Consider the following 64,022-nt stretch of genomic DNA (forward strand, 5'->3'; position numbering starts at 1 on the left):
GTCTGGCATTGGAGTAGATGTTGACGAAGAAGGAATAAATGATATGGGTGGCTATGACAAAGAACACTTTATCAATCCTAATGATGAAGGGAATGATGAAAGTGATAATATACAGAATGTGGATTCTATTATGTTTCCTAAGCCGTAACTAAAAAGATGAGGTTCAATTGATGGTATTGGCAACATGTTTCTTAAGAAGGACGTACGTCAACTGTTTCTTAAGATGGAAACTGATGAAGCTCGGAAGTCTTGGTTGGAGTATAACTATCAGTTATACCTTGAGAAAATGGGCTGATTGTGTTGCTATGGTTAAATGTTTTTATTGTTTAATGTTCGAACATTATGGTTGTACGTGTAAACTTTATTTACTGCTTCTTGTTTAGACGTTGCGATTGTATCCCTAAATCTTATGGTTGTACGTGTAAACTTTATGTATTGTTGATGTTGTGTTGACGTTGTGGTTGTATCCTTAAACCTTATGGTTATTGTTGTTGTGTTGACTTTAATGAATGTGGGAACTTTATGTATTGTTGTGGTTGTTGTTCTTTACTGATGGAATAGTAATTTGAGATGTTCAATGTGATTTTCCGAAGATAGAGATGAGTGTATTGAAATAATGGAGTTTCTAAAAAATCTTGAAATTAGGTTCTTCAGGAAAAACTTTCATTCTTTACTAATTTGAGTCATTTTTGTTTTCAGTTAAATAGAGAGTTGAGATATTAGCAATGTGGTATCTCCTCATTTAAGTGATTTGTTAGATGACGAAGATCAAGAACTAGAAGAGATTCGGAGAGAGCAAGATGAGAAGGAACGGATGGCTTTATGTCATATAACAGGTATATACATTAAGGGGGTTGTGCTAATTGTGCTGATTAGTAGAAAGAAAATCAGCACATAAATTACGTGTAAACTACATTTAGATGGGATTTAACTGGAGATTGTCAAAGAAGGAAATCTTTGGAGTATGCTGCCATCTTTGTGGATGCTTGTTAATCTAAATTGATGGTCACTTGTTTTTGTGTGGCTCCTTGTATGGTTACTTGAGATTTTTCTCTTCTTATCCTTCTTTATTTCCAGCTAATTTTCCCAAAATGTCTACATATTTACTGTAACTAAAGTATTTACTGTAACAGGTAAATACATTTTGATGTATTACGAAAAATACCTATGCAAAGAACCTTGTCGTACATCAATGCGCTCTGGAAATGTTTTTATTTAAGAGATATTACGAGGAAATGAGACTCGTTGTTATGAAAATTTCCAATTGAAGAAGGCGCTGTTCATTGATCTATCCAATAACTTAACTGACAAATATGGGCTTAAACCCACACGTGGAATGTCTATACAAGAAATGTTAGGCATATTCTTGATGACTTGTGCACATGGAGCTGGACATCGAATGATACACGATATCTTTCAACATTCTGGAGGGATAGTTCATAGACACTTTCACAGTGTTTTAAAGGCCGTTTGTAAGCTTGCAAGAGATATCATTAGACCACATCCAAATTATAATGATGGTTGCGATGCTCACAAGCCATGTAAACAAAGATATCTCCCTTTCTTTAAAGTAAGTAACCCGTTTATGATAATTTATTATGCTGCATTGTATCTTTACTGCGCTTATATAAGAAAAGCTTTATGATACTTTCTTGCCCCTTAGGACTTTTTTCTACTTCAGTTGACATTTCAAAGATGGTTTCACAACAGCCTTTCTTGCCCTTAGCATATGTACACCTCAGAACCATATTATAATCCAAAATAGTTATTTGGATCCCAAGTTTCTTATTTTAGATTCACTTCTTGTAGGATTGGATTGGAGCAATTGATGGCACACATATTAAAGCTAGAGTACCGCAAGGTCAAGAGATACCATAGATTGGACGTAAAGGTTATCTGACTCAGAATATTCTCGCCGTTGTTGATTTTAATATGTGTTTTACATTTGCATGGGCTGGGTGGGAAGGAGCAGCTCACGATAGTCGTATATTTGGTGAGACCCTTTGTAGACAAGAGCTCAACTTTTTACATCCACGCGAAAACAAATATTATCTAGTTGATGCAGGTTATTCACACATGAATGGATACATGGCTCCATTCAAAGGAAATAATGTGAGATATCACCCAGCTGAAATTCACCGCGGTGCAACTCGACAATTGCGAGAGCCAAGAGGACGCATTGAAAAATTTAACTATTTACATTCTTCTTGTAGAAATGTAGTAGAGCGCACATTTGGCGTTTGGAAAGCAAGATGGTCTATTTTGAGAGACATGCCCTACTATCACATTGACACACAAAGGGACATCGTACTTGCTACTATGGCCATTCACAATTATATTAGAAAGAAATGCAATGTGGATGATGCATTCCAAACGTACCGAGAATGAGAGCTATATTCCATCGGTTGATTCTAATATTGGCACAACTTCAAGAGCTAACAATGTAGATGTCGAAGACGTAGGAGAACAAAATGATGTCTATTGGGTGGGGTTTCGTGATATGATTGCAAGTGACATTTCTAATGCTTGATGCTTGTATTATATGAATATTTTCCACTTCTTGTATTTATAGTGGAGTGCTTTCGGTTGTATTAGCACTTTTATTTTGTCTCAAATTCTCCATCTTTGAAATATGAATTGTATTATCCTTTTGTATAAAACATGAAGGTGTTGGGATACTGCATGAATGAATGCTTTAATACCTTCTTAACTTTGGAAAGATATCTTTTGCACCATATTATGTGCAAATGCAATGATAGAATTTCTTGAATGACTTTAAGAATATGTTTTTTTCAACAGAATGTTGCCACTGGTCTTCAGTTCTTTTGTTTCCTACATATTTAATGATGGATTATGCTGGTGAAATTGCCCCTATACATTTTAAAATTAGAAGTAACATATATTTATAAAATTAACTTAAATAAACAGTTTATATTGGAAGTGATTTTAAAATATAAATTACTTTTGATTTGAATCAACTTTAGAGTTAAAAATCTTATAGTATCAACTTGTTTATGGTGTTAACAACTTTAAGAGTATTTTAGTCATTTTGACAGAAAAAGTGCTTAACAGTACTTATGTACCAAACACATCAGCAACTTATTTTCAACATAAGCACTTTTATCCAAACATACCACTGCTTATTTATAAAATAACTTTCAGCACTTAAAAGTTCTAAAAGCACTTTATACATAAAAGTCACTTTTTTTAAGCTAATCCAAACGGGCTCTATAAAGTTAATATCAATATATTCTTTAAAGCCCATTCTTCTCAGGACATCATTGAGAAAAGACCAAGGTACCTTGCCATATGATTTGGCCATGTCTACCTTGATCACTACATTGACACCTTTATTTTTTTTCTTAATATCATAAACAATTTCCTAAGTAAGTAGTATGTTTGATGAGTCTCCCCTTTACAAAACTTGATTGGTTGAGAGAGACCAACATGGAAAGTATAGTTGCCAACCTGTTAGAGCATACTTTAGAAATAATCTTATTTCTGAAATTGCTAAGGCTAATAGGTCTGAGTTGATTTAAGCAATTAGGAGCTTCCACTTTTGGGAGCATAATCAAACAAGTATGAGTGATGAACTTGGATAATTTTTTTTCCTCTGAAAAAGTCTTGTACTAGAAGTAACAGACCCTCAGCTGTGATATGCCAACACTTTTGAAAGAAATATCATTGAATCTATCCAGACAGCAGCACTATCAGGATGAAGCCCATTAACTGCATCCTTCAGTTAATCCATAGAAGGAACCTTAATGAGATTGTTGTTATCTTCATCATTAATAATATGTTCAATCCTTTTCAGGACATTAAAATCATGCTCTTGTTGAGGCTGAGTAAACAATTGGTTGTAATGCCTAATAACAGCCTGAGAGATCAGGTTGTCCCCTTGAATCCATTGACCATGCTCATTTTTAATCCCGTGAAGGTAAGATCTTTTTCTTTCTTTGTCTAACCATACTATGAAAGTATTTAGTGTCACGACCCAATTCGTGAATCGTGAGGGCACCCACATCATCCTCCTGGTGGGTGAACCCTTCCCGTACTTAGTTTATTCAACAGAAATCATGCGGAAGTTAAAATGATTACTAAGCAGTCTCGATATATTCAAATACTGAAATAAAGTGTGGAATACAACAACACCCCAAATAGCTGGTCTGAGCCATAGTACAAGAGCCACTAATCAGTAAAAGCAAGTCTAAAAATTATTAAGTCTTAAAATACATAGATAGAATCTGTCTATGGAATCAAATAGACAGATAAGCAAGGGAGGAGATTCCGGGATACATATCTAGAAGTTCTTACCCAGGAATCTCCTAGCAATAGGCCTCGGGTCACCCATACGTAGATCCTATAACAAACTTTGCACTCAAAGAAAGAGTACAACAAGAGTAGTATCAGTATAACACTAGTACTGGTAAGAATCATAGGCCGACTAAGATTAGTTCATGCATATAAGGCACAAAACAGATAGGCACATAATAATCACTCAGAGTTACAAAGTATCACACAATCGAATTATAGCCTAAGGTGAAGCTTCTAAACCATGAGTCTCGAAGTCTCAATAACACTCAAGGCAATCATAACATAACCACATCCCACTCTCAGTAGATCAATGTAGAATGGATGATAATGTATGTAATGCAATGAAATGGATATCATGCAATGCCATGGACAATACTCAAACCTGTATACACATGCTACAGACGGAATCTCGATGTCTCAATAGTTATGACCTACAAGGGACTCGCGAGGTCCATATACCTTGTTGCGGCGTGCAACCCGATCCAATATGTATATATATGCGCGGCGCGCACCCCAATCCAATATGTATAAATATATGTGTGGCGCTCGCTCCGATCCAATATGTATATATATGTGTGGCGCGCACTCCGATTCAATATATACATATATATTGCGACACGCAACCCGATCCAATATGTATATATATGTTGCGACGTACAACCCGATCCAATATGTATAGTTCAAATGAATGCATGAGGTGTATAAATGCAAGAAATCCATGAAATCAATGAATATGCTATGGAATCACAAAACACCATAAGTCATATCAAGTCTTGCATAAACCAACAATACTCATAGAAATGGATCAATATCGAGTTCCAATTACTAAAATGAATCTATCACATCCCATAACTCTAACCACGTAATCAAATACACCATATATCAATAATGAGTAAATGACGGCGACAAGCCCACATAATCAGAAATCATACCAACCTAATTGTATATCCATCCCAACATGAAGACCTAACATTTTATTCCGTTAATACTATGCAATCATATACGAGTCGCTAATCAAAGTCTAACTAGAGTAAGCTGTAACCTACCTCAATGCCGAGCGGGTGCCAGGAACTATCCAACTTGAGCCTTTCCTTTACGAATCGCCTACGAACGGTCAAGTCTAGCAATTAAAAATTTCTAAATTAAAATGCGATCACAAGAATGTTCAATTATTCGCAACAAGATTCGGGTATAAAATCAACCCAAAAGCCCCAAATCCCAACCCCGAAAGTGAAACGGTGATTTATCGAGAAATTGAACCTAACATGATCAAATTGGCGGTCTACAAGGTCATACGAACCTATCAATACCTATATTGCTGTGCTTTAGTTGAAATCCAAGAAAGGACCAAAATTATCAAACCCGAGCCCTAGAGGCAAAATTGGAATTTAAGTATAAAATCATGTTACCCATAGTCTAGGTAGTAATAATCTCGAAAATCTTTGAAATCCACACATAAATCGACCTTCAATTTGATAATTTACTTGAAAACCCATTTCCATGAAAAATCCCAATTTTCTAAGTTCGAATCATGATTCCTATGATGAAAATCCGTAGTAATCGAAGATAGAATGGTAAAAGGGATGTTAGAAACTTACCCCCACGAAGAAACTTGAAGAACGCCCTTGAAATCTTCCAAATCCGAGCTCCAAAGCTCCAAAAATTGAAATATGAGCAATGAAATACGAAATGGGGTTTTATTCTGTCCAGGCAGAATTTACTCGTCGCGAACGCAACAGCCAATCCCTAATGCGAAGGGTCGCCCCGACCCGGCCCATTGCTAATGTAACTCCTCTAGAAAAATAAGCCTTCGCGAACGCGGCCTAGTCCCGCGAATGCAAAGGGAAAAACCAGCACTGAAACACTAGAAAATTCTGGTGTTTCCCAAACTTGGAATCGACACCCAAAACCACCTCGGAACCTCCCGGACACAAACCAAATATACATACTAAGAATAAACGATGCTACAAACTCACTCGCGCACCCGTAATTCTCAAAAGTGGTCATCATAACCAGTCAGCCCTTAAACGCCCAAAACAAAGTTTCTAACCAAAGGCCCAAAATACCCCAAAGTGCCTTTGAAACTGAACCAATCATCCTACCAAGTCATAATCGACCAACCGGACCTAATGGAAACAACGAAAATCCCAAAAAGACGCAAATACCAAAAAGTCAACTATTGGTCAATACTTTTTCACTTATTCAACTTAGGGGCTTCTAAACTCCTCAAACCAATCCCGATCACCTCGGTTACCGTGCTACCCATCTCCCCGAGTCAAAACTATTCTAATGAAGCAGGAGAAAATGTCAAAAAGAGTAAAAGATGTAAAATACCTAAAACGACTAAACGGATCGTTGCATTTAGTGTTATGGTCTCGTTCTTCTTCCCATTTAACTCTAGCCTTTTGTTTTAGGATAGAGTTTTCCATTTTCATCCATTTCAGTCTGAACTATCTTCTTCAGAGACTGCTTCAGCAACTTCAATATGATTTTCCAAATCCTTAAATCTAACAAACACATTACCAATAGAGCTCCTGGACCAGTTGCTCAAACAATGAGCTAATCTTTTAGGCTTTTGTTGCATGATGAACATAACACTACCTTCATCATGATTTTCCCAGTTGCTTCTAACAATTTCCATGAAATCTGGTTGAGTAGTCAAGAAATTAAGAAATTTGAATTATTTAACCGGTATGGTATCACTCATAGCACATTTGAGGAGCATAGTGTTGTGATCGGAATCAGTTCTTGAAAGATGTCTTACTGTCATATTGAAGAATTCTTCAGACCTATTGTTACAGTTCACTTTTACGCGAGGCATAAAAGCTACTACATAGTTGTGGACTCTTTTTGGATTTATTTATTTTTTAGAGTCATCATCTAATTTATAAGAGAAATTAGAATAAACCAAATTAAAAGGGTTTATTCAAAACAGAGAAAAATCCTTTTTAAACCAGAGTTCGAGGTAAGGTTTCAAGTGATTCCTCGGGGAAGGGGTTAGGCACCCCGATATTAAGAATCTTTAGAATACGGTTGACCTTCGAGTTTCAAAGTGTGATTTGTGTTTATTTGCTTAAAGTGAGTTAAAAAATCTTTTATGTCAAGTCATGGCATATCATTTTTTAAATGGTACAGATAAAGTCCTTTATTTCTTTGAAGAAAAAGAGTTGAGTCCCTTTTTGAGAAAATATGTATAAGGTTTAAATGGTCATTTCACTTTTCAGGCCAAAAACGCACTCAAGGTTTTTCTTGAATAGAGTTCAACTTAATTTGATACCAAATGCTATGTCCTATTTATTATCCTTAAAAGTTTTGAAATGTTTTCAAAGTGTATCCCTTTTTCACAATATGTCTAAGACTATACAAGTGTCCCTTTTATTTTTATTTGAAGGTCAACCACATCCCTTTAAATCCCTTTCCCAAACTTGGCTCCAAATGGGGTTCCTTTTGTTTTATTTAAGTTCACATGGGCTTTGGCCAAAACCAGTTTTCTACCCTAAAGACCATTTAAGGTCCCTTTCAAAAGATTGAAAACCTTTTTCAAATTTGTTCCTTTGTTTCAAAATTTTCAAGTTGGAAAGGGTTTTTGTTTCTCAACTCAAAACAGTTCATCATCTCATCTTTCAAAAATGTCAATGTTACACCTCGAAATTTTTTCCGTTGATGCACAGTGAATAGGCTAACGAAGAGCATGAAGTATATGGTATTTCTATAAGTAAGGAATGACATTTGATGACCCTAATTAAGATTTCAAAGGTATTCGAAGTAAGGGGAGAAAGTTTGCCAAGAGAAGGCAAGGCATATGATGTGTAACGGAAAGGATTTTCGAGTAACAAGTTAATGACTGATGATTTAATGAGGCTTTGAGAAGAGTTATAAAGTCCCTTAGATTGTTACCAAGATGGACAGGAATCAGAAATCCAAGAGGTGGTAAACAAGTGTCAAGAAGGTTCCATAAGGATTGGAGATGAAACGAAGTGACGAGATCAAGATCGTTGATCGATGGGTTATACGGCTCATTATACGGACCGTATAATGTTATACGGACCGTATAATGTTATACGACTTCCTTAGACCGTATAATATATGCCTTAACACGACCGCGGAACCATCACGCGAAGGTCCCTCCTTGGGATTATACGGTCACTTATACGGACCGTATAAAATTTATACGAACCGTATAATATGCCGTATAATGGTCACAGAGACGAGAGGTTGAAGGGTCCATTTCACGATCACTTATACGGACCGTATAAGTGTCCGTATAATATCCCGACAGATCAGATTTTTGAGTTATTAAAAAGGGGACCAAGTTCATTATTTCATTTCCATTTTTCACTCCTTCTCTCTAGAACTCTCTAGAACACTTCTCCCACACAAATTCAAGAGATATTAGTGATCAACTATATCAAATTAAGTGAATCAAGTGTGAGAAATCCATTAAAGTTCATCCAAGACAAGAAATCCAAGTGAAGGTGAAACTAGGATTTTGCTCAAGTGAAGTGTTTGCACCCAAGGTTCATTCCTACACCATCTAAGGTAAGTTTTATGATATTCTCATTTTGTTTAAGTTATTGAAAGTTGAAACACTTGGATTATCTAAGGACATAGGAAATGGGTCATGATGTGGGAATAGTGTCACTTTTGAGTAAATGTTTGGATTGAGTCATGATTCTTGATACAATATGATTATCATCATGTTATAAATGATATTGAGAACATGGAATAGACATCGTATATGAATGAACGTAGTCGTGTGATATGACCATGAATATGGATGATTGGAAGTGAATTGAGAATAAGGATAGTGTAGGTGAATAAAGGCTATTGTTATGATCTTGTGAATATCATTATTGATGTTTGGGAGTTGATATATGATATGGAGGAAGTCGTATAAATAAAGGAGATGCTGTCCAATTTTCTCTAGCTTTAGTCAAGTATGCTAAGCTATCGATTTTCTAATGATAGTATAACTCTAATGAAGGTAGAAACGTGAGCATCAAAGGAGAACGTGCAAGTGATAGAATAGTTGAACGGAAAGGTATGTAAGGCTAACCCTTCTTTCATAAGGCATGGTTTTTTGGCCAAATATCTATTCTTCTACGAGTCTATGATATCCTCTAAATGATTCTATCTCTAAAAAGCTACTAATCCTCGATATGTTACGATTGTACTAAATTCCTTATAAGACGAGTAATCCTCAGAGGATAGATGTAATGAATGACGATAGTAAAGAGGCTAAAGATGCTTATGATCTTATATGTATATGTGCCTATGTATGGCTATTACGGAACCCCGAGCTTATATGGCCGGGTAGAACAAATATGTATATATATGTATATTACGCGCGCACCACTGCAGTTGGGTACGGATAACCCTGAGCCTTGGTAGGGCCAGGTATGTATGACACTGAGACTTGTTAGGGCCAGGTATGTGAATCACCGAACCTTCGTGGTCGGGTATGCTATATAAATGCTATGTATATGACATCAATATGAGTACGAATATGCTAAGTATATGTAAATGCTATGTAAAGGCTATGACGATGCAATGTATATGATATGTAAATGACATGCATATGAGTATGATTGGGAATATGAATACGAATACGAAAATGGATACGAAAGGTAAATGAATACAAATATGGATGTATGTACACGGATACGCAATAGAAATGGAATGTCCCTATGGAAAGCAAGTAAGTGCTATAATGATGATACTATTATCTCCCATCTTATGCTGTTTCATAAGTTGTCTATTACGCTTTCATATTGATATTGATCATGCTTTACATACTCAGTACATTCTTCGTACTGACGTCCTTTTGTTTGTGGACACTGCGTCATGCCCGCAGGTGGTCAGGGAGACAGCCTCGACCCATAGCTTCATTTCACAGGGACTACATAGCGGAGCTCCATTTCATTCGGAGCTGCAGCTTTTGGTATAGATTCTTTTGTGTACATATTTATGGGCACGGCGGGGTCCTGTCCCGCCTATATGATATGACGTATTCTTCTTAGAGGCTCGTAGACATGTGTATATGGGTAGATGTGTTTGGCCTTGTCAGCCTATATTTTGGATATTATTTTGTTAGCCTCGTCGGCTTATGTACATTGCATTTGGGCATAGTTATTAATGTTGATATAAATGAATCGTCGCCCAATGAGATTAGAATGATGATGAATGAAAAGTATGATTTAGCTATGTGGCTCACCTAGATGTATTGTGAAAGTATGTTAAGAGGTGTCCTGGTGGGTTAGCACCGGGTGCTCGTCGCCGCCCTCCGGTTAGGTCGTGACGAAAGCTTAAAACAAGTTTGGTCTTTCTAAAATGATACAATATTTTAACCGTCTTCTATTTTTATAAAAGGAAGAGCTGGATCATTTTTTTGTTAAATGTTATTTCCTTATCTTTTGTTGGTCTAAGTTTGAAAAGGGGTTCGGGTTCCTATCCATTCTAACGATATCACGCATCATTTGCCTAATTTCAACTAAATCCTAACCATGTAGATTTCAATAATACAAGCATCTTTTACAATTATGTATGAAAAATGTAATGGCAAGAAAAATAATACATAATGAACTGGTGGGCCTACCAAGCCCACCAGTTAACCATTTTCACCAATGGTTGGGCCTTCAATTTATTGATTCAGACTCGATAACAAGAAGTGTTGGGCCTTGGGCCCAACGAAGCGGCTGATATGCAATTTGGCCTAATTGGGTCCGCATCACACGAGTTCATACAAGGGAAAGGGGAAAAGGAAAATTGCGGTTAGAGGGCATCTATACTCAATAAGTTATTTAACAAAGATTATAACATAACATACCATTCAAACACAATCACCTATGCAAATATATGTCAATGTATATACCATATCTAAATAGGTGTGTACTATCAAAACAAAGCAAGTATCAAGACAGGCCCAAAACAGTTCTGGCTCACAGTAGAAGGAAAACTATAAGGAATGGGCTTGGCCCATCAATATAAATGTAACCCAATCCATATTCCTATAATACACATTAAGCATACGCCATATACACATTCTGTATACTGGGTATACATAGCGTTTATACCTTGTATATCTTGATGTATATTTCATCATTAGTAAGAATAGAAGTCTCAAGCTAGGACCAGTTATTCCTCACAACACACTAAGCACACACACATATATAATAGGTATACTTAATATACTCAACACATATACACTTATTAAAAGAAAACTTCATGATACTCACCAAGAAGAGCTTAACATACCCCAGATAACTCATTTCACACATTCCACCCTCTTAATCACATCCTAATCATGATTCAACTTTAACTGTATATGGTCTTAATCAAGAATTCATCAATCAGGATAGGTGATTACATAGCCCAAAGTAATGAACCAAAGACATAAAACAATAACATTCGGTAAATTTCAAATTGCTAGTATATTCACGTAGGATCAGATAGCAAAGCAGGTTTAAATGATCTTAAATTGTTGGGCACTTAACACTATTTGACAAAGTCATTCAAAAGGGAAGGGAATAGGAGTATCATGAATTCAAACAGACATTTCTATAATCATCCATTCACACATTAGACTTATCTTTAACCATTTAAGATTTGAGTTTGGTCTATCCAGAAAAGGGGAAGAAATGCATGGGGGTTCTCCACAAGTTTATGCTCATTTCATCAGTTTCACAACCCAAATTCTCAAGTCGTGATGGCACTAGCCCCACGTACTATTGAAGCACAAGCCATTAATATACCCTTATTAAGCGGAAAACTGAAAGCTGAAATAAGTCATACAAGCCAATTTCAAGTCTTAAATAATCTTAAAGAACATACTTAGAAGCTATTACACTTATCCCCAAAATCTGATGTCACTCGCATACAAGGACTACTAAGGAGTACAAATAGTCTGAAATACATAAATGGAACTGTCTGGAATGAGGAAAGACAGAAAGTAAATGATAGAGGAGAGTCAAGAGGCTAAAGATGGTGCTCACCCCGATCTCTCGTCATAAAGGCTCTAATAGGCGACTCAGTAATCACGCGCTCCACTAGTACCGACGATTGAATCTGTACACAAAAAGGTGCAACAAGTATAGCGTGAGTACAATAATCAATGGCTACTCAGCAGCATCGCCCGTATGCCAACCCAGTCCAGAACGGAGACGAGGGTTGGTTTACACTACCACAACCACACTAGTCTGCCATTAGTCCAAAATACAGGATAATTATATTTTGAACAGTTAAACTCACATAGCTGGTAGATATCAAGATAAAACAATCCAATATGAATATTCACAATAAAACGGCATAAAGAATGAATGAATGTTGTGCAATGCAATGAAAGGCCTTTACTCCACATCTCGATATACACACGTTCGAATATCAACGAATTGTGACCCATGGGGGGATAATGAGGCCCATATATCACCGCTCCGAAAAGTCCTCGGATCACGGATCGCTCCGGTAGCACCCTCGGATCACTCCGGTAGCACCCACGGATCACGGTTTTCCACATATCATGTCACAAGAATTTGTCACCTAGCCGACCGGACCCATTAGTCAACGGAATACGCTAAAGCATCATCCTTCGAACTTTGTCACTTAGCCGTATAGATTCATTTGTCAACATGAACGCGCTAAAGCATCGTCACTGTCCCGAACTAGATCCATGGACTTGCACGTGTCATATCCTCGAAATAGTGTGCATGAAGTACATATAAAGTATGAATATGGCATACATAAAATCAAAAACATATACATACGCATAGAATCCACTCTTAGGTTCTCTTTATCATAAAGGCTTTACCTTTTAGCTTCTTTTCATTTCAACGGGGATATATGAGTGATATGCACAAAATCAGATAAGGGACGAAATAATAAGAGACATAAAGTACAAGCATCAGACCCCAATCTGCCACGACCCAATTTAGGATCGCACGGGCATCTACCTTTCCCTCCTCGGTAGGCGAACCCTCAATTAAATAACATATCAATCAAGTAAAGACAATTCATTTAATCCAATGAATATATATAATTAACAGAGGAAATCAATATTTAAATAGACTCGAGATCTGAAAAGGTTACAATAATTAAAGAATAACATGACTCATTCCAAATCCCACGACTGGGTCTAGACTAGTACAAGAGAGACTAATGTAAATGTCAATAGGGAATACAACTCTAAGACTAATCCTCCATCCCAGAATGAAGTAGGAGGAGATCTTCAGGATAGGTACCGTGCATCTCCCAACGTATCGCAATCAATCGCCTGAAACACTCTTCACCCCAAAAGGGATGTAGCAAGAGAAGTATCAGTACAATCAACGCGTACTGAGTAAGTATCATAGGCCGATAATGGTTAGGAACACATATCAGTAAAAGAATTCACAAATGAGCAGGATAAGCAACTAGATCAATACCATACATCTATTTATCACACGCTGTAACATCAAGACTCTTAAATCATGCAAAAACCCTCCTCTAATAGCCACCAATCAATTTCAAAACAATCTTACGCTAGTCATATACCATTATGCCATTCGTTCTTAGCACAAGAGTCTACTCTTCATTAAGGTATTTCTTATCCTACATCTTTTTGTAAACCTAACATATAACTGATCCCACGAACGATCTAAGAGGTAAATTAACAGGTATAAAGCAACCATAATCGTAATCAAGTACACGTCATCGCCTAAGAAGTACATCTAAACCTAATTATGCCAAGTTCCAATGGGTCTAATTCGGATCCAACATCACAAGTAAAAACACCAAATCATCTCAATATAAGCCGAGATACAATGCAATGCAATGATGTATGAATGCAATGCAATGCCATACAAATGTTGTGTACACATGTACTCCGGACGGAAGTATCGACGTCTCTGTAGCACAACCCAAGGTGACTCGTGAAGTATAAGTGCCACTCATCTCGAATCTTTTCCCAACGGAGGTAAAGACAGGATCTTTGCCCACGGGGTTCTCGGCCGGCACCGCATTTGGGACTCGCGGAGTCCATCCACTCACTCAATCCATGATTCCGGGACTAACATCGGATATCGGACTCTCACGTCACTCTCATTTAAAATCCAAGCCCAGCTCATCACAGTGTTTCATAAAATATCAACAGTGTATCAATAGTATATCATGAGAATGTGTGCAATGCATGTATCAATATCAATAATGGGGTCAATATCACAAATACCAACAATAGGTACGCCAACAATGTATCAGTGTCATAAGTACCAACATGGGTATGCCAACAATATCATGAAAGACTACACAAGTCATATAGAACTCTACCCTCGTATCAACGTCACCCCGTAAGGTACTACAATATCACAATCAAGATGGAACAACAAATTGCAATATCTACTAACAGCGCGTGGCATCAAGCCAACACAATAGGACAATCAATCACAACATAATATTACCACTTCCCCTTTTACTGCCTATCAATCATTACTATATGATAATTTCACCTTCTACTTACATGAAATCACTACTACCGCTCTAGAATTAATTCACAATCATTGGTACCCTTATCCGCCCAATATCGATTAGGCCCCCTATAATAGCATAGCACAATCATCTTACATAAATTTCTCACCCAACCATAGAAAAGTATGAATCAACCACTCCTTCCAAGTCACATAGAAACCACCGATACTCAAAGAAACTAATTCAAAGCATCCTTAGGAATCTACAGGCCACAAGCCCGAATCACGTATTATCCACTCGGCTCAAGCCGAGGAGAGATAAAGAAAAATCAAAGATATACACAAATCACACAACAATACTATCTTATGGATCTATCCCAAATCTCCAACTCCTACACATGCATTCTCCGTTCCTTCTAATACATGAATATGCGAAACTAATCGGAGTCTACCAAAAAGGAAAGTCGTAACCTATCTCAAGGCCAAGCGGGTGCCACGAGCATCTGTTGATCTGTCACGACCCAACTAGGGCCGCGACGAGTGCCCGATACTTATACCGAGCACCCCTTGTCTACCATATTCCCTTTATTACTAAGCCGGGCCATATGAACTGCACCATTTTTTTGACATAACATTGATAACATAATATATACATAGGCTAGCAAGCTTTGATAATACATTATACAAACAAGGATCATCGATGCAAAATGTCTGCAATGCAATGTAAACCGCTACGAGCCTCTAAACATAGTACAAATACACATATACATAGGAAGAGGCCGAGTATTGTCGCGCCCGAATATATACACAAGAGTAGGAAAGAACCGAGGATCAACGGAGCGCTGCGAGCACCCTCGGAACTCTTGGGAACTGTGTCCGTCTACCCGCGGACTCGCGCGGCATGAACGCGTCCACAGAAGGGTCACGCGATACAAAAAGTGTACCGAGTATGTAAGGCAATGAAATAAACAACGCAAGCATAAACATAGGTATGAATAACCATATCATAGGATCGGACACTTAATGAGATAAGAAAGTAACACTCGTACATAGGAATGCCCTTTCGGCGTATAGCTCGCGCTTGTTCGTTCTTGGATAACATTTTTTTTTCATAGACATAGAAAATAGAATAAAGGTTGTATCATGTCTTATCATATCAAGTCCTAGCATATCGGGTCATAGCATAGCATCCAGCATAGTAGGTCATAGCATAGGCGATCATAGCATAGTAGGTCATAGCATAGCCGATCATAGCATAGTAAGTCATATATAGCCGATCATAGCATAGTAAGTCATAGCATAGCCGATCATAGCATAGTAAGTCATAGCATAGAGACATAGCATAGTAAGTCATAGCATAGCACCGAACAATGTCGGCTGCGCCCACATAGCACCGAAATACATCGGCTCGCCCATATATCCCGCGTCCGGCATCCCGCGTCCGGGATGATAAACGGTGACTGGTGGCAATGAAACATAGTTCCCTTCCCAATTCCCATGTATCCCTTCCCCCATGTCCCCATGTACATATACATATTTCATATACATATATCATATCATGTTATGTAGTGTCATAGACATTTCCTCATCTTCAAAGATCATCATTCCCACCATAGAATCATAGTCGTCGTTTTAGTCATAAAAACTTTCAAAAAGCGCAAAAAACTTTGATTTAGAGGAGAATAAATATTTTAGAAAACATTTATAAATTTTTAGAAAAGAACACAAGCCTTGGAATCGATGAACCGTTAAAAAACCTATTATTTAGTAGTCAAAATAATAATCCAAAAGTTTCCTCTAATTATAGAACGAAAATAAACCAAATGAACAATAAGAGAGAATTCAGGGATAGTGGGCCCACCTCGGGCCAACAGAGGTAGCATACACAATTTACGTACGTTGAGCTTCATGGAGTCATTTACGAAGGTCTAAGGGTCACTCGGTTCCATTTGGGCGCGTTGGAGATGTTTAAACAATTATTTCAATAAAACACCAAACTTAATTCAATTTTATTGAATGGAAAAGAGGTAATTTCAAGTTCGAATTTCTAGGAATGGGATCATCCCCGAGGCGCGTATTCAAGCCTATTATGTCTAAGACATGCCAAAGAAGGAGGGTGAAGCCTTACATACCTCTTTCCGCTCCTTATGCTATTCCAAATTCAAGTCGCAAATCCGCCAGAATCTACAAATTGGTCATGTTCACCAAACATGATTAGTGCCTCTAGAATTGAATTCTTAAAATAATACTTGGCTACCGAAATTTCAAGCACCTCCCTTGTATATACTCCATTCCACCAAGTTCAACTTGGCCAATTTCAATCAACAACCATCCGAATTCAACCCTACCAAACTAACAACACATTATCAACAACCATACTAACAATTTCCATATTCAATCCAAGTTACATTATAACAACTCAATCAATATACTACTTCTTTCAAAACCTTCCAACTCCAATAAGAACATTATAATTCATATGCCAACAACACCATACTAACAACATTATCTTCCATACATGCAAGAACATAATATTCAATTTAAATACTTCAATCACAAGTCTCCAACTTCTACAACTTCACAAGATTATTATGCATTCATTAGCAACATAGTATCCACAACACAACAACAACCAATATACAAAATAAAATTAACTCATTTTCCTCCACACTTCAACAATTCTACACGGCCATGCACACACCTTGCAACTCACGGCCAACACCACACACATATGGCTACAACTTCTCCAAAACTATTCAACTTCCATTATTAACATAGCATCCACAACAATAATAACCAAACACTAGATAAAATAATTAAAACATGATTTCTACACACACACACATATATATATATACACGGCCACACCATAGTTTTTCTCTTCCATGGATTTCATCCACGCTTTACATGCTACACATACAAAATCATCCATAACATATAAGAAAGAGTTAAACCTCACCTTTCTCTTCAATTCTTCACTTGGCTAGAGATTTCACTTGTATGAATATATGTTCTTCTTACTCCAAAGACCACTCCACCTTGCTAGGAACTCTTGAATTGGTAGGAAAGGATTTTTGAAAGAAATTTTTGTAAATTTTTTTGGAAATTTTTGCACTTGGCCGAATGGCCTGAGAAGTTTCTCCTCCTTTTCTTATTCTTCCACTCCTGAATTTTCTAGAGAATTTTATGAATTATGAAGACTTCCTACACATATATATCCACAAGTCTTCCACCACATTTCATTATTTATAAATAGGTCCCTCAAAATAAAAGTATGGCCACATGATCCCTCTCTTTCTTTCTCTAGAAAAGTCTTCCATTTTCTTGGATTTTCTTAAAATAAATAAAGAAGACTACATGTCTTCCTTGTAAGATTGGTCCACATTTCCTCATAGTTTTGTAATTAGCCCCCACTAATTAATAAAAATGTGGGCATATGCCACACATGCCACACGGCCAACTTGGAATTTTTTTCTTGAACACTTGTGAAATTACCATTTTACCCTTCGTCTTCCTCCATAATTCCACGAGGCATGTCGCGAATTTCCCTTTATGCCCTTGGCCTTTCTTAATAATTCCGCTTCCAAATTCTTCATAAGCCATTCATATGCTTAACAAAATAAAGATGTGGCCTTGCTTGTTGTCCTCCCGCAATTGTCCCGAATTATTGATGCACAAAAATGCGGATATAACATCCTTCAATTCGTTCACTATGTCGTAATTGGCACGAAGTAACTCAATACCATCATGAGACCCAAAATAGGAATCACTGTTAGAACTCTTGTAAAAAGGCTTCGAATTTGATAAGGTAAATTTGGGAACTTAGCCTACCTTTAGATTTCATTCACAACAACACTAGTTGATTTATCAACCTCCTTTCATGAATAAGGCTAACTATTTTAAGCCATTAGCTAGGTAAAGTTACCATTTTTAAGCTTATCTTTGAGAAATCCATTTTCAAGATGGATGGAAGAGACCCATTTATAATCTCGTAAGGAAATAAGCATTTATAATCTCGTAAGGAAATGAGAAACTAAGTTAGTAACCATTCTAGGGTGATGAACAAGAGGGAATAATTCAATGAAATCCATATTAAGAACAACTAACCAATCCTCTTATTAAGTCTAGGAAATTGTGATACCCATTCTTGTGGTTTCTAGATAAGGGACTTTTAATAAGAATCACTAAGGTGAAGGATGAATGGAAGAAGTTAGAAGAGTTACCTTTTCCCAAAAAATATCATTTGTGGCTCCATAAATTCCCCAAAGGCGGTTGGACTCTTTAGGGTTTTGGAAAATGAGGTTAAATCCCCAAATGTCATGACCTGCCGCTTCAGCGTTCGCAATGCCACTGCAAAGGATTGATACTACCACCCCACTACTGCTTCAGCGGGGTCATAGTCGCTGAGGCGTGACCGCTGTAGCGGTCAACCCAGCTCTGGGGCGGTCTGGCTGGGTCCCCGACCCAGATTTCGATGTTCTGATTCCTTCCCGTACAATGGATCCCGCTAAGCTAGATGTTTGATGGAAATATTTAGCGGATGGAAATATTTAGTGAACGGAAAGGTCCAGGATTTCACGGTTGCGAATATTTCAGGATTTTTACGGTAACGACTAAACAGGTCGTTACATCAAGTACCAATTAAACAACCGTTCGTCCTCGAACGGCAAGGGGTGTACCAAGGCGCATGGAGAAACACGTTCATGAATGGAACTTAGAGACATTGTCTCGTAATATTTTACTCTGTCACAAAAAATTATGCTATCATTTCTGTCTAGGTTTATCAGGAAGATCACCACCCACGAATTAAATCCCAACGGATACGAGTCACGGTAGCTTGACTTGCTAGCCTTAGAAAAATGATAATCACAAGTGTAGTAGCTCGGACGAATTGGATAAATTCATAATCCTAGGTCCACAAGAGAAAACACATAGGTAAGGCTCCAACGCGGATCGAGATCAATTGGGATGAATCACTGAGTGACCTCTGCAATGGTCTGTAGTAGCGCCGCAGCGGCACCGTGAAAGCGGTATGGCGACCGCTGGAACGGTGAACGGGATTTCAGAAAAATAAAAGCCTCCTTCCCTTCCCCACCTTTCCCATCCCTCAATACACTCCCCCCCTCTATCTACTACTACCTCTCCGTATCCCAACCTAACGTAACCTCCCAACACCCTCTTAATCCCAAATAAGTCACCTTATTAACCCCACTTCAACCTACACTTAAACCCAACCTCACACTACATAATTTGCTCTCAAAGAGGAAGGAAAAGAAGGGATTTCAAGTTCATTCACAGCCACCACCAACCACACCCGAATTTGCAACTCTCAAGGTATGAAATTACTCCTCTCTACTTGTAACAGAATAACGAAACAGGATATCCAGGTCCTTATGCACTGATTAAAGGGTTTGTTAACCCCAAAGTTGGGATTTTTGGGTTTTGGTTGATGAGTTTATAGGGTGTTGATAGGTTGAATTTCGCAACTACTTTAGCGTTATAATCATCTATACCTTGAATGTTGCGTAGTTAATGAACAGATTTGGACCGAAAATCTTAAACATAGTAAAGAATTTTTGTTTGAAATTAGGTGTTGGATTCCCTCGAAATTGGGGAATTGTTGTGGCTAGCATTTACGTACTAAGAGTTGCAAACATCTTGCATGCTTGATATCTACCTGATCTATTCATAAAAATAAATTTTTGAGGCTTTGGAGAGATGGGAAAAATCCGGTCTGTTGGGGAAGGCGACACCGCTTCAGCGTTCAAGTGGGCGCTGGAGCGGTCTGGAGGGAAATGATGAGGGGCACTGGAGCGGTGGAACTATCGCCATAATGGCCCCGCTGCAGCGGTTAGAGTGACCGCTACAGCGGTGTCTGCACAGAACTGCCACCAGAATCTATTTTTGCACTGATTTTGCTGAGGTTTAGAACGTTGAATATATGCTTTAGATTTCCTCAACCTGGTACATGAATTCTCATAACGTAATTATTCGTCGCAGGTATAGTGGTTGAGATTCAAGAAGCCGAACAAGTAGTGCAACAAGTGGAGCAAGTGCATGTCTATCAAATTTTCATCAATCCACAATGTGAGCGCCGTTTCTTGGAGCAGAGATGCATGCCCCTACTGTTGGAGAGGAGTTTCGACATGACTAATGTGGAGAAATGTGCTCCCGAGTTTCTGGAGAGGTTGGAATGAATAAAGTGGATGCGTTTGGTTAGGGATCCCGGGCGATGCAACGAGAATTGGGTGAGGGAATTCTACGCCATGCTGCCTAAAGTCGATTGGGATGCTCCTGATCCGAGGATTGTAATTCGTGGGGTCTCCGTAAAGGCGGGGGCTAAGACGATAAATCAGGTGTACAAAGTGGAAAATCCTTCGGTGGAGTTTCTGGAGGCTAAAAATACTGCTGATAACGGTGAGTGGCTGGTGTCCAAGTTAGTGGATGAGGAGGATCGAGCTTCTATCACTTAGGGTAGGTCCAGGGTGGGGATAGTGAGCGAGAAATTTACTGCTGAGGCTAGGAGGTGGATGAACATAATTTTTCACCGGGCCCATCCTTCGAGGAATGTCACCTCCGTGACCTATCCCAGGGCCCTTCTGATTGCCTGCATCTTAGATGATGTCCCTGTGAATATAGGTTCGCAGGTGATTGAAGAATGTAAGGAGTTTATGAAGTTTGGGGCGTCGAGTTTGTTTCTCCCGTCATTGATCACTTTGTTGTGCAAGAGGGCTGGGTCCATAGGAGTCCTGATGATGTCATGGTGGATTCTGATGCTAACTTCCATCCATTGCGAGTGAATGGCCAGGGTACTGTTGTCCATCGTAAGAATAAGAAGAAGACTGCAGAGGGGACGGGTGCTAGTGCTAGTGCGGGTGAAAGTGGATATGGAGCTAAGGCTGGGGCTACCCCTGCTCAGGGCCCGTTTGAGCGTATTGATACTCGTTTTGATGAGATGATGGCGATGTTCTAGGGAATGCTGAGGCTTTCGGTGGAGGCGGGTTCATCCAGTGCTGGTGGGGTTACTTTACTAGGGAGGAGATGAAAGACTATCTCGAGGCGGAGAAAGAGATGGGTGAGTCGCTCTCCACTTTGCAGACTGTCTACACTTCTCTAGCCCAGACCACGTCCAGCTTCGTACTGATTTTGAGAAGGAGCAGGCCAAGAATAAGTCTCGCGAAAAGGTCTATCTGAGGTCTTGGAGAGGTATCAAGGGCTTATGGAGGAAGATGTACCCCAACGAGGATATGCCTATGCAGGATGAGGATGACTCTAACCAGTACTCATTCGTGAGCCAGGTCAAGGGAAGTGGCAGGAGGAGCAAATCAGTAGAGGATGCTGGTAGTGCAGATGGTGCAAGGGCCACTAGCGGCCGGGTGGCTTAGAGATCTCTCTCCCCATTCCCTTTTTATTATGATGGTATTTTGGTTTCCCATGTCAGGCTTGCTGTTGAAACAATTTTCTTTTTCTTTGGTTTGTTTGATTTTGTTTGCATCTTTCTGTTTGGATAATGTCGTTTTGATTTTGGTTAGCCTTGTTTGGGCTAATGTCCGGATATTTTATTTTTGAATATTGAACTATTTGGTTTCTTATTTCGGTAATGGTATTTGGGTTTGTAATAATGACTTGGGTAGTCCTTGCCCTTGTCGGGCTTGTCTTTATATCATTGATGGTTTGGTTTGCTGTTGTTTTTATTTGGTCTGTTGGATAGTGTGAACAGGGGAAGCAAGCTGAAAACAGGGGAGAAGTCTCAAGTCTCTGAACCTAGGGACTCCGCTTCAGCGGTCTCTTAGACCGCTATAACGATCCCGCTTAGGCGGTAGGGGAGCCGCAGGAGCGGTCAGGGCGGAATAGGAAGGGACTACTTTAGTGGTGGCCTACTCGCTGTGGCGGTAACGCCACAGCAGTGGGCTGACCGCTGGGGCGCAACAACTAGTAGTAAAATCATACCATGCTCGGATTACTTTCGCAACTAAAATTTAACTCAACCATACCCAACACATATTAGGCCTGATCCCGAAATACGACTTGATTTCATGCGTAGATACCAATTGGAATCGTCTAGATACCAATTGGGCACACCGAGATACCAATTTTGACCGAAGTAGCACGATTTGAAAGAAAGAAAGGAAATTTCCTAAATGCCCTATAGCCTCCCGTGGATGGGCACGGACGTCTACGTACCATTCCACGAGACTCTACTAGACATTGCTCTTGTACTAGTGAGACCGGTAACCTACGCTCTGATACCAATCTATCACGACCCAATTTAGGATCGCGCGGGCACCTACCTTTACCTCCTCGGTAGGCGAACCTTCAATTAAATAACACATCAATCAAGTAAAGACAATTCATTTAATCCAATGAATATATATAATTAACAGCGGAAATTAATATTTAAATAGACTCAAGATCTGAAAAGGTTACAACAATTAAAGAATTACATGACTCATTCCAAATCCCACGGCCGGGTCTAGACTAGTATGAGAGCGACAAATGTAAATCTCAATAAGGAATACAACTCTAAGACTAATCCTCCATCCCGGAATGAAGTGGGAGGAGATCTTCAGGATAGGTACCGTGCATCTCCCAACGTATTGCAATCAATCACCTGAAACACTCTACACCCCAAAAGGGATGTAGCAAGAGCAGTATCAGTACAATCAACGCATACTGAGTAAGTATCATAGGCCAACAATGGTTAGGTACACATATCAGTAAAAGAATTCACAAATAAGCAGGATAAGCAACTAGATCAATACCATACATCTATTTACCACACGCTATAACATCAAGACTCTTAAATCATGCAAAAATCTCCTCTAATAGCCGCCAGTCAATTTCACAACAATCTTACGCTAGTCATATACCATTATTCCATTCGTTCTTAGCACAGGAGTCTACTCATCATTAAGGTATTCCTTATCCTATATCCTTTTGTAAACCTAACATATAACTGATCCCACGAACGATCTAAGAGGTAAATTAACAGGTATAAAGCAACCATAATCGTAATCAAGTACGCGTCATCGCCTAAGAAGGATATCTAAACCCAATTATGCCAAGTTCCAATGGGTCCAATCCGGATCCAACATCATAAGTAAAAACACCAAATCATCTCAATATAAGCCGTGATGCAATGCAATGCAATGATGTATGAATGTAATGCAATGCCATACAAATGATGTGTACACATGTACTCCAGACGGAAGTATCGACATCTCGATAGCACAACCCAAGGTGACTCGCGAAGTCTAAGTGCCACTCATCCCGATCTTTGCCCAGTACGTACGACGAGACCGGGTCTTTGCCCACGGGGTTCTCACCGAACTACCCCCGGGGGTCGCGAGTCCATGCACTCACTCAATCCACGATTTCGGGACTAACATCGGATATCGGACTCTCACGTCACTCTCATTTAAAATTCAAGCCCCAGCTCATCACAGTGTTTCATCAAGTACCAACAGTGTATCAACAGTATATCATGAGAGTGCATGCAATGCATGTATCAACATTAATAATCGGGTCAATATCACAAGTAACAACAATGGGTACGCCAACAATGTATCAGTGTCACAAGTACTAACATGGGTACGCCAACAATATCATGAAAGACTACACAAGTCATATAGAACTCTACCCTCGTATCAACGTCACCCCGTAAGGTACTACAATATCACAATCAAGAAGGAACAACAGATTCCAATATCTACTTATAGCGTGTGGCCTCAAGCCAACACAATAGGACGATCAATCACAACATAATATTATCACTTCCCCTTTTACTGCCTATCAATCATTACTATATGATAATTTCACCTTCTACTTACATGACATCACTACTACCGCTCTAGAATTAATTCACAATAATTGGTACCTTTATCCGCCCAATATCGATTAGGCCCCCTATAATAGCACAGCACAATCATTTTACATAAATTTCTAACCCAACCATAGAAAAGTATGAATCAACCACTCCTTCCAAGTCACATAGAACCACAGATACTCAAGGCAACTAATTCAAAACATCCTAAGGAATCTACAGGCCACAAGTCCGAACACACAAATCACACAACAATACCATCCTATGGATCCATCCCAAATCTCCAACTCCTATATATGCATTCTTCTTTCCTTCTAATACATGAATATGGGAAACTAATCGGAGTCTACTAAAAAGAAAAGTCGTAACCTACCTCAAGGCCGAGCGGGTTCCACGAGCATCCGTTAATCCTTCAATTCCTTCACCACGTCGTAATCCGCACGAAGTAACCCGATACCATCATGAGACCCAAAGTAGGAATCATTGTTAAAACTTTTATAAAAAGGCTTTGAATTTGATAAGGTAAATTTGGGAACTTAGCCTACCTTTAGATTTCATTCACAACAGCACTACGTGATTTATCAAACTCCTTTCATGAACAAGGCCAACTATTTTAAGCCATTAGCTAGGTAAAGTTACCATTTTTAAGCTTATCTTTGAGAAATACATTTTCAAGATGGATGGAAGAGACCCAAAGATTTTTAAGCTTATCTTTGAGATCCTTAGAGTGTCCCATAGACTTCTGATTTGAGGAAGAGGAACCCCAGCAGTCTAGAGTAGAAAGTACTAGGCTGAGTGGGTACTCAAAGTCTTTCCTCATCCCCTCTTAACCCTAGGATATCATTCCTCAACTCCTCACAATTAAGTGACAGCCTCTTAGATCCTTTCATACCTAAGGTGGTCATAAACAGTGCATTTTAACCCATATTTTCCTTGTACTACTTTGAACAAATTTAAAAGAGACAACAACACAGTGTTTTAATCCTTAATCTGTTAATCTTACATCTATTTAATCAAATAAGTAACAGTGAAACAATCATAACCATCCTCTGATATTTCTCAGTTACTTAAACAAAATACATTCTTAAGAAGAAACCAAATAAAACTCTGAAATCATTTGGATACCAAAGAAATAGTCCCAGGAAACTATACAAGGGTTAGCAGTGTACTTTCTAGTTTTTAGCTTTCAAAGCATGTATCAATTAATCAACTATATTCAAAAAACAGACAAGCACCCCCCCACCCACATGTGATTCCCTTACAAAGTACAACATAAAGACAAATTATTAAACACACTTGAAATCAAGGTTTAAGCCTTGCAATCATTTAAATAATCCAAAACAGTCATACATGACACAAAAGATAACCATTCATCTTAACTAACCACAAAACAAGGCCTATGACATGTTGTTTCAAGATGTTCATAGTTTTAACATTCTCCAAAGATAAGCTTTCCTAACAAATCCCTTGCATGTCAGTCGTGGTCATAAGACAAAAGAGATCAAATTTAGTTTCTTACAAATAGTAAGGTCCCATTATCACCTACTTTAGTCTAATCAAAAGAAATACTAAACAATGTCTTTAGCATAGAGTATTTGATCTATATTTGATTAAACAGGCAAGTGAGTAGGCACATAACATCAGTGACACAGACTAGCATATTTGAACTTTTTAAGCATAAAACACACACATGGATACACATTGGATTCGAATCCAGGTGGAGGGGTTTTTCTTGGTTGAATACAGAAAAAGAAGACTACCCTTTTTGTGTTGTGCTTCGCTAGGTCTATAGTTTAAGCCAGTGTAAAAGTGACATGACACTCAACTTCGCACAAGCATATATAATCAGTTGACACACACCAACCTGCTAAGATGATTCTAATTACATTATAACTCAACTTTCATGCTAACACTGATTTGATCACAAGTTAAACTGACTAACGTTAAGCTTAGTACAAATAGGCACATAACACACATAATCATTAACCCACATGATACACAATACATGCTTACCATAATAGCACCAGTTTGACTGACACTAAACAATATGAGCACATTTTCATTATGATCCAATTAAACTGATATAAGATCTTTAATGACACATGAGTAGGTGGTCAGATTTAGTCTAAACAAGCTTATGTTGAGTTTCAAATAGTACTGACCTAACTAGTAAACATGTAGAAACATTGGGACTAAGTTAATCTAAACAAAATGGATATAAACACTTGAGAACCTTAACTGAGCATTGTTTGAACTAGTCTAACTAAGAAAGACTAACATAACAAAGGATTAATCAGCCACATAGTCTAATCTAATCTAATCTACTATTAATAGACTAAATTATTTACTAAACACACACAACAGTGCTAACAACATAACGAAATACACATCAACATACAAAAACAAACGAGCAGATAATTAAATTGAGTTAAACTAAGCTAAATAAACAAAGAAGGACAAAGAATTTACCTCTTGTAGTGGCAGCCTTGTCGAGAATGGAGTTTGAGGATCTTCTTGTCTCCTCCACACCTCACACCAACACAAACCACAAAACAAAATAATTTTTAGCAAACTAAGACTAATTTTTAGACTATCATGGGTTTCGGGCAAACCAAAACCCTAAGTATCTCACAAACTCAGATTAAAACCAAAAAATGGGTTTTTGCTGAATTGCAAGTATATTTTCGTGTGTGTATAATGAGGAAATGAGGTTCTTGATATAGAACCCCAAATCCTCGAGTTTCTAGTTCGAATCTGTTGTGGGACTAGTGGAATAGGGAATAATTCTTCTTGAATTCCCTCCAATTGTGAAACTTACCAACTAAATTCGAGAGTTTGAAATCAATACAAGACAAGAACAATTAAGAGAAATGCAGAAACAGTAAAAAAAGGGGGAAACCTCACCTCTTGGAGTGGTTATATGGTGGATATAGATGAGAGAGGGCAAGAACATTAATTGCTATTGCCCGAAATAGCTTGACAACACTGAGAAAAACAATACATGCCTAGAATTTTTCCACTTCCGGCAAAAACCCATGATGTGTGCTGGTGAGTACAAGCGGCGGCTTTTGGGTTTGAAACCCTTTCAACAAAAATGAAAATGTCTAAGGAGTCATTTGGTATATGTGTATAGTAATAAGGAGTGAGCCGGGTCATTTAAGTGAAAGGGATTGGGCTTGGCCCAATACCTTTGAATTGGCTGAAATTAAAAGGGAAAAGAGGGATGATTTTGCAAATTTGGCTATAATCGAAACATCAACTTATGAGACTAACATTTCAATTGTAGCCATTTTTAAAGTGTAGAACAAATTGACCATTTCAATTATAGCAGTATATATCACATAATGATTAATTTGAAAATTTCAAAACAATTTGAAAGTTATTACAATTAAAACTAAATAAATTGTAAAATTGAGACGTAATTGATGATTTATTTAATTAATTAAATTTCTTGATTTAACGGAGTAAAATATTTATCAATTGACCATTAATATTTTTAAAACAATTAATTTAATAATTATTTTCACTTTTTGAATAAAAATCTTTGATAAATATGTCTGAAATGCTTAAAATATACGAATTATGCCAGATGATATACAATAATATACTTGATGATATTTTGTCAAATGAAAAATGGATAAATGTCACCGAAATAATTTTGTAAATTCATTTTCGACTTGTAAAAATGTATATTTCACTCCATTTGTGACTTAAGAATTTTGAATGATTGAATAAAATTATTGGAGAACAAAAATTAGGTGTTAATAACAAAAATTAGGTGTCAACACCTATTTGTCTTTGTACATGACTCTGTCTAGTCTTTTCAAAATTCTCTTCCTTTTTCTTCTTCCAGTATTCCAAGTAAAATCACTTCATGTATAACCAACATCCATCATCACACATTCCTCCATACAAGAATAAAGTCCAAACTTTTACAAAGTTTGTCTTCTTTCACCCTTATTCTCACTTGATTCCATAAATCACATTGAAATCTCCCATATTAGCCCAGGGGCCAGTTATATGCTGATTCAACTGATTAAGAGATTCCCCTATGTCTTTTTTAGCACTAGCTTTAATCTTGGCATACACAATGTTAAGATGAAATTTGACTTGAGACATTACATGATGCACTTGAAGATTCAACTATTGAATGTGATCATCAACATTTTGGCACCTGTAATTATCATCCCAAAATACCCAGATCTTACCACTACAATTTGTAGTAGCATTGTTGAAACCAATTTTCCTTCTATAATAGTGTACTCTGAAACTATTGACAAAAGGTTCTTGTAATGCAATGAAAGAAACTTTGTGAGTTCTAGCCAGTCTGACGAGTCTATCAAAAGCGACTTTGGACTTCACACCCCTATTATTCCAAATAATTGTGTTAAATATTGGAAACAGACTAGTTAATGTCTTTTTGTTCCTTTTCGTATACCTCTTGTAAGCGGTGGGGAAGGTGGAGTAGGTTGAATATGCTTTCCCATGTGTTGACACCTAATTTTCACCTCATAAAACGCGTATTCTAATTTTCAAATTTTTCGAGTCCAAGACGGAGTAAGGAGGCCTTTTTAAAAAAAATTGAAATTCAAAAATCCCGAGAAATTTACAAAAATTAACGTTTAATTATTATTCTGTAAAAATTGACAATTACAAAAAATTACGAGTTATTTACTTTCATAAAAATAATTCAAAAACAAAAATACACATCCCGATCCGTTTAACTCGAGAAAATTGTTAATTAAGATGACGTATAAATTATAGCTCATTTTGACCGTATTTTTCACATTTTTAAATATTCTCCGGAACTATATCAATATTAGGCTCGTTTTGAAGCTAATTTTCTAAATTTACGAGTTTTAAATTTTAAATTAGCTTAAAATAACTATTTTATTCAGTTATGTGTTGTTTATATTATTTAGTTATTAGTTGATTTAAATAGAGAGGGGGGGAGGGGGGTTTAAATTAACTTTGTTTAAAAGCTTAAGGGGGGATTTGTTAAAAAAAAAGGGATGAAAGTTTGTAAAATACAAACTTTCACCCCTCCCCCCTCCCCACTTTCATTTTTCACCGGCCCGATATTGCCTTCTTCTCTTTGGCGATTTGAGGCGTCCACTAGGGTTCCGCCTCCATGGCCATTTCACGGCCATTCTCGCCGGATTTTTGAGGGGTTTGATTCTAAATCATGAGTACTTGTGATTTACAGGTTTATTTTCCTTCGAATTTTACTTTTATATGATCGATTGATTCGTTTCGTGGAAGTTACTCGGGTCTTTGCTGTGATAGAGTTTCCATGGGCGGGACCTCGAGTCCTTAGCCATCTTGTGCACTCTATCACATGGAAGCAAACACCCGGCGGGAATTTCCCGATTTAGGTGCCATTTAAGGGTTTCTATCCTATCCTTGTGCGATTTTACCGTTAAAATTTGTTGATATTTGTCCTATTTGATGACTAGGCGTACTATTCTGTTGATTCTGAGTTTTACGGGATTTTTACTTGAATTTTTGGTACAATATGCTGTTTTTTTGTTGTATTGTGTGATGTGTACCATTTGTGATTGGTCATGGTACTAATTGTGGTATTGAAAAATTCCTTTGTCCTTTGCCAAATTTCGAATTTGTTTGAATTTAAGGGGGAATCTGTGGGAGTGATTTTTTACCTCCTTTGCCCCTAAACCCTACTCTTACTACTATATACAAAAAGTCTCATGACCATTGAAAGGGAGGTTTTTCTGAGAAAATTGATAGCACAAAAATCCTACTAAGTCTTTACCTTCCTACAAAAATACTAAATCATTAATATACTACTATTATTATACTATACTATAAAGGTTACACTACTCTAAAAACACCTACATTACAAAATATTACAAGAAACTAGGCTGTTTGGGGTTCTTTTCGTTGTTGGCTTGAGAGGTTGATCCAATCTCTACCCTTTGATCCTTAGGTTGCCCTAAAAAAAGGTAACATTCTTGTTTTTACCTTATTCACTCTATTTTTGAAGTTGTTTTATATTTAATGAAAGTTATTTATTGAATGATTGAATGAATGAATGAACTTATATGTGTATGGATGTTGTTGTATTGTTGCTGTTAGCTGATGATAAGGTTTAAAAATAACTAAAAAAAAGAAGAAAAGAAATGGAGTTGTACAACTGGTGTCTACTGGTCCATTGATATTCTTAGTTTTTGTAACTTATTTGAAATGGGTCCTGTGTTTGGAAGCTGTTTAATGGTCATGCTTAATACTGCTTTGATAATAAAAGATTTTAAAATAAGGAAAATAAATAGTGTAGCCCAATGTTGTTGTTTTCAGTATCTCTAAGTTTGTTTTGGTGAATACATTAGTGTAAAAAAGGTTTAAAGAGTCTTTGGAAGGTTCATTATAGGGTAATAAGGCTAAAACAAGTAAATGGATGTAGAGTTGAGTTTGTATCTTGCTTGCAATCTCCTGTTTTTAGTCAAAAAATGAAGGCTGAAGTGATACTCCTCTATTTAGCTATTATTTGTTTGGAGAGTTGCTATTTCTGAGTGCTTTTAGTCCTGTCACATGTGTTTAGCTTACACTTAGTCTATTGGATGGTTCTTGGTGAAATTTAGCCTACTTGTTTCCCCCTTTAGGGTTGTCTGCTAGTGTCTGCTACATTTGTAATCTTCCCAGGACAAATATGTGTCCATATACTTGTCATAGGTAGTTGAAAACTTGGCATGATGGAATTCTGGGTTGACACAAGATTCCTGCTACTATTTTAAGTACTCCCTCACCATTCTGTGAACTATGTGCTATTTCTAATCTTTATGGAGATTTTTCTAGGCTTATTCCAAGTGGTTAATCCTGAATAAGTTAAGTCTAACTTGATTGAGGCTTTTAAAATAGTTAAGTTTCTTTATATAACAAAGGGTTAGTACAAAAAGTGAAGTTGAACTTGTCTTTTCTTTACAAACAACCTGATGGTGTACCTCACTGGGATTGTTGAGGTCTGCTTTGTATATTGGTCCTATATGATTGCAGAGATTTGGTTTAAGTTTGGAAAATGGTTTTTAAAACATAAAATGTGTTGAACCTCTCTGCACTTTCTATAGTCTTGAATTTAGGGTGTTCTGGGACATTGACTCTCAGTGTTGAGTTGTTTGAACTTTTGTTCATCCTTTAGGATAGTTTCCCTTTATTCCTTCTTGTTTACACTAAGTTTAATAAATGATATGGTAAGGAAATCCCTTTTGTGTGCCTCTATGACTATCTAGTCTCATTTGAATGTTTCTCTGAGTCCTGTTAAAGTGCTTAAAAGAGAATAAATGGTACAGCTTTACCTGCTTGTGAATTTTAAACTGTCAAATATACATAGAAATTCTCTAAAAACTGGGAAGTTTGTTAAAGGAAGACCTTGCTGAACTTACAACTTGATCATCTGATTACTTTAGAATAACTTGTGTTTTAATTGGTCTTTTCATCTACACCTTATTCTCCCATCTTGTCTAATAAGGTCTTTGAACCATGCTTGCATCACTCTTCATGATAATTCTATCCTTTTTATGCTTGGTGTGTTACTACATTGACTCTTGTCCATTAGCTTATCACTTATATCAAGACCAATCCACTCCAAGCTTGACTAAATCCTGAACCTAGGGCAACTATCATGTACCAAGTGTGACCTTTGTAGACTCTAACTGCATATGTGTTTTCTTTTGTGCTAATTCTGGGAATAAAACAAGGCCAAAATGTCTTGGAAATTCTGTTGTTGACCTGCCTTGTACTGAGGCAGCTCAGAGACTAAAAAATGGTTAATAGTTGATCATGATTGACCTTGATTGAACCTGTAACACTTGTTGAACTTGCAGGACTGCTCACTTAATATTTTGCACCTGTTTAAGGGATAAAACTAGTTTAAAAATGGCTCAGAACCTTATTGTTTGATCATGTAACTTGTTTGAGTAAAGAATATCATCAAAAATGACTTGCTTGGGATTGATTTGACTTTGTTTAGCTTAGAATGAATCTTGTGACTGAGATAATCTCCATGGTAGGGGTTGCTGGCCATTTGAACCTTGTTGCTAATAGTTGTGTCGATCACCTGTGCATTTTCTGCAACCTATCTATCCTCATTCCTTGCATCTCATATACACATAACCTTATTGTTTGATTGTTTGACCCTTGAAACATTTCTGAACTAGACCTCTCTTCTCTTAAAATCTGAACCTTGTTAATATAATGGTGAAAGATAAGCTTGTAACTACCTTTGCTTGTAAAACAAATGACTAATTGAAATTGTGTGTGAAACTTTATGTGCATTTAATTGTTCTGTATTGACTTACCTGCATTGATCACCTTTGTATTATGTCAAGTATTTGAAGAAGTAAAATATGACATTGTCTACTTGATTATGAGCCCTGAAACTGCTTAGTAGAATTAGAGGCTTTGAAGTAAGAGATAAGGCTAAAAAAAAAAGAACTCTGGTGGATCTGCACTCACCTAGTTGACTCATTAGAATGGCTTAAGCCTTAAATGACCCTGTCATATCTGAAATTTGCATGAAACTGAATTTGTGATTGGATCTTCTTGTATGAGACTAATTATGAAAAATCTGGATATAAATGAACCTAGAATCATGCTACATTGAAGCTAAATGGTTTTTTTTCTTCCCACCTATGTCTATCCTAAGGTCTGGTTTTTCTAAACTTTGGAGTTCCTATGCATAATCTCTTGCCACTACTTGCTTGTTAAGTGAAAACATGTCTAATGTTTTTCTTGTTTGGCTCATAATGAGTGACATGAATACTTTAGGACTTACATTGGGACCCTTTTACTGTATTGTGACATTGCTATAACTTGTCCTCATATATGCTAATTGACATGTACTATGTATTAGAGCATTTATTTTACCTATTTATCCAGTGCACTTTGGTCTTGCTGAATCTTTTCTCATTAATCTGATTCCAAGTTGTGTTTATTTGGCTGTGTTTTATTAAGTTTGAGAGTACAAATCTGAGTATAAATGCATGATATAATATGAGTTTTAGGTGGATATAAGAGGGTATGCTCCTCTTGGTGGTTTTGCCCTCCATATCCTAGGTATATGAGAGGTATATCAGGTATATTAAGTTGCCTATACTTGGTAAACTTCAAAGAAAAGCATTGTATTTAAGTGGTATATCGATGTATATCACAATCTCTATACTTAGAAATTTTAAAGAAGATAAGGGAGTATGTCAGTGGTATACCAATGGTATATATGTGTATACCATGCTTCTACACTTAGAAAAATTGAAAGATGAAACTGCTGTTGGGCCAATAAATGGGCTTGGCCTTGTGAAACTATTTTCAGTTGATTTATGCCTACTTTTGGGCCACTGAATTGTTCAAATTAGGTCTTTTAATTATTGGGCTTAGCACAAGAGTCGTAATTTATTCTTGGCTTTGTAATAATTAATTATAGTCTAATTTTCGTGCTAAGTTTAAATATTGAATGCATACTAATGTACTTGTATACCCTTTTGCATTTGACCCCAAAAATCGTTGGTGGGCTTGTACGAGGCCCACTACGTATCTAGATCGAGTCAATCAAATTCGGAACAAAAAGGAGCTTACGTTGGATTTGAAATTGCATAACACCTTTCGTTTGGGCTTGGTCGGCCCAAAAACTCTACCTTTTACTTCTATGCATTTTAAAGTATTGTTTGCGCATTAGATTTAATATTGGAACCCTTAATTGGTTATCGCGTAATTTAGAGTCGTTAAAACTGATTTCTATATAAAATTGGCATAAAACTTACATAAAATTGAATAAATTGGACTGATTTGGACTATCGGACCAAAACTACCTAAATCGAGAGACTATGGGACTGAAATTTATATTTTAAAGACTTGTGGGTTGGGACCTACTCAGACAAGACTGGGACTGTTTAGACCATATTTTGGCATCTAAAACTTGTATAAAATTGGTAAAAAAGGATCAAATTGACTAAGTAGAATAAAATCGAATTATTTATAATATACGGTCTATATATGAATTATATAGTATGCCAAACTATTTTGTATGAAACTATTTTCCATACTCAAATGCTTCGTTTTCAAAACCGTTTTTGGGTGGACTTATGTAGGGTCATACTTAGGCTAAGAGCCTTCGGGTATTAGCCTAAGTGTTCTAATCCGACACCCCAAACGCCCAATTTTGGAAAAAAATTTGCCACTTTGATTCTTGAAATGTGCTATTTTTGCATAAATGACTAATATTTATTTGCGAAAATATTAAACAGAAACTATTTTTATCACAAACCAATTTATATCTATATAAACATATTATTAGAACCCGTAGGTAAACCGCAATTGAGCGGATCCTTAATACCGGGGTGCCTAACACCTTCCCCGGGGGATCACCAGAACCCTTACCTAGACTCTGTGTAGATTAGGTTTCTTTTAAAATAATCATAAAATAATTGTTTTAAATTAACCCTTTTCGACTCGGTTTTTCCTAATTTTCCTAAAAAATTAGGTGGCGACTCTAAAAATAAGTCCATTTAGAGCACCATTACGTAGAAGTATATTTTTTTCCTTTTTAAGGTACGATTGACAACCGTACTTCCCCGGGACTCTTTTCTTTTTAAATGAGGCAAGTGCAAATGCGAATAGGAAAAAATATGACACGCTACACCATGTTTGTTCCTCTAGGAGATAAACCATCTGCTTGTATAACTGTCTGTATTAACTTGTTGACTTCATCTTGGTCCTGTTCTTGATCTTGTTCTCCTGGGGAGAATGCATTAATCTGTCAGGCCCCGAAACACGGCTTAGGCGCAACACGACACTTGGGGCCTTCCTGCATGTGACCGAGCGAACCACATGGCTTGCTGAGTCAACATAGGATATAAGATGATGCGGAATACACTTTAAAACATGGATAGTTTGAATAACATGAGTCATCATAATACTAATGAAAATACTATTTAAACATGATGCGAAAATAATCTAAAAATATATTAAGTACTGAGCCAATACTGGCTAGACGACTCTGAACATCTGACATAACATAACTGAACTAGTCTATGAAACCTCTGACACGAGTCTGAGTGCTAAACTGTTTAGCGGGACAACCCCTGGCATACCTTTACTACATAACTGACATGAAGTAAATAAAGATAAAACCTCGAATGAGATGGGGCTCACCACTAGCTGATACGAGCAATAGTTCTAATGAGCATATCCGTCGTCCTGTAAATCAATCCTGTATTGTGAAATGCAGGCCCCCAGGCAATAAAAAAGGGATGTCAGTACATTTGAATTGCACTGGCATGTAGAGGAATTGAATGAAATAAACATGCCGCATGAAATAATAGAACTGAAACTGAAATTGAAACTGTAAGCTAAACATGAACATGAGTATCATGTGACATGAATATATATAGTAAAACATTTTAAGTGAGAGAGTCTTAGTATAACCGACATGTAACCACCACGTGAGCACGTTGCGTCTGATCTCTGCCCGATCTGTTAAGTCATCTCATACCTTGCGGGGGTACGAGACATGAACATGACATGAAAGGATTCAATAACCCGCAATGGGTAATCATGAAGGAATCGTCTCAACTGGGCGGAGCGATCCTTATCCTACGCTCATACATAGTCTAAGGCTGTCTGAGCCTTCTCGGTAATCTATGCAACTCCCAAAACATGAACATGGATAGAATTGGCTTAGAAGCCCATTTACATAAACATGGTTGTAAACATGATTCATGAGTGTAATATAACATGAATATAGGTATATAGTATAACTTGTATGAAAACATGGAAACATGTAGAATTTCATGAAAATAGACATAATAATTTATATCTTGCATTTAAGATCCATATAATTCAAGACATAGGTATTCATAGATTACGGATGGATTCTCAACAACTAAAACGGAATGTCAAGAATACAATAACTAATTAGTAATACAAACATGGTATAGCATGATACTTGTAACCTAGGGTTATCATGAATTATAATAGAAACCCTATGTTTATGGAACTTCGTGTTTTCATGGATGAACGTGGCGTAGGAAAATACAGTGATGTTTTGACACGTGGATAGAAATCCTACATACCTTAATCTCTCCAAAACTTCCAACAAAGTTTGTATCTTGAAGAAGAAATCCAAAAGCTTGAATCTTGAACCTTGAGATGGGTTTTCTTGAAAACCCTAGGTTGTTAACATAGGATTTCGCTTAGAATTCATGCATAATCATTAAAATTCACTTGAGAATACATGGGAGGGACTTACCTTGATGTATGAGGATGAGGAAAAGAGAGAATGGTCATTCTAGGGCTTGGGGATGTGAAGAATGAAGTGAAAAAGCCTTAAAATGAAATTTTAAAGTTGTTGTTGGACCTGTTTTATGCCCACTTTAGGCCCATTTTAGGGCCCGTATAGTCTACCATAAATCAGTAACAGTGTCTGTGATTTTTGAACAAAAATTTACGGCCCGTAAATTCTGCTGTAAGTCGGCAGATCACTATTTTAGTAAAACGGACATAACTTTTTGTACAGATGTTCGTTTGACCTCCATAATATACCGTTTGTAAGGTATTTAAAAAATATACAACTTTCATGAGGAAGTTTTCCCAAATTCCTTATATATATTTTTCTATACGCTCACGTTAAGTGAGACCTGATGCAAACTCACTTGAAAACATGCTCCGTAGGGTAGCTTCCGACTTTACTTTGCCCAAGGACTCTTGTTATGACTTGATTAAGTTTCAAACACCTATCTACACTACTCATATTGGGTTCATTATGCCCCCGTCTTACGAGTCAAACCTTAGCCCAAATGCAAGAGGTGTTACAACAACTGTTTGCCACTTCTTCTTCTGATGATGATGATGATGATTCTATGATACCAGGATCTACCATATTTGGAGCATGTTTCTCTGCATATTTGGAGTTCAGAACCTCCTGAGCTTCCTAGTATTTTCAAATCCTGGAGGAGTTGAAGAATCACTTTGTTCCTCCAGTTTATCTTCTTGACTTTTCTGTTGCATGTAGTCTCCAATATGCTGATCATTTTGACTGAATATGGTAGTGGTTGTGGTGCCTGTCTCTTTTTCTTTGTGTAGCATCCCTTTTGGAAGGACGCCACATACGAAACAAAAGCTAATTTTACACTTCCAACATTTAGAAGAAATTTATGCCAAAAGATATTCACAAAAATATTTAATAGCGGAAATAGGCCCATGCGAAAAAGGGTTGAAAGTGCAACATTTTTTTTTTCCATTATACCCTCTGAAACATTTCTTAGATGAAATACAATATCAGAGTATCAATTTAAAATGGTAACGCCCTTCTCAAATAGTCAACACATTTAAGAAACTTCGTTTTGAAATTATATTTTCAAATCAACACTACTGCAGGTCCATAAGATACACGAAACTGAAACTTGCGATTATCACAGAAAACTAGTATCTTCCTTTGTACATAATTACAAGGCAAAATGTAAATCAATGACTTGGCAAAACAAGTCACCAATTTCAAGTTACAAGCATATGGTCTTGTGTCCAACAAGCCTCCAAAATTTCATACATAAACGGACATATGTACAAGTCCCCAAAATTTTACAAGACCTAGATGCATATGCATATGTGATCTTCACTAAGGCTCCCAAAGTCTACTCCAAATGGCCATCTTCAAATCTCCTCCCGAACATTACCTATGATAGAAAACAACTATCGCTAAGCATAAAGCAGTGGCGTATAAACTTTGGGCTTGGAGCCATTAGATTCTCCAATTCCCTTATCCGTCGTAGGTAGCTCAATAAGATAATAATAATAATAATAATAATAATAATAATAATAATAATAATAATAATAATAATAAGTCTAAGTAAACAAGTATATCAAAACCTTGAAGAGTTTCCAAATGTCCAATATTTGAAGGCTCAAGTGTCAAGAAAACTTATAATTCAATTCAAGAGAGTTTGTCAAATAAAGAATTTCATATGTACGTCATGCCATCACACCAAGCACAATCAATATCAAGATGGACCCGAAGCCCCAAATCGGGAAGGGTCACCCAATAATCAAGAGAATCAAGAGTCATGTTGAAAGTCCCCAATACTTGAAAATGGACAAAAGTCCATCATCAAGACGAAATGTAAATCAAAGTCAAGATGGGCAAGATCCGAATCAAAGGGCATGTCGATATCGGTGACAAATTCACCGCAACAAGAAGGACAAATTCCCAACAAGAATGCAAAATGATCAAGCAATTCGTACAAGTGGGCGATTTAGCAAATATTTTGCAATACTTGAGACAATAACCATACAATGATATAAGATGAGGAGAACGGAACCAACACATCAAGTTACTTCAAAATTCCAGAAAATAGAGATATTCCAAGTTCAAATTTATACACAAACCTTGGTGTTTTACCACACAACAAGTTCTACCACACTCGAGGAGTTCAAATTGTTATACCCCATTTTAACCGGGTTAAATTAGAGTACAACATATTGGAGATTCTTAAATTGCTTAGTTTGAGGAGTCGCCACCTAATTAATTTAATGGTGAATTAGGACACCTATTTTTATTAACTAAGGTAAAGCCTAACTAAACCTCCGTTAGTAGTCTGCTTAATTTCAATTCTAGGTAAGGGTTCTAATTATCCTAAAGGGAAGGCGTTAGGCATCCTCTAGGATCTGTTAACTACGGTTTACCGGCCAGACTTAGGTTAACTAATTAAGATTAAATATAGTGCTTAAATTATAAGAAAATAGCTTGTACAATTTATCAAGGTTTTAAAGGAAATATAATAACGCCGTCTAGTTTTATAAATGTTGTTAAAATCTTGAATGAAAATAGCAATGTTATCTTCAAATAAGGATAATTTGTGTAAAGAATTCTTTAGATGATATTCTAAAATAAGACCTCAAATATTGCTAAGCCTTTAAAATATAATAACGCTATCTAAAGTGAAGACTTATAGAAAATATGATAATTTGCATAAAAGAAGATTTTAAAATACTATTTGAAGTAGAACTCATGAATGTTGCTAAGGTTTTGAAGAAAAGAATATGACAGTAAGAAGTATTTAAGAAATGCTTGCAAATATTGTTAATGCTCAAATAGAAATACAATAATGTTATTTGAAATAAGATTTGTAGTAGATATAGCAATTTGCGTAAAAAAGCAAACTTTAAATACCATTGAAAATAAATTCAAAAAAACGTAATGATTTGCATATAAGTAATAGGTTTTAGCAAATTCGAACTTTGACTAAAATGGTATTATAAGATAGATGCAAACTAGATCTAACTTTTTTTTTTATAAGGACGTGAATTTCTTTCTCTTTATTTAATTGTGTTTGGCTAAAAATATGCATAATTTGAAGAAACCTTAAGAATGTTTGCAAAATATTCTTTAGTTTCCTATTTGCGTGTTAGTGGCGTTTTAAAATTTTCAAGATAATAAGAATAAAGTATGACTTCTTTAACTCTAAAATATGAATTTATGCTATTGAAAATCAATTATTCTAAAAGTAAATATTATAGATACTATAAATAACTTTAAAAAGAAGGAGATGAAACCTACGGAACTAATTATTAATTTTCTTAAATTAACTACCCATTAAAAACTAAAACCCCTCTAAATTCTCTAAGGTTCATCTAAACTAAGAGACGAAATAAAATTAAGTGTTAGTCAAAACAATACAAGTTGAATGCAATAGAGTAAAATAGAGGGGCAAGAAACGTGAATAAATGGGCTCGGCCATTTTGGCCATTATGTCATTGGGGAGTGGGCTCAAGATGTTTTGGTCAAAATGCGCATTCAAAGTGGTCAGAAGATAACAGATTGCGTTGGGCTTTTAGCCCAACACCGAATTCAGGAGAAGAGCGAGTCCCTCGGACTCGTATGCGGTGGTCATGCATAAAATGAAAAGGAAAAGGATTAGTATTCATACAAGCATCAATTGACAGAGACTATAATTTCAAAAGCTAAGCCAACGAGTCAACTAAAGAAATGCATGCAGGACAAAGTTTTAGCACTCACAATACGTGATCAACGTAAAGAATTTGAAAATCTGCCCAACACATATTTAGATCAACATACAGCGTGCTTACATGGGTAAGAATTTAACATAGTCAGTCAACAGAACACATAATCACTGGGATCTAATATGATTGACATGCTTCTTTAGACCAATGATATTTCAAGTAAGTATTTTCAATTCTAACTCAATACGAATGAGACAAAGAATAAAATCTAACAAAGGCTAGACACTCATTCTTAGCACATTTCATCCATATATAATTTCAAGCATTCATTACAAATTTCAGCCGAATACCAACTTGGTTTTAAAGGAGTAGAACCAAACACCTTTACCCATCTTAAAGGAATATATTAAGAGATCTTTAGGCACTACAATAATCAGCAAGTTGAATAGAACGATGACCATACGAAGATCAATTCACACTAACATGGGACATGTTACTTTTTTAAGGTTTAAAAGGACAATTCGAAGGTTCAAATTTACTTAGATTCACATAGAGAATCACATGCTTTTGACTCGATAAAGGACTTTAAAAACTTATAGGGGACAAATCTAATCATGGTGTCAGCGGAAGCAATTAACTACCAGCAAGAAAGAACCTAGTCTTTAGGATCAATATCTTTCAATTTACCTCCTTATATACATTAACAGGGAAAAATAAAATATCAACCAAGCAATCTCTTTTAAATCAATTTTGGTATTAAAACAACTAGCCAACAGTTTCATGTTCACCAGCCAAGCAGACCCTTGCCAATTCTATTTTTTATATACATAGATTCTGTTTAAGCATGCAGCGAACCAGAACAGACTTTGCCAATAACAAACTTGTTTGAATCCATTTACAGGCCAACACAGGGATGTTCGTTGCACTTAAGATAGACAGGATATATTTAAGTTAAAGCTACAAACTAAGCTAAACCTTATTTTGACATTCTCAAGGATCATCACTTAAACTTAGCCAATTTAATGGTTAATACAAAGACGGTGACACAACCGAACCGTTCGAAATATTATCAACTACATGATTCAACGGTAAAATGAAACACTGGTCATACTAACTAGATTACCACCAGCGCCAAGATTCAAACAACCAATGAATACATGTACTATACTATCCTACAGATTGGGATGATAATCGACCAAAAAAAAGGGGAGGGGGGAGGGTAAATGAATACACACTGAATCATGTTGAGTCACATTAACCAAGAATTAATAAAACAATATCTAAGGCACAAGCAGATTAAAAATGACGTCGTGAAACTAAATAACATTTTGACCATCATTTAGACTTAGAATACACAGAGACTGACTTAACATGCTCTCTAAACCATATCCTGTGACTAAGTAGAACAGATCCCATTTATGAGCATACTAATAAATTAAAACTAAACAATATTAACTTAATCATCCACACATGAATTTATATGAACATGTCGACACTGCTAAACTGAAACCAAGCAACACCAAATCAAGATACGATCACATAAACACTGTTAACCAAAACTAAATTAACTAAAACGACACAAACATACACAGCTGTTACTGGGCTACTAAATTGGAACTAAATCAGCTAAACAACGAAACATACATGAACACATCAGTGCTACTAAACTGCCTATACTGAAATGAAAACTAACTAAAAGAAGGATTGTTTACCTCTTTCGAGTGCAGCGAAGTGGGGCTCGAGCTTCCGATATACCTCGAAACACTTCGAATTTGAACTTGTGTATACTCGGACTTAAACAAACACCCAAAACTAAAACAGAACAGGATTTAGCATTTTTAGGTTGTTTCTTTTTGGGACGATATCAAATAAAAATTAAAACTAGTATCTTTAAAGAGTATTTTACGATTCCAGAACTTAATTTCTAGGAAATTTCTGCGACCAAAGACTTATATTTTCGGGTTTTTTGATCCATAAGCGATAGAAAGTAGCTAGGGTTTTTGGGTTAAAATTGAGCGGGCTTTAAGATTCCAAATTTCAAATCGAAAACGTTGAGAAATCTATTCTTTGTCGTCGATCAGAAACACGCCGAAAGAAAACAAAAACCATTAAACCTTTTGTACCCCGAAAGTGAAAAGGAACAAACAAACAAAAGATCTGGACTCATAACGAACAAAACTCATTAATTGTTTTCTTATACAAAAGGAGAAGGAAACAAAACCTTACCCTATTCAACGGCTGAAAACTGACGAGGAAAGGGACAAGCATTAATGATTTTTCCCAAAATGGCCATGCAAGATGCGGGAAAGCGAAAGGGGACTGTCAATTTGCCGTTCTTGGTCGATGAAAAGGGACGAAGGAGCGAGAGAGATCGAAGAGGAAGGGAAGAGAGAGGAAGAGGAAAGAGAAAGAGGGGAGGCGGATCTGAAGAGAAACCCTAGTGGTTTCATTTGTGAAGAGGGAAACCGGGCCGGGTCGGTTACGGGTAAGTGGACTGGGTAGGGGGCTGAATAAGATATGAGCTGGGTAGATTAAATGAGTGTGGGCTGAGTTCAACGGATTAGGATTTTAGCCCAAATAGTTTTAGGACTAATGTCTAAATTAAAATGTTATCTAATATAAAATATGCATTTATTAATGCTCGGATAAAATTATATGACATCGTAATGAATAATATTTCGAGAGTTAACGGTGCGGAAATAAATGCTATGCGTGTGCATAAGATGGTAAGAAATGCGAAATGATTATAATGCGAATTATAATAATACCTAATAATAATAATAATAACGAAAATAATAATAATAATAATAATAATAATAATAATAATAATAATAATAATAATAATAACGATAATAAATAATAATAATAATAATAATAATAATAATAATAATAATAATAATAATAATAATAATAATAATAATAATAATAATAATAATAATAATAATAATAATAATAAGGACACCTAGTAATAAAAATAATGATTTGCAGTGATGGAATAATGAAACGCCGTAAAAAAATCCAATAATTATAGTAAAAATATAAATAATCGTTTCTTAAATTGCCAAATTAAGTAAATAAATATTTATACTCCAACACAAATCATCTACTCCATAGACCAACCAAAGTCCATGAAACAATTCCTCTTAGCTTGTACAAAAATATATACTTAAATACACAATCAAAATCTACTTAAATGGTTTCAAAGACGTCGCTAAACATGAAATCAAAATCACCCTAAACCATCAAAACAAATTTATACACCGTCTCTATTGAAAAATAGACTTTGAATAAAAGTAGATATTTAGAAATCTTAAATCAATAGCAGCTTTGTACTAAAATATATGTCAAATACTAACAAGAAGCATGTGGTTTGCAAAAACAAACTAAAAGACATCAACAACATCCCGAACAAAAGTTGTGGTTATGAAATAACTTTCCACTTAAAACTACATCTTATACAAGGAATTAACGCAATCCAGTCTAAAAACGTGGTTTTGTAACTTATTCATCTCAATCGTGGAAATTGTTTGCTAGCAAGTCTTGATGATTGATTTAGAGGATGAATATATATGAGAGGATATAGGTTTTGGGGTTTTATTTCTTGAGAAAACAAAAATAAGATAAGATATATTATATATTCCCAGATAAGGATGAAAGAAAAATAAAATAAAATAAAAAAAAGATACATATCTATTGTATTTGATAATAAATTTATCAAGAGGATGTTAAGTGGTAAACATAACAACATCACGAAACTTCCTTGTTTTAACACAATCTAAAGTAAATATTATTCATATATCGTCAAATTTTGGGATGTATGATAATCAAAATTCAAGTATTAGTTTTAAAAAAAAACTTTTGGGATGTTACACTTTGTTAGCTTCAAATGACTCATGAATTGTAGGAGCCTGCTGGTTATCAATGTTTCTGTTGTCATGTTGACCATCTTGAGATTTAAAAGCTAAATCATCTCTTCCTTCTTCCACCTACCCTATATCCTTGTTGCTACTGTTAGAATTAGAGTCAAGAGGAATGATTGTATCTGTTAGATGTACTTGCTATTTTTCTTTCCCAACTTTCATTTTTCTAAGAACTTTTCTAAGGGCATTCTTCCTCCTCCTTTTTTGCTTTCTTTTCCTCCTCTGTTTGGATTTGTTTGCCCTGTTTATGGTGTTGTTTGATGCTTTGTCCCATTTGAGTAGTGTTTTTTTCCTCCCTGTCTTTTTTGTTCTCGTTCTCTTTCTGGTCAGGTTGCACTTTCGTCTTAGATTGATTCTTCTTCTTACTTTTTTTGGTCTTGTTTCCGCCTCTTGATTCTTAATTTCTTCCACATCACTACTGCTCTCTTGTTCATGTTCACTGATATTACCATCATTCTTAACCTCTAAACTAGTATTGTTGGATTCCTCCTTACTTTTTCCAGCCTCCTTCTTATGCTCCTCTTTTTTCTTCTTCCTTTCCAAAACTCTGCATTCATCTATAGCATGTCCCAGCAAATTACAATGAGTGCAAAATTTGGGCATGGCCTCATATTCAATCTTTTGATAAAATCCTTTTAAAGGATAGTTCTCATCTTTGGCTCCAATCCACACCTTGTTGATTCTAGGCTTTGAGAGATCTATTTCAACTCTCACCTTAGCTATGCTTGGATGAGTTCTACCTATGCATTATCCAAAGTAATAGGTCCGAGAATTTGCCTAATATAGTACCAAGAGTGACAGTGAAAAAGAAGTTCGGGTAGTAAGACCCAAACTGGTACAATAATACTGTGTATCTCTGGTCTCCATTCCTGTGACCATTTGGTCATTCAAATTTGCATTCCTAGAATAGTCATAACTCTTTTGGGCCAAATAGAGGCATAATCCTCTTCATTGGTACAATTTATGAAAACATTATAATTATCATATATTCCGATAGTCACGGTACTTTTTAATGTACTTTTCTCAACAAAAGCTGCCCTAATCTTCTCAATTTGTGGCCTTGCCTTCAAGAATCGACCAACTATAGTTAGTATGCATTCCGCTACCATAGTTTCGTAGAAATCCTTGGCTTTGAAAATGATTGTCGGCACACCATTATGAGAAGTGTACTGGGATTTGACATTAGGATCGCCAAATTTCTTTGGAATTTCAGGAGCAATGTTGATGGCATTAGCGTATGAAGGGTGTTTGTATGATTCTGTGTTGTTATTGTGATTGGAAGTTGTTGGATCAGGAGGGCTGTGTGATTTCTCCGGTGCAGGAGCAGTCAACGAATCCATGCTGGAGCCCTAATTTCTCGGTCACCGTACAAAATATAGTCGTTAAAAGCCGTTACAAATGAGAGAGAAGAGAGAATTTTTGGGAAGGTATTTCTTAACAAGATTGTTTAGTTTGAAAGAATTTGATTTGAAGATAAATTGTGTTTCGTAATCATTTTTCGCAGAATATATTTGAAATTAAGTTTAGGTCTAGATGTACTTTTAAAAAATTATATATGAAACATGATTTATAGTCCACAATTTTTAAAACCTATCAAAATCAGCCCTACTCGATGATCTTACCTGAAATAAACAATCAAACGTGCTTATAAACCTAAATGCATTTTCGATTTTTATCGAAGGAGAAAGTGGTTAGCTTATAATTAGTTGGGTATATAGATAAATGATATAAAGATGGAGTTTCTATCTAATTTCTGGGGCAATATTTGAAAAATTGAGAATTCCCCAAAGTAATTTCTTAGTGAAAACTGATTTGCAACACTTTCTCAAACTTGAATCCAACTTCCAGATGGATCTGAAAATTTGTAATAACTTGCTAGCCATACCACTAATTTGGGAATTTTCTTTGTGAAAAAAAAAAATGTCCAAACGACTCCGTTGATTGAGCGGTAACTTCAGCAGCACACAAGGACCCAATGTTAGCTTGTGCATTTGATGTTGCTATCTTCCTTGTTCGTTCAACTTGGTTTTTGCAACCACTAGCACATCTATAAAACATTAGTCAATAGATATGTCAAACGTTCCCATTAAACACCAAAGTAGGTCATTCGATGTTGAGAAAATACTTTCTAAATCTTTATGGGTGTTTGAGTTAGAAAAAAAATCATATAACAATTCATACTTCCGTTTAAAAGCTTGCTTATATTGCCCGTTTCAAATCCGGATAAAGAAGAAGAATTGTTGTAAGCACTTGCTGTGCCATGAATTTTAACAAGGGAATTCAAAAAATTTCATGTGACTTAAAGCAATTTTTAAACTACCTTTGCGATCAACTAGATTGAAAACTTAGTTTATATCAAGAAAGTTCAAAAGTTTATATACGTATGTAAAAAAATGTTTTTGCTTGCACATAAAAAATTTCAACAAAGGAAATTTAATTAAAATCCCTTTTATTGATCGACAACCAACATGAATCTGTCATTCCATAATTATATAACCGGTACTATCTTGAGATTAAGGCAATGTTATCGTTGCATGCAACCATTCATAAAGCTATCGTGGGTGAAAATTACGAGACAATATGTAAGCTTGTGAATTCTCTTCAGAATTTACTAGTCCAAGCTGAAATATTTAAACTAAAATATTTGACTTCTTTTAGGAACTTGTATTACTAGATCAAACCTCACTTGATTTGCTCTCATCAGTAAAATGAAAAAAATCAAGTTATAGTTTTGCCCCCTAGGCACACGAATCCCCATGTTAGTCTGGCATCATCATTGCATACAGGTTTAAACTTTAAACGGAAAACATTCTACACCTAAAAAGAAAACACTTCCCCAAGCCAAAAAAAAAAATGGGTCGAAAAGACTACTGCATTTTGGGGAATACTACAGCACTAAAATTGATGGCGTTAATTTTCCAGCCGTTTAGATTACAGAACATCTTCCACCCAAAAAGAGGAGAAGAAATCATTGTGCATGGGGTAAAATTGCTACAAGGCCATGAACGCTTGTTACTAAGCTCGTCTGCAGCAGAAATTAGCTGAAGATTGTGATAAAAGGATGATTCTATTGATTGTGCCTCCAGCAGTACTTATTTATAGCTCATCTCAATGTCCTTGTCCATCTGCAAACAAGAAAATATATCAGGACCGCATTGACGAACTAATAGCAATACAACTCCAGCTCGGAACTTACAGATTTGGCTAACTCTTTAGCCTTCTCGTCATCAAAACCAAGTGAAGCCATTATTCTATGTCCCGCTGATTCCTTTTCTGACCAAATACCAAGAACCAGATATGCTATTGTTATTTCCCCACTTTCACCTGCAAATTCATCACAAATACATGTAAACAAGAGTCTAATGATACCTGCCATATCTCCAGTTAGATGAGCCTGAGTTCACATTTTTAGCTCAATGTTGGCATCCAGTTTATCTTTTCTGTGAGCTTCACCATGCATTTCAAATGCTATGCAATCGTTCTAAAATTAAGGTGTTTCACCCTCTTCACAAAACTTATCAATGCCATAATAACGCGCCACAATGGTGGATAAAAATATCAGTTCAGTTTATATATTAGATGATCATAGTGTTGCAAGGAAACAGGTGAACAAGGTTGCCACGGGCGTATGTCGCATAAGGACTGACTCGGTAACATAGACTCGACATGAATCGGATACTTGATGCAACAAATCTGATTTTTTTTTTTTTTTTTTGAAAAAAGATTAGACGTGGTTAGAGTTAGAAAATCTGTTTTCAGGAAATTCCCAAGTGCCAGTGGCGCATGTTACAGCCAGAAAATCTAAAGATGGCAAGATCTGTGAGATGATATAGTTCTATTACTTTGAGATGGTGAAAGGACACATGAATACTCTGGATATCCTAATTTACACATTTCTTCCATTTTAAAATATCCAAAAGTATTTACCACCTTCAACTGATACTAAATTTAAGCTCAGAAATTTTTTAATTTGATACGAAACTAACTATCAAACTTTTAAGTTTTAACCATTACTTTTAATTTTTAAATTGATTTCTACTACAACTTACATAAGATACAAGTGGAAAATTGCTAACTTTACTCAGAAAGACTCTGAATCGCTGCCACAAGCATGGGAAAGGTACAAGGGTTATTTGAGAGACTGTCCACATCACATGCAACCTAAGGAGATCATCGGACACTTTTTGTTGAAGGGCAATTTAAACTTCATGTTCAATCAAATAGAGTCATATGAAATGAAACTACGTGAAAAGTATAATCTTCAAACAACTGTTTGAGATGGTCTTGCTCCATTGGTACAGTCCGTTGATTTGGTATGAAACAATTAAAGAAAAAACAGTGTCTAACAGAAGCCACCAAAGCCATTACATCTATTTTGTGGTACCACTTTTTACCAGCACTTCAGCTCATGTGTGATCAATCAACAAGACTTGCCGGAATCTAATGGGGAGCAACCTAAGCAGTAAGCACACAACCACTACAAATCTATTACAAGGACTTTGTTTGAGATAACCAACTTCGCATCCTAATGGAATGTCAAGAAATTGTACTTGAGTCAATATTTTCATGTTGTAACCCTCTTCGGTCCAGCCTACTTTAATCGCACTTACACCCCTCAATTAGGTCCATAAAAAGGATTCAATTGCACCAATATCCAACCAACTAATAGGTGTCGCCAATCTAAAAGATGACAACTAGAAAACCCTATGAAGTCTGAATAACTTTAAAGCTGCTAAGTTTCCATCACGATGACTAGAGGAGCAAGTTCCAGATGTCACACAACTAAGATTTAAAGTATCTGCCTATTTGGAGGTAGTAAGATGGAACTTCACATATCTGATATCCACCTCTCCAGAAAGCAGTTGTCATTTGTACATTCAATGCCACTGAAGTTACTTCCTAAGGCGAGTTGGCCTATACATGTTAGACTCAAGCCTCATTGCTTGCTCAATGTGGAGCACAAGCAGAAGTAAGAGTCTTCCCAACAGCAATCAGTCAGCTTTGTTCTAGCCATATTGTGGATAGCACTGGCAAGTTATCCTATAAATGTCGCACTCATGCCTCATGGCTAGCTCAATGTGGCTTGCAGGAAGAAGTGAGAGTCTTCCTTGCAGCAATCAATCAGCTTTATTCTAGCCATATTGTGCATAGTACTTCTTCACTGATGGACAATTTGGTAGTGGGTTATGACATGATTTCATTTTTTTACAGAAAAGAAGAAGAAGCAAGGACTTAAATATATCTTATACAAGCTTATAGGTGTGGATTTCTTATTTGATGGGTTAGAAACTTTGAAGTTTTGATATATCCACCTAATTCTGTTGGTTGAGTTTGAGCTATCTCAGAATGGACATTAACGAAATAATAAAGGGGCTCTAACATAAGTTTCAGTAATTTTACAGGTTTGAGACATTCCACTTGGGATAATACATAAAATCCTCCCTTAAACCTCGAGGGAATCTCCAATTAAATGCTCAAACTTCGCAAGGAATCTCTATCACCCCCACCCACTAACATTTTAGAAGTGGAATTTTGACCACCTTGATTGCTGATATAGCAATCGACAAATAAATTCTTTTTCCTCCTTTTTCTCTTTCCTCTCTTGGAATTTTTGTTTGGGTTGAAAACCTTTCTTCCCCTTTGAAAAGATCTGACGATCCTTGTGGGAAGAAAGCTATTGCCGGAAACTGCGTTATTCTTTTTATCTGAATTTGATGTGTCAGTTTTTGGAATAGAACACACATGGAATATGGTTGAAGCAAGAAGGGAAAAAGGTTAAAGTGAAGCTTAGTTGTTTTTTTTTTTTTTTTTTTTTTTTTTTGGATCAAGTAAGAAAATTCATTGAAATACATCCAGAGGATGCCAAAGTTACATCAGCTGACCTAAAAAGGTAGCTCGTATGCGATGAACCTGTGGTTACTAGTAGTAGTTCAAGGAGCTAACAAAATCCATAAATTTATCTAGACTATTTCCATGATCAAGTTTACACCAAAAAAAAAAAAAAAAAACTCATTAAGCATCTAGCCTTACATTTGTATAGAGGGGAAGTGATACCGTCAAAGCATCTAAGGTTTCTTTCTTCCCAGAGCTCCAATATGCTCTAGTACCATTTTCCATATCGGTTTTGTAGCCTTACCTGCTTTGCAGAGACCCCGGCTAAAATATGTTTCTTTAACGGTATGGGGTATTACGCAGCTCACCCCCAAAAGGTTAAAAAAATACTCCAAATGTCTCTGGCAGCTTGACAGTGGAGGAATAAACGGTTGATGCTATCTGATTCTTGTATGCAGCACCCATTAACATAGCTTCTCATTTTCTTCTTCTTCTTCTTTACTCCAAACCATTTCCGCACACCCATGCCATGAATGGTATAAAACGGGCATGTTACCATGAAACACAACATACACCTTATCTTTAGCCTTCATCTTGCCATGCTCCATTTTTTGCATGACTGAGAAATTCGTCTAGGGCCAATCATAGAACCAACCGGGGCCTTCGAAACTCGAGGATAATGGGCCCACTCCTCTACCCTTCTTTACTTACATACCATCTTGCCATGCTCAATTATTGAAGTTCCCCTTAAGATATTTTGTTTGGGTTAACGGAGAATTCTTAAGATATTTTTGCACATGCACAACGATAAGAAGAAGAAGAGAAGAGATATTGATGGATGTTGTATAGAGTGCAGTTAAATGAAACGAAGAAGAGAGTATGTAAGGAACTATAACAAAAGTAACGCTTATATCATAGTGGCATAGGGGGCGTACATTGGTATTTGGATTACGATATAGTGCAAGTAAAATAAAGGAATATTGGAGTTACAACCATTTTGGTTTAAGGTATAGTGCAAATGAAAGAAAATCATGTTTCCATTGGAGTTACAACCATTTTGGTTTGCCCTTCCACCACCTCCTCAGCAAAAAAATCATATTTTGGAAAAGAAAAAAAAAAAAAAAAAAAAAAAGTTACTCCCTCTGTCCATTTTATATGATGCATTTTGACTGCGCACAAAGTTTAATAAGGAAAGAAAAATATTTGAAACTTAGATATTTGTGTGGCTATAATCATCTTATCCTATTAAGATAAAATGAGAAGTTTATAGTTAAATTGTTTCCAAATATAGAAAGGTACTATTCTTTTTGGGACAAACTAAAAAGGAAAGTCCGTCACATAAATTACAAAAAAGGAGTAATGGAGAACATGTGGCAGCACGCATGCATTACACTGCCAATTTAAATCTGGTTTAGGCCTCTCAGGGCGGTAAACATACAGTTTGAAGATGTTCGGGGAGGTATAGGTCCCTCGTAATTCCACTTTGAAGATGTTTAGGGGGGTAATAGGTCCCTCGAAAAGTTTGAGCGCGTAACTGGGAATCCGTTTATAGTTTAGAGGGGATCTTATGTATTATCCCTTTTTTAAGAGGATTTTATTTACAAATATTATTAAACCTCCTCTAATTCTTGTCATTAAGACCTTATGCATACACGTCTATGTACTGTGGAAAATGGTATACTATCTAGAGCTGATTACTGTTAAAACCATTCAAGTAAGTCTGCTATATCTTAAGCTTTTTATGTGCATAGTGTACTCGTAGCAGGGTTTGTTCTGGACTAATCCATAAATGATATATAAGTCTTCTAATAGAAAGCAAGGATATTACCTGATTTCAATTTCTCATCGACAGCCCAGTCAAGAGCCCTTTGAGCTGGTTCAGTAAGGGGAGGATGCTCTGGACTGAAAAAATACATGTCGGATTTTCCAAGCAACTTCACAGTTTCATCCCGCACCTTGAGAAGGGTTACACCATTTGCTCTCAAAAACTTGGCAGCCAAACTGGTTCCTAGCAAAACAAATCTCTCTTCATTCATACTCAAAAGACCACCTTCCTAACCTAGTAGAAAAAATACAGTTCATACACACACATGCCACACCAGGAGTCAATATAGTTTCTACAGCAGCATACAGTGAGTTTGACGCTAACCTTCGACCAAGATGCCCATCAAGAGAGCTTCAGTGCCAGTATTTGGGTATTTGAGCTTCCTTGCTTCTAATTCAGCCATTGTAAATGCCTTTATTGCTCTTGCCGACCATCTGAATATTCAAAAGCTTATTTCACATTATAAATCAAATGGATAAAGACAATTCATAAATCCTACCCCAACTGATCTTGTTGAAATTTGCTTTCAGTTACTGCAATAATTTTTTAGCATAATAAGTTAGTTAGTTTTAGGATGAATTTGAATTTTCTATTAGATTTGTTGAGATATTTTAGACTTTTGAATTTTAAATATGCAGATTTTCTTTCTTCAAGTTGGCTATTTAAAGCCCTCAATACTTAATAAAATTATTGAGAGACAAATTTTCAACCATTTTTAGTCTTCCTTTTGATGCATCACCATTTAAAAGACCAACAATCTGGGATTGAGGCATACTTGATTGATCAATCTCTGTAATATTATGAAGCAGAAAAACCACTGTTTATTTCGTAATATATAAATTGAAGAGACTAATGAAAGTCACTAAGCAAACATACTTGGGCTGTTTCTCAGAAGGAGGTCTCTCTGGTTTCCTGCAAAGCAAAAACCAAAAATCACAAACAAAACTTTTGTTAATTTACTCCCTCCGCTTCAATTTGTTTATCTGGTTTTGACTTGACTTGACACGTAGTTTAAGAAGTAAATAAGAGTTTTGTAGTCATAAACTATACCTAGAATGTACCAAAATGCCATTTGATTTTCTAGTCTTAAAGATGTCGCGGGGAAAAAAGGAAACAGATATTCTTTTCAAACGGACTAAAAATGAAAGTAAGACAGAACAAATTGAAACTGAGGGAGTAATATGAAAGCCAGACACAGAGCAATATTAAAGCTTACGCAGTTGGGAGGCTAAAGGCAACAGTTGCCACTGTCGAACGGCGACTTTTGAGACTAAAAATGTTCAAATTCTGTGGCCCAATCAAAAGCTTTACACCAGTAAAAGAAGTAGTAGAATACTTATGGGTTAAAGTATTATTTTCACTTTGTCTGTTGCTAGAATTCGAAGTTAAAGACTGGATTGAAAGTAATGAAAAACTGTGAGTCGCCATTTGGTACAAGCAAAACCCTAAAATTGAGGTCAAGAGTACAGAAATTATTTGATTCCTTCCTCTTGAGTACAGAATTTGTAGGTGTTAGATATGAATGTGGTGATTAAGAATGTTAGTAGCGTACAAGCTTCAAGTGAGGTGGATAGAACTGGGAAAGATAACACTCTTGAAGAGGACGAGGGAACAATGATATTTGGGCCGAGCTCACACTGATTTCCCAACGGGCAATTTGCACGATTATCCTTCTTTTGGGGGTGGTCTTTAATTTTTGCCTCTCAAAATCGCTGTCTTTAATTTTTGTCCTTCACCTAAAATGTTTCTAAATTTTAGGTTTGAAGCCCAACTTAATCATAAAAATAAAAAAAAATTATAAGGCAAGACTTCGCGAAACAGGCAGATTTTTCCTTAAGGCATAACTAAAAGTTTGCCTTATAATACAAAATCTGTCGTATCCGGCAGACTTTTAGTTATCCCTTAAAGCAACGTCTGCCGCATGAGGCAGACTTTAGGTATGCCTTAATGCAAACTCTGTCCCATAAGACAAACTTTTTGCAAAACCTTACCTTGCGAATTTTTTGTTCGAACCTAGAATTTCGGGGTATTTTGAGCCACCTTTTTAACCGAAGGGCAAAAATTAAGGTAAATCCGCGCAAAAAATTGTTACGCAACCATAACATGGGCCTAATGCAGCTATCCAATGATTTTCTCTTAAAAATGACTTTGGAGGTGGGTGGTCTTTAAATTTTTGAACTCTTGACCTCAGTTACTCCAGGGGAAAGTTTTCAAATTTAATAAGAACAAAACTTTTGACTTTTGAAAGTTTGTCCATAGAGAAAGTAGGGCCAACAGTTAAAATAACTCATTTTTAAGGTCATTAAGTGTAATTTCCTACATATTGTAAGATAGGTTTCAGAAAGGGAGAAAGTGCATAAAATAACCATTTTTAGGACCCATATTTAATGAATAATGAAGGTTTTCAAGTTTAGCCATTTTAGGAATCAAATTCGAGAATAAAGAAGTTTTAAAAGATTTATAGTTTAGACGCTTCAACGTCAAATTCAAACTTGTGAGATTCAAGTTGAAAATTACGAATTTGCAATTTCAAACTTCAAATCTTTAGGTAAATTAGGTTTAGTTAGCATCCAACTCCAAACCTACGAGTCTGAAGTTTGAAAACTTCCAACCCAAAAGTCTGAAGTTATAAACTAGACAAGCATGGCTTAAGACTAAATATTCAAAGTTAGCTAAGAAAATCTTGAGTTCCTTATTCAAATTGACAATGATCATCTACTAGCCATCCCAACAAAGGCATATGTTAATGGAATTTATGTACAATTTCTACAAAATATACTTGCTATGTATGCAACAGTAAACAAAAAAAAGTAGGCTACAATTTATTAAAGATAAGGCAGAAACTTTAAGACGTGAAACATTTGGAACTGTAGCCAACATTGCTCATATTGACATTTAATTAGTGTTTCTGAAATATCTGAAGACAAGGAAAAATTCAAACTGAGTATTTAATTTATTACAAGATTGTTATCATTCAAATATTATTTTATTGCATTGGGTTTTATCTTCAATACAATATTAACAATGTACACACACAAACAACAACAAGAACAACAACAACACATAATGGTAAATCAGAGAATGACTATTAACCAAGTGAGAAAAGATGATACCAACTTATTTGTTTGTATACAACTACAAAATATAATGGTGACAGAAGTAGAAAGTATCTTTCTCCGTAGGTTTGAACTTTGATAGTTTGTCTTCAGTGTTTCAGACGATATTCAATTATTATGATCTCGACAAACAAGTCACTATGTGACGACAACATTGATCATTGACAGAAAATTAACTCTTTCACGTCTAAGTTACTCAAAGCTGTATTTTGACAATATTGATTTTTTTTTTCAACAGTGTGTACTACTCCCTCTGTCTCAATTTATGTGATACTTTTTTTCTTTTTGGTCAGTCCCCAAAGGAATGACACCTTTCTGTATCAGTAACAATATAATTATAAACTTTTCGTTTTACCCTTAATGAGATGATTTCTAGCCACACCTTTCACGGATGACTCGTCTCTCCCATAGAGAGGATGTTAACAGTTTAAACAGGAACTCGACTAACTCTTTTCCTGTAGCTGATTAGCCAAATTACATGGCAGCTACAACATTAGCCCGAGCCCGCAGTGAACGGTCACAAAGTGCTCCAAGGCAGATGCCGATGACTCCAAAAAGAGGAAAAAACAAGTGCAAAGAGACGTTGATCTTTCACTGTTCCTGGAAGCACCAAATAATGCTCTACTGAAAAAATAGGGATTAGTGACAGAATTTTTTTGTATCTAAATAGCAATTTTTTTTGTCTAATCTATTAGCGACGGATTATCAAAATGCTACGAGCAACATAGCGACAGAATTCGTAGCTAATTTCAATTTTTATTGCAGTGTCTGATTGTTGACTTTAGATCATAGATTCATTTTCTTTGTGATGCATAACATTTATTCCAAACTAAATTGCTTGTTTACAAGCACTACTCTACACTCCTAACTCAGAAGAGCTTACCGAGTTTTACTTCAAAATTAAAAGGGAAATAATTCTGAGAAGCCAAAGAAACATGTCTATATACATAGCTAGGTGGTCGTGGCACTATCACTACTGAAAATAGCCTTGTACCGAACAAGGCTATTGAGGGACAAATTTTGTGCTGCTATTTTGAGAGACTTTGCTACAGCGCAGTCTCTTGAAAAAAGTTAGATATTTTAATTTTCAATTTTCAAAAAATATCGAGGGAAGTTCTTCTGTGAATTATGAAAATTTTCACAAGTCAAAATTGATTGACTATATCGAGAGACTCTCGGTATGTAACAAAAAGTAAATTAAATTTTTTGAGAGAGTATGTGAGGAATAGAAATAGAATTGTTGTAAAATTTTCTTTTCTAATACCCATGACAATCTTGATGAAAAATAAATATAAACAGCAGAAGCTACCATTAGAACTCCCTTTGAATGATAAAATCTAATCCTAAAACCGTACATTGTATGCACCTACTCATGGCTCAGGCAATATAAGAAAAATTTCATCAAAGGAAATAGCAAGATCAAGTACTTACCCGAGGCAAATCTAGGGCCCGGGGAGACTTGGCCAAACCTTTGGGTATTAGGTGATACGATCTCGAGGAGCACACATGAGTCAAATCAAGCATATGACGTATGGATGATTGCTTGGTCATGTGGAGCGAAGATAAGATGGTGGAGCACGATGGTGGCTAGCTATGCAAGAGGCTATTTTTGTAATTCAAACCATTATCCCTAAAGAAGACTACCAAACAAGGCTCTTACTTCATTAAGGGTATTTTTGTAATAGTTAATCTAGTCTTCTTTAGCCTAGTAGTATAAATACTCTACTTAGTTTATTCCATTACTTAGTTTATGAATTATGATGAATTGACAGTTGATAGGATTGTCATAGTTTGTTTGGCTTACTAGCATTTAGGTTTAGAATTAGTTAGTGGAGTTTTTCCATTGTTGGCTTTTGAACTCATTTTCCATTGATTTCATGAAAAGTTGTTCATTTGCGGATATCAATTGAATTTCTCTTGCCTTGATTTTAAATAGTATAGGTTCTCTTAGGTTGAATTCGATTGGGAGGGTTTGTGATAGTTATGTTGTAACTTATTTTGATAGTTATGCCGTAAGTTATTTTGTTTTGATGATTTGACAAAAATGTATAAAGAACCAGATGCACTAACAAGAAAGCTGAGGGGATATTGTTGCTTAGTTATTTTAGACTCTGGGAGAGAATCAAGTGAGAGAAGAGAACCAGATGCACTAACAAAGAAGCTGAGGGGATATTGCTGCTTAGTTATTTCAGACTCTGGGAGGGAATCAAGTGAGAGACCAGATAAGGGATCAGGTCCTTGTTCGTACGAAAGTCAACATTATAGCTGTAAAGTTGCTAGCACACACACCGATACAGCAGAGCAACAGTGGAGTTGATGTGTCCTGATACGTCCTGTCACTCTCATCTTAACTCTCCTCTTATATAAGCAACATAGTCCAAGGAGAAGACTTACTCTTTCACAAAAATGTAGATCTCAAGTGCAAGTCTCCACTCTCCAAAGGGTGTACAAGAACAAGGCGTTAGCAGATCCAAGGATCTATTCTCTACAATTGAAGATGTGTTGAGTTCTAGGATTGTTAGGTCTTTTGTTCTTATATGCTATAAACTGTAAACTTACTCTTAGAGGAAGTTATGTGTAGGTGTCTTAAATTCTCAAGGTTGCTTCCACAAGCTCTTGAGTGATACACTAGGCTAGAGTTAGTGTAGGTGTATTAGTGTACTTAGCTAGAGTTAGCTAAGTGGATTTGCTTACAATCGGTGTATTATAAGGGTAGAGGGACTATGAGAGTTAGTTCCTAGGTTGCTATTATTGTAAGGGTGAGGGGTTATAGGAGTTAGTTCCTAGTTTGCAATAGTTGTAATCTAAAGTTGCTCGGTTAGAGGAGTTGAAATCCTACTGATGTAGGTCGTGATTTTTAATCCCTTGAGCAAGGAGTTTTCCACGGTAAAATCTTGTCTTCTTTACTTACTGCATTGCATAAGGGAACTGGTACACAACCAGGTCCCTCCATACATTATTTGGTGGACGCATAGCTTGCATCAGTTTGGATTTCATATATCCAAGTTTGCCCATAAATCCAATCCTAATTGGGTCTTGCTTCTATCCCTCTTTTCTTATCCCCTTTCTTCAATTCTTATCCCTTTATTTCTATCTATCTTAATTTTTTGCGTTTCGTTGTTGATTCGGTGTTTATTCCAATCCGAATCTTATCATTTGGTATCAGAGCATAGGCTAAGGATTGTTCTAACACTTCTAATCCTAGGTTCTTCATAGTAAAAAAAAAATATTGTTGTGGTTTGATTCGAGTGTTTTTGAAGTTAGATTTGAGTTTGCTGAGGTAGAAAACATCTAAATCCGAAGTTTGAAGTCATTTGGGTGGGTTTTGACGTTATCACCATTGAAGACCGTCAAGCTTTTTGAAGAACTCCAAATGGGTCTTGGTGATTGAGGTTAAATTTAGGGTTAATTCATAGTGGGCTTTGTTCTCCTACTCATTAGGAGTATAGATCTGTAATTTGGAGGAAAAATGAGGTGATTTGAAAATTGGGTGTTCTTCAAGTTCATAGGCATCTTCATATCTTCATAGTGAAGAAGAAGACCCAAAAAGAAGTTTTGATCCAAAAGTCAAGTGCAAAAGTGAAAAAGGTGTTTGTAGGGTTAAAAGGAACAAAATATCTAAAAAAGTACAAGCAATAATTAAAAAAAGCTTCCAAACGGATCCCAAGAGAAAAGTGACGTCAAAGGCAATTTTCCTCCAATTTGATCATCCGCTCTAGCATTTGCATTGTAGAACCCAAACGCCCTCGCAGATCTCAAAGCGTTTCAAAACAGTAAGCTTAAAATCCATCCACTTAACGATCTGCCTCGCATTTGCCCATCTGCCTCGCATCTGCCTATCTGCTCTAGCGTTTGCCCATCTGCAGCCGCATTTCCCTGGATGTGTGGAGCAGATTAGGTACTTCGAATTCTTTCGTACTTCTTTTATTCTAAGCTAATTAACACTAGTAATTGTCCTTACTTGATTGTTAATTAGTTCTTGAGTCCCATTTCCTTCGTACCAATTCTTTCAAGCTTTATTCCTTTTAACTTAGTTGCAAGTTTATTGGCTCTTGTCCGTTTGTTTTGGGTCGTCCGTCATTCATTAAACAAGAATTCATTCTTCCACAAAGCTTAGCAACCTTGTGAATTGATTTGGATAAGCGGTTCGTTACCAACTTTGGAAGGACACTAGAGTGTGGTAGGCTTGAGTGCAAATACGAGTGACGTGAGTAACTTTACTACTAATCTTGTTCGCTCGCTTTGTAGGTACAAGAAGGAAAGTCATAAGAAGAGGAGATATAAGGAATCACGTCATCCATAGCCTCAGATTCTTATGATGACATGGGAGGCTATGCCTCTAGTAATGGAGGATATGACTATGATAGTGATGGAGACTACGGGGGAGATGATGTGACTTATGACCATGATTGATATGATGGTGAAGAGTACTACTCCTGAGGTGCATATGAGACGAGTGGATCTGATAGGTCTTCTGAAGATGAAGAAGGAGTAGAAGAGTTCTATGAAGAATCCTATGGTGAAGATGAAGGCTATGACGATTCTCATCCTACACACCATGGATATAGGGGCGACTTGAGGTATATTCCTTCCTCACACTTACGTTCTGAATCGATCGGTGAAGATTTGCATGAATTAGGAAGTTGTGATGAACATGACCCGTTTGGTTATGCACTTTGTGATGAATATTTATATGAAGCTAGTAAGTTTGAATATGACCCTTGTGAAGAATCTTCTAGTGGTTATTCACGTACATTGAATTGTGGTACTTCCTATTCCAAGAGAAGTAGTATAAGTGTGTGGGTTAGACTAATTAGGAGTCGTCCTAGAAAAAGAATAGAGTATACATTTCCTACTTCAAGAAATACAATGAACCATGCTTCTTATCCTAATACGAGTGTGTCATGTTTCCAATATGGTTGTGATGTAGAAGGTAGGAGGGAAGTATTGGTGGGTGAGGGAAGTAAGGGAAATGCAATGTTTCAGGGAAGAAGAGACCCGAAGAGGCGAATTCTTGAGATGAAAGTGATCCTCCTTGGTAGTGCGAGGTATGTCCTTGTGTTAGATGACGGTAGTCATGGAAACTACCTTTCCCCTCAAGTGGTTGAAAAATTGGGTATAGAATGTGTGATGAAACGAGACCCTTACTATGATCAAAGAGGGTACTTGGTTGATAGGAGCGCAAGGGTGTTCTTTACCCATGACAAATACTAAGAGGACATTTGGTGTGATGTGCTTCCCCTAGACAATTGCCACTTGTGTTTGGGAAATCCTTGGTTCTAAGAACATAAGGTACCATATGAGCAATAATGGCACAAGTATGTAGTGGACAAGAATGAGAGATTTCTCTTTCTGCCCATACTTCCTAAAGAGGAGGCAATTGCAAGTGAACCCTGTCCTATGGTGAATGGTCCCGATCTATCAAAGCTGGGGAAGGAGTACAAATGACAATTGGAAGAGCTTTACCCAATGATGGAATGCTTACGCAAGGTACAACAAATGATGGAGAAGAAATCCAATCCTTGCGAAGCGAAAGAAAAGATTGAAGTGGAGGGTGTTCCTAACCCTTCTAAAGGAGTACTTGGAACTTGCCCCAACTCTAATAAAATTGAGATAGAAAAGATTGAGAGGAGTAAGGGAGTGAAAAGTGACAACTCTAGAGTGGAAAAGGGATAGGCCGTGAAGAGTGATGTGAGGGAGTTATCACAACTCCATTCTAACCCTTGTAAATTTTCTTTATTCTCTAGTTTTATTGCTAATTGGCAGGTATTCTTGGAAGCAAGCCAAATGATGAGCCTCAAACTTTAAAAGTTCATGAGGTAGTTGAGGGCTTCCCGAAGGGGTAAATGTGCCTCCGAGGTCAAGAGGATGTTGTGTGCGAACTTCAAGGTAAAATAGCTAATCTTAACACTCCAAATGATGTGAGTGACCATGTTGTTAAAGTGAGTGTGAATAATAGCTTGTCCTTAATTGAGCTTAATGAGTCTATACCTTGTGTTGATCTTAGTGAATCTTCATTTATGGTTGAAAATGTAGTTTATATAGGTGATCCGACACTAGTTGATCCTATTGATGACCATCTTGATTCTTCTTGTGAGATCAATTTGTGTCCACCTAGTGTTGACCCTTGTGATTTGCATGATAGTACATTGTCACGTGATATGATAGCTCACCCACTAGTTGATCCTAGCGATGACCGAGTTGATTCTTCTTGCAAGATCAATTTGCGTCCAACCAGTGTGTATAATTATGTTGTTCAATTTGATTGCTATCATAGTCCACTAATTGAGGAACCTTGTGATGTGATTAATGACCCTCAATTTAGTGATGATGTTGGTATAATTGATCATTTATCTAGTCGTGTGCATGAAAGTGTTTTGGAAAATGACCTTTGTCTTTATGAGAGTGGAATTTCATGCTTTGACTCTTTGTTGTTCATATATTCTTCTCTCTTAAAAGATAATGTCCTATTCGATGATAACATGACTAGTGAGGGTGATATGCATAGTGGATTGTATTGCAATGTTGAGCATGTATCCACCTTTGGAGGCTATAATGAGTTTTGTAATCCATTATGGGATGATGATGAGCTTGGTCTCGATGACAAGCACGAGGCGAATGGAGTTCTTGACACTATCACCGATGACGAATAGTCCTTCTTGAGGGTTTTGTGACCCACCTGATGGACTAACGTTGTGTTTGAAAAAGGCTTCCGAAAATGAAGAATGCCCTTTTAAGAAGGGGAGCAATGTGAAAGAAACGGAGATTACATGTTGGAAGGACTATGCTAGATCTTCTAACCTAAGGGGTGAGAAGATGCTACTCTTAGCTTGGCATAGGTTGAATGAGCATAATGGTAAAACTCTCTCTCTTGATGAACTTGATTATTTGACTAACTTGCTTATGAATCTTTATCAAAAGAGGAGTCTTGAATATGAAGACCATTTGAGGAGACCTCATTGGACAACACCTTGGTATGGAGTCACATCTTGTACTTCCTTCACGGATGGTATATATTCATGGCACATGTTTATTCTTGGGCTTTCTAAAGCCATGGAGGTAACTTCTTTGTGTGATGAGTATAGTAGTAGCACTTCCATCCATATATGTGATTCTTTCTTAGTGTAATTACTTGATTTCATCTTGTGCTTGCATAGAGAATGTTGATACCTTCGTATTTGACCCCAATGTTGATTTGATAGTGAGTCCTTTATTGAGGTAAGCTAGTGTGATTGCTAGACCCTTGACTTTGGGTTGGGTTTATTTGTGATATTGCACTTAGCCATGAGGGATTTCACTTGTTTCTAGACTTAAGGGGAGATATGTGCCTTTTGATTGTTAGGACCAATGAGAACTTGCATGATTGTTTTCCTAGGTGCATTGTGTCACGCCCCGAATCATGGCCTAGACAAAACACGGTACTCGGTGCCTAACTGCAAGTGACCGAGCGAACCCATAGGCTGGCTGAATCAACATGTGATATCAATATATGCTAAAATAAGAAAATAAGACTAACACATGCTGATCTACTAAAAAGTCTGGCTAAAATATATAAAATAAGAAAATACTGTTTAAGTCTAAAACATCTGAAATAAATGCCATCAAGGCTAACACATCAAAGTCTATTAATATATGACTGACTAGACTATGTCTATGAAGCCTCTAAAGAATAATGAAAAGATAACTGTCTAAAACTAGAAAGACTGAAAGTAGGATAACGCCTCGAAGGAGCGGGGCTCGTGAAACGGTGATACGAGCCGATCCTAGCCTAGGCCCGGATCATCAACCTATATATCGTTCGCGATGCAGGCCCCCATGCAATAAAAGGGACATCAACATATTTGAATTGTACTGGTATGTAAAGCAACTGAAAGAAGAAATATAAGTAATGAAACTGATAACGGTAAATTGAACTAAACATGAAGGTAAGGATCTGAAGTACTCCCTGTTCTGAATGAAGAATCACCTGTATAACTGTAAATATAAATTGTGGCCTAGGGCCCAAATAAATGTGCACAAAACTGTGGCCTCAGGCCCAAGCAATACGTATGCATAAACTGTGGCCTAGGGCCCAAAATTACAGATACAGGTGTTCAACATTAAACAATTGCGAGGCCCAGGCTATAAGATAGCATGATATTTGTTTCGATTATGGAACTTAAACGATATACGATTATACAACGGCGAGACTCATGCGATATCAATACACAAGTCTATAATGATTACGTGCGAGTTCATGATATTGAAAATGATCACCGTGAACGAATTATGAAACTATAACCCTAGAAGATATCGAGTTCTACAACTATTCAAGAAACTAGGGCTAAGCGTATTTCCGAGTCAAATTACTGATAAGCATGTAGAATGAGGCGTAGGCAGAATCATGAACATTCCCTAATGGAGATAGTTAGCCTCACATACCTGTATATGCTCCAAAATTTGCAAGAAAGGTCTGAACTTTGAGAAGAATCCCAAAAGCCTAAGTGTTGAACCCTTTAGTTGGGTTTTCTTGAAAACCCTAGGTTAAGAACAATGAATTCTTGCTTAATGTTCATAAATATATGTTAGAATCCAGAGAGTAGCTAATTTTCCTGGCGAAGTACGGGACAGAAGTATCATGGTCAAAGCTTAAGTTAAAGGTCTGAGGTGTTACACATTGGTTCCTTGGTTCCTTTGATTTACCCCTTTGTCCCATTGCCTTGAATAGCCAAGGGTTTTTGGCATTATTTGGATACATGTTCTTTCGAGATCCATATGATGCTTGGTTTTATCATAAGACTGAGCTATTTAGTGTGT

The 64,022-nt window shown here is 36.5% G+C and overlaps 1 protein-coding gene and 1 long non-coding RNA gene across 2 annotated transcripts; both read right to left on the reverse strand.

Moving 5' to 3' along the window:
* Nucleotides 1-12,061: 12,061 nt before the first annotated feature.
* LOC132058343 (uncharacterized) lies at nt 12,062-27,716 on the reverse strand. The gene is made up of 2 exons (XR_009415256.1): nt 27,475-27,716; nt 12,062-12,378 (listed from the first exon to the last, which is right to left on the reverse strand). It is a non-coding gene; the product is annotated as an uncharacterized LOC132058343 (long non-coding RNA).
* Nucleotides 27,717-47,196: 19,480 nt separating this feature from the next.
* Nucleotides 47,197-53,610, reverse strand: LOC132056654 (ATP-dependent Clp protease ATP-binding subunit CLPT1, chloroplastic-like). Its single transcript, XM_059448938.1, has 6 exons — nt 53,327-53,610; nt 52,987-53,022; nt 52,435-52,544; nt 52,114-52,293; nt 47,650-47,777; nt 47,197-47,578 (listed from the first exon to the last, which is right to left on the reverse strand). Exons 1-6 carry the CDS (start codon nt 53,536-53,538, stop codon nt 47,546-47,548), a joined length of 699 nt encoding a protein of 232 aa, XP_059304921.1. The 5' UTR covers nt 53,539-53,610; the 3' UTR covers nt 47,197-47,545.
* Between the last annotated feature and the right edge of the window lie 10,412 nt (nt 53,611-64,022).

This window comes from Lycium ferocissimum, chromosome 5, assembly GCF_029784015.1.
Source record: "Lycium ferocissimum isolate CSIRO_LF1 chromosome 5, AGI_CSIRO_Lferr_CH_V1, whole genome shotgun sequence".
Taxonomy (NCBI): Eukaryota; Viridiplantae; Streptophyta; class Magnoliopsida; order Solanales; family Solanaceae; genus Lycium; species Lycium ferocissimum.

Excerpts from the sequence above, each read along its gene's own strand:
- LOC132056654 (XM_059448938.1), bottom strand. The coding sequence starts at position 53,538 with ATGGCGACTCACAGTTTTTCATTACTTTCAATCCAGTCTTTAACTTCG. Across the intron at positions 53,023-53,326 it reads GCCTTTAGCCTCCCAACTGC|GAAACCAGAGAGACCTCCTT; the intron begins GTAAGCTTTAAT and ends TTTGCTTTGCAG. Across the intron at positions 47,579-47,649 it reads CTAAAGAGTTAGCCAAATCT|ATGGACAAGGACATTGAGAT; the intron begins GTAAGTTCCGAG and ends TCTTGTTTGCAG.